The sequence below is a fragment of the Schistocerca gregaria genome, chromosome 6 (genome assembly GCF_023897955.1).
Source record: "Schistocerca gregaria isolate iqSchGreg1 chromosome 6, iqSchGreg1.2, whole genome shotgun sequence".
NCBI classification, from domain to species: domain Eukaryota; kingdom Metazoa; phylum Arthropoda; class Insecta; order Orthoptera; family Acrididae; genus Schistocerca; species Schistocerca gregaria.
This window is the reverse complement of record NC_064925.1, coordinates 272540901-272612989: the sequence shown is the minus strand read 5'-3', so window position 1 is coordinate 272612989 and position 72089 is coordinate 272540901. Positions and strand designations below refer to the sequence as shown.

The 72089-nt window shown below is 41.0% G+C and overlaps 1 protein-coding gene across 1 annotated transcript; it reads left to right on the top strand.

Annotated features, from left to right (window-relative positions):
- The first annotated feature begins 12987 nt into the window (after positions 1–12987).
- On the top strand, positions 12988–66802 carry LOC126278848 (probable cytochrome P450 6a13). Its single transcript, XM_049979123.1, has 9 exons — positions 12988–13303; positions 16225–16456; positions 16738–16926; positions 17121–17254; positions 24792–24999; positions 32488–32630; positions 43677–43889; positions 49714–49959; positions 62305–66802. The coding sequence occupies exons 1-9, from the start codon at positions 12988–12990 to the stop codon at positions 62475–62477; spliced, it is 1854 nt and encodes a 617-aa protein (XP_049835080.1). The 3' UTR covers positions 62478–66802.
- Positions 66803–72089: the final 5287 nt, after the last annotated feature.

The following is a 72089-nucleotide window of genomic DNA, read 5'->3' as shown; positions in this document are numbered from 1 at the left end:
GCCAGTATGGCGATAACGTATACATTTTTCCAATGCGCGTTTACCGCGATGTCGCCAAACACGGATGCGATCATCATGATGCTGTAAACAGAACCTGGATTCATCCGAAAAATGACGTTTTGGCATTCGTGTACCCAGGCTCATCGTCGAGTACACCATCGCTGCGATGCAGCGTCAATGGTAACCGCAGCCACGGTCTCCGAGCTGATGATAGTCCATGCTGCTGCAAACGTCGTCGAACTGTTCATGCAGATGGTTGTTGTCTTGGAAACGTTCCCGTCTGTTGACTCAGGGATCGAGACGTGGCTGCACGATCCGTTACAGCCATGCGGATAAGATGGCTGTCATCTCGACTGCTAGTGATGCAAGGCCATTGGGATCCAGCACGTCGTTCCGTATTACCCTCCTGACCCCACCGATTCCATATTCTAACAGTCATTAGATCTCGAGCAACGCACGCAGCAATGTCGCGATACGATAAACCGCAATCGCAGAAACGTGATGGTGCGCATTTCTCCTCCTTACACGAGGCATCACAACAACGTTTCACCAGGCAACGCCGGTCAACTACTGTTTGTGTATGAGAAATCGGCTGGAAACTTTCCTCATGTCAGCACGTTGTAGGTGTTGCCACCGGAGCCGTCTTTGTGTGAATGCTCTGAAAAGCTAAACATTTGCATATCACAGCATCTTCTTCCTGTCGGTTAAATTTCGTGACTCTAGCACGTCATCTTCGTGGTGTAGCATTTTTAATGGCCAGTAGTGTAGTTACCAACGTATCAATGTGAGTTCACTGATATGCACGATTCTGGCCTTCCTGCTGGAAGATGCCATTGCCTCTGGGGAAGACATCAAACATGGAGTGATGCAGGTGATCTGTAATAATGTTTACGTAATCCATAGCTTGCATGGGGACTTCGACTGCTAGCACAGATCCCATGGAAGCCCAGATAGAAGACACTCGTAGCATAATATTGCCCGTGCCGGCCTGCGTTCTCTGCGCTCTGCAGGTTCCGACCAGCCGTTTGCCTGAATGGCGGTGTACATTCGGAGACGACCATCAACCTGGTGAAACAATTAACGTGATTCGTTTGACCAGACTTCACGTTTCCATTGGTCCACGGTCCAATCCTGATGATCCTGTGTCAACTGAAGTCGTAATTGACGATGTCGTTGGGTCAATCTGGAAACTCCTAGCGGTCGGATAATGCGGACCCCATTTTAAACAATGTGCGCTGCACAGCTGGACAGCGTGCTCCGAAAAACCTGTGTCTGCATCAGCACTGTGTTCTGTCGTCAAAACGCCTCCTATCCCGCTTTACAGAGTGGGTAAATCTCCAACCTCCGTATTCTGTGGTGAGATATGGTTGTCCAGCACCTTTTCACCTGCTCGTCGTTTCACCGTTCCTCAACCACCTTCCATAGAAGCTCACAACGCTGACACGCCAACAGCCGACCAGCTTCGCCAATTCGGAGATGATCGCTGCATGACGCCGGACCATAACAATCTGTCCTTTAGTGTTACTTGGCTCTGAGCATTATGGACTTAACATCTGAGGTCATCAGTCCCCTAGACTTAGAACTACTTAAAGCTAACTAACCTAAGGACATCACACACATCCATGCCCGAGGCAGGATTCGAACCTGCGGCAGTAGCGGTCGCGCGGTTCCAGACTGAAGCGCCTAGAACCGTTCGGTCACATCGGCCCGCCATGTACGTACAGGGTGTTCGTTTTAAATTGGGAGTACTAATTATCTCGAAAACGTCGCATCGTATGAATAAAATGTTGTAAGTGATAATTTAGTACTAGTAAAGGGGACATTTGTCTGTCTTACAAATAGCTACCTCTTAACCATACCTCCTGCGTGGGCATGGTCATCTTAGTATTTTCAAATGGGACCCCCTCCCCCATCCGCCATCATTTTTTATTGCATATTTGGGTTCTACGCCGAAAAAATATGTGTGTTTCACTCAAACAATTGTTTCCCATTCGTTGCAGATGGCGCTGTAATCGACATGTATCAAGTGTGCCCATTTTTGCAGCTAAGAAACGATGCATTTGATTCTCTGTTTCATTTAAGATGTAAATGTAAACCTTTGTGTTCTAACGGTCGATATTTATGTTAAAACGTTACTTGCGCGTTGCAAATTTGACTTTAAAATACAAATAATATGGCTAGACATTGATAATTCTGACAAATAAGCTACCTGTATGATAACTTAGTTTTCTGTTCTCTACAGTGTCGATTGTTGAGAGTCCCGAAACCATCGGAGTGCTTGATTTCGCTGACCGACCTCGAATCTCACCATCAAGATGATTTAGGTTTGTATTTCCATCCAACCAACGTAACTATCGTGCTGGTCGCTACGTGGCTACCGGCGGAACACAAACCACAACCATTATAATAAGATAAAATGTCCATGAGGAGATAGTGATAGGCGCACCTTCCGCGGATACGCACCGAAATCAAGCACCCCAGTGGGAAGAGCCAAGAGCACTCATCGCTATCAGCACCCCAATGGTGAGAGGCCAGGGGACTCGCCAATATCAAACATCCCGATGGGAACAGAAAACTATTACATCTACGTCTTTGTTCCTGGATCACGCTAATCGTTGTGTGTAACCAGATAGTGAAACGGCTAACCATATTACACTGTACAAATTTTGCAACACAAAAGTAAATTTCGAACATAAATATCAACCTCGGAACACAAAGGTTTAAATTTATATCGTAAATGTAATGTAGAATCAAATGAGTCGGTGCAGACTTGATATTTGTGGATTATAGCAACATTTACCGTGATTTGAAAACAATTATTCGAATAAACCTTTTTTTTTAGTGAAGAATCCGAATAAGCAAAAAAGGGGGGATTCCCACTTGAAAATACAAATTTGACTCCGTCCAAACAGGAGAGGTGGGTAGGAGGTTTCCAGTTGTGGCACAGACAAATGTCCTCTTCACTAATCATCATTTTGTTTCGTACGACGTGTCATTTTCGAGATATTTAGCTGTCTCAAGTTAAATGTCCTGTACATTGAGTGTCCCTCCCAAGACTCGTCAGGATAATTTTGTCCGATGTTTCGTCGAATATTTGCAATCTTGATTTCGTAATGTGTAGCTGGAGTCAGCCGAAAAAAATACTGCTCCTTAGACCTTTCATATGACTCCCAGTGCCGACGGAAAGTTTCGTTTTTTCTCTCATCACAAGCAAAATGATTTGAAAGCGGAATTTTACATGTCCATTCGACAGAGCGGTTCTAAATTAATGTAGTGCGGCATTAGTGATGAATTTAGGAATTGACTACAACCCCCTCCGTATCACTCACATAGGGATCGGCATCGGAGGAATAAGATTAGTACAGGGTGTTTATAAATGAATATCGGGGTTTTAGCGCTTTATATTATTTATTATGTTAATTGTAAATGATATGTCAAATGGAAGAGCAACTCAAACAGTTTTACCTTATAAATGTTCAATGTGAGCACCATTTGTCTCACGGGTCACATCAAGTCTGTATCCGAGTTCTTCCCAAACGTTGATAAGTGTGTCTTCAGTGATTATAGCACCAGCTGCTTCCATCTGGTTTCTTCATTCAGGGAGATCTGCTGGTAGCGGAGGCACGTACACACGACCCCTGACGAAGCCCCAAAGGAAAAAATCACATGGCGTTAGGTCGGGTGAACATGGAGCCCATGCAAATCAAGCCCTGTCATTGGGCCCCTTCCGGCCGATCCAGCGCTTGGGTACTTTGCTAGCGGATTGCGGCGTTAACATTGCGCGCTGAACATGCGCACTGGTGCCAAACAGAACTGTTTGAGTTGCTCTTTCATTTGACATCTCTTTTATAACTGTAAGTTTAATGTAATACATATTATGAAGCGTTAAAACCCCGATATTAATTTATAAACACCCTGTATGATTACTCCACGCACAGATGCATTCAACCTATCATTCGCCCCGCGCTCCATGCGTGAATGGATCGGGAAGAAACCCCAATAACCGGTACAATGGAACGTACCCGCTGCCATGCCCCTCACGGTGATTTGCAGAGTATAGATGTAGATATAGACAATCTTTATTGACATGCATAACAGGGACAGTAAGACATGAAGAATAAACGGTACTTCAGCAGCAAATCAATGGCGCTGCTGCATGGCGGCAGATGTCAGCGCATACCAGGGCTGTGCTGTCGATGCTGCTGTCTTCCTCTTTTATCTGTCAAACGGCCACGTAAAATTCCGCTTTAAAAATAGTTTTTTTTGTAACAGGAAACAAAGCGACCGTTTCCAGCGACGAAAGACGTGATGAGCAGTACCGTATTTGTTTGAGCTGGCTCGAGCTGCCAGTCCCAACAATGAAATTCCAAATATCTGCTTAAACACCAGTAAAATCCAGCAGTTGACTGTTGGAAGAGATATACAGGGTGTAAATTTTACGTTGACAAACCAGAATAACTCGAAAAATAAGCTTCACACGAAAAAATGTGTGGAATCCAAAGTTGATTATTTTCGAGGGGGACTTCTATCTGCTGCTGCAAAAGTTAGCTCGCCACCCCAGCCCCACGGGGGTGGGGCGGGAGGCAGTTTTAAAATGTCAAATGGGAACCCAAATTTTTATTGCAGAATCAGATTCTACAGAAAAAACTACGTACATTTTTCTTAATCATTTGTTTTGATTCTTGGTAGTTGTCGCTGTAATTCAAGAAAATCACTGTTCTCATTTTTGCGCGGAAAATAGTTACTGATAAATAAAAAATACTTATTTACTTCTTAAATTTTGAATCGCTAAAACTAAAACTCTCCCTCTCTCGCCATAGGGTGGGGTTTGAGAGAGAGGAATTAGAGTTTTACAAGTGTTGATGCAAATATTAATTTTTTCCACAGATTTGGATACGTTTTGTTTGTTTCGTGGTAATGTGGCCACACAACTTTTAATTACGAAACAAATCGTCTAACTAACTAATCAAACATCATACTTACTAGCGAGTGAACTCATTACCTAACAGAGTAAACAAAGTAAAAGACTAATTGAGGAGAAATGAGAACATGGATTTTCTTGAATTAAAGCGCCAATTCAAGAATCAAAACAAATGTTAAAGACAAAATGTACGTAATTTTTTTTATGTAGAATTTGATACTTGAATAAAAAATGGGGGTTCCCACTTGTAATTTTAAAGTTGCCTCCCGCACCACCCCCAGGGGACTGGGGAGGCGGGCTAATTTCAGCACCAGCAGATGTACCCCTCGAAAATAATGGACTTTGAGTTCTACACGTTTTTTCGTGTGAAGCTTATTTTTCGAGCTATACTGGTTTGTCAACTTAAAAATTTACACCCTCTATGTAGCCTTTGTTTCAGGCCGAACTTATCGATATTTTCGCAGAACTTCTTAATTATAGCCCATTACACACTACCAATAATGTATGAGGGTCAAATACCATCTGATCTTTATTATACACCAAACTGAAACCAGTCCAACTCCTGCACAGTGTTTGTAGTCAGTGTAGCAGAATGCGGGTGGGCTTTATCGTGGACGACCATCACTCCACGCAGTCTTCCTGATCATTGTTCTTGAACTGCGTCTGCAAGACGTCTCAGTTGTTGACAGTAACTGTCAGCATCGAGGAACCAATCCGAAGTTCACCACACCGTCGCTGTTGCACCAAATGCATAACATTATCTTTTGTGGATGCGCGCAGGCCTTTGTACCGGGAGTTGCTGCTTTGTCTGGCCTCAATCATTCGTTTCTTTTCCTTATGTTAGCATAAAGACAACATTTCTTGCCACCAGTAACGATACGGGATAGGAATAGTAGGTGTTATTTACGAGCCAGCTGTTGATGAGCAAGCAGAAACGCTTATATGGCCACGCGCTGCTTTTTGTGATTTTGGTTTAGGGCATGCGGTACCAATACACCCGATTTTTGAACCTTCCCGATTGCATGCAAATGTCGCACGATCGTGAAATGATTACAGTTCATCATATTTGCCATTTGTCGAGAACACCGACGTCGATCATTGTGGATTAAAGAGCTTAAACGATCTTCATTAAACCCTGAAGGTCTTCCTGAACGTGGAGAGTCACTAATGTCAAAACGATCCTCTTTAAAACGACAAAACCATTTTCTTGCCGTGCTCTGTTCAGTGGAATTATCTCCATATACGCCGCAAATGTTTCTTGTTGCCTCCGTTGCTGTCACTCCTCTACTGAATTCAAACAGAAGAATATGCCGGAAATGTTCCGATTTCTCCACTCGACACTCCATTTTCTAGCGTCCACAGTTCCACTCACAAGGGAACCTCCCCATCGCACCCCCCTCATATTTAGTTATAAGTTGGCACAGTGGATAGGCCTTGAAAAACTGAAAACAGATCAATCGGGAAAACAGGAAGAACTTGTGTGGAACTATGAAAAAAATAAGCAAAATTTTCAAACTGAGTAGTCCATGCGCAAGATAGACAACATCAAGGAGCGTGTGAGGTCAGGAGCGCCGTGGTCCCGTGGTTAGCCTGTGCAGCTGTCGAACGAGAGGTCCTTGGTTCATATCTTTCCTAGAGTGAAATGTTCAGTTTCTTTATTTTTCGCAAAGTTATGATCTGTCCGTTCGTTCATTGACGTCTCTGTTCACTGTAATAAGTTTAGTGTTTGTGTTTTGAAACCGCGCCGCAAAACCGTGCGATTAGTAGACGAAGGGACGTGCCTCTCCAATGGGAACCGAAAACATTTGATCGCATTCCTCCACAAGAAAACACGTCTCATATACACTCCTGGAAATGGAAAAAAGAACACATTGACACCGGTGTGTCAGACCCACCATACTTGCTCCGGACACTGCGAGAGGGCTGTACAAGCAATGATCACACGCACGGCACAGCGGACACACCAGGAACCGCGGTGTTGGCCGTCGAATGGCGCTAGCTGTGCAGCATTTGTGCACCGCCGCCGTCAGTGTCAGCCAATTTGCCGTGGCATACGGAGCTCCATCGCAGTCTTTAACACTAGTAGCATGCCGCGACAGCGTGGGCGTGAACCGTATGTGCAGTTGACGGACTGAGCGAGGGCGTATAGTGGGCGTGCGGCATGCCGGGTGGACGTACCGCCGAATTGCTCAACACGTGGGGCGTGAGGACTCCACAGTACATCGATGTTGTCGCCAGTGGTCGGCGGAAGGTGCACGTGCCCGTCGACCTGGGACCGGACCGCAGCGACGCACGGATGCACGCCAAGACCGTAGGATCCTACGCAGTGCCGTAGGGGACCGCAACGCCACTTCCCAGCAAATTAGGGACACTGTTGCTCCTGGGGTATCGGCGAGGACCATTCGCAACCGTCTCCATGAAGCTGGGCTATGGTCCCGCACACCGTTAGGCCGTCTTCCGCTCACGCCCCAACATCGTGCAGCCCGCCTCCAGTGGTGTCACGACAGGCCGCCTCCAGTGGTGTCGCGACAGGCGTGAATGGAGGGACGAATGGAGACGTGTCGTCTTCAGCGATGAGAGTCGCTTCTGCCTTGGTGCCAATGATGGTCGTATGCGTGTTTGGCGCCGTGCAGGTGAGCGCCACAATCAGGACTGCGTACGACCGAGGCACACAGGGCCAACACCCGGCATCATGGTGTGGGGAGCGATCTCCTACACTGGCCGTACACCTCTGGTGATCGTCGAGGGGACACTGAATAGTGCACGGTACATCCAAACCGTCATCGAACCCATCGTTATACCATTCCTAGACCGGCAAGGGAACTTGTTGTTCCAACAGGACAATGCACGTCCGCATGTATCCCGTGCCACCCAATGTGCTCTAGAAGGTGTAAGTCAACTACCCTGGCCAGCAAGATCTCCGGATCTGTCCCCCATTGAGCATGTTTGGGACTGGATGAAGCGTCGTCTCACGCGGTCTGCACGTCCAGCACGAACGCTGGTCCAACTGAGGCGCCAGGTGGAAATGGCATGGCAAGCCGTTCCACAGGACTACATCCAGCATCTCTACGATCGTCTCTATGGGAGTATAGCAGCCTGCATTGCTGCGAAAGGTGGATATACACTCTACTAGTGCCGACATTGTGCATGCTCTGTTGCCTGTGTCTATGTGCCTGTGGTTCTGTCAGTGTGATCATGTGATGTATCTGACCCCAGGAATGTGTCAATAAAGTTTCCCCTTCCTGGGACAATGAATTCACGGTGTTCTTATTTCAATTTCCAGGAGTGTATTCTATACGGCACTGGTGACGGCATGTGCGTCACATGACAGGAATATGTTGCCGACCCACCTAACTTGTACACTTGGCGAATGGGTAAAAAGATTCTTCTACCTTGCCCGATTTAGGTTTTCTTGTGGATGTGAGAGTTTGTCACATAAACTGCAACAAATGAATGCAACAGTTTCACAGTCGCACAGTTTTCCCTGTGCTCTGCCAAAACATGTTTTTAACATTTTCAAATTTTTACGTGTGTAGACCGTCAAATCCTGCATATGTCCAAGCAAATCTGAACATGTCCTGGAATTTTGGAGAGCGAAGTTGATTATGTGTGGGTGGCTGAACTTTGATAATTGACACACGATCACGTAAACAATACTGATCTGTGTACCTGTGCACCTTCGCAAAATCATAGTTGACTTGCCGAAAACCAAACACATCTAACGGTTGCACAAGAGGTGTACAACCTGGAGGAATGGTAATCACGTCTACTTTTACAGTAAAACTGTACAATGCCTGATCTTTCTGTCCTGTATAGCGGTCAAGGAGTAAGGTAAAATATTTGTCTGCATAAGAAGCAATCACACGTTCATTAAAGTCTTTCACTAGTCTTTTCTCCATTTTTCCTGATGCACTGCAATTCACAGGCACCCTATTCACCTGTTGCTGAACTTGCGGTCCAAATACACCATTTTTTTTCCTGAAAACATAAATAAAATGTAGGTAAAAGAAATCCTGCTTTGTTCAGAGCATATTGTATGGTATAACTATGTGAAGTGGCATGCACCTGGTCTACAGTACATTCCGTGTCGCCTTCTCCAACTAACGATAACGTGCGGGTCGATTTCATTTTATAGTTAAAAACGGACTTATATGTGCTGATAATATATGCGTCTTCATACTGTTGGAATCTGACGTTAGTTTCTGTAACAAACGTCTTGGAACACTCTAAAAATTCTTCCAGTTTATTCGCGCAGTTCTCGCTTACATATTTCGTAATCTTCCTGCTCGTAATTTTGTATTTTCTTTTGAACGTGACAAGCCAAGAGATGAAGCCTTGAAGTCCAGACCGATTTGTTTAGCGTAATGCAATCCCCAAATCTGTAGGTCTGTATAATGCACTGCACTTAATTCATATCTGGCTTTAATAAATTATCGATATACATGGTTGTCTAGTTCACTGAACTTCTGTCTTCGGGTTCCACCTCGTTCCACGTCTTCTTTTCAATATTGAGTTGTGCCTTTTTCCTCCATCCTTTAAATTTCTCAAATGTATTTGTTACTTCACTCCATAATCTATATTTGTGTCTTTTAATTGTTTTGGACAGTAACCTGTATTGGAGCATTTCCTTCATGTAACCCAAAGAAATACCATCAGATTGAAGTCGCAGTATTTCCTCTTCGTGTTCTTCGTACGGATCATCAACAATCTCATCATCTGGTACGTACAGCCCCGAGCAATCAGCAAGGTATCGTCGTCACCACACTTACTGTTTATCAACAAATGTAGGAAATAATCATACAAATGTTCGACAATCGTTCGATCCCTTAAGGAACTTACCGATTCCTTACAGTTCGGCCGGCCCCGGTGGTCTAGCGGTTCTAGGCGCGCAGCCCGGAACCGCGCGACTGCTACGGTCGCAGGTTCGAATCCTGCCTCGGGCATGGATGTGTGTGATGTCCTTAGGTTAGTTAGGTTTAAGTAGTTCTAAATTCTAGGGGACTGATGACCACAGTAGTTAAGTCCCATAAGTGCTCAGAGCCATTTTGAACCTTACAGTTCGGAAAATATTCATTGAGCTTGTTATTGAAGTCGCGAGCTATATTTGCTGCTGGATGCATATTGCCCACGGGATACATCTCACGTATTTAATGCGCTCTCGTCCAAAGTAGTGAACAGTCAACAGGCAGCCAGGGAGCCTCGTTAGCAGGAATACTGTCTCTTCCGTGCGCTGTAGCCGACTGACGTCGTGTGTTTCGATGTTTGTTTAGGTGTAGCGTCCCCATACTACGGCGCAGTTACCTCGCATCGGACGGACAGATTATAATTGTCTGAAAATAAAAAAATAAACTTTTCAATCGAGCGACGACTTTTTTTAAAATCTTATTTTATTCGATATTGATCGTTGTATTTCTTCGGGGCGGACGTTCTATGACACTTCTTGAAGTTCAACGTTGATACACTAACTCAGTTTTTTTTTTTATTAGAGAGGGCAGATAACCCACTGGCCGAACACGCTGAGTTACCGTACCGGCTAAGACTTGAACCAAGGACCTCTCGTTCCACAGCTGCTCACGCTAACCACGGGACCACGGCGCTCCTGAGCTCACCATATCCTTGATGTTACCTGTCTTGCGCATGGACTACTCAGTTTGTATATTTGGCTTTTTTTTTTTTCATAGTTCCACACAACTTCCAGTTTTCTCGATTGATCTGTGTTCAGTTTTTCAAGGCCTGTCCACTGTGCCAACTTATAACTACATCTGACGGGGGGGGGGGGGGGGGGGGGGTGCGATAGGGAGGTTCCCTTGTCAGTATTTCCAAAAGAGAAACTACAATATGTAAACAGAACTAACAGCGGTGAATTACAAAAAAAGACTAACAATCGATGAACAAACTGTTTCACCCGGAATGTTGCTGTTGTGGTCTTCAGTCCTGAGACTGGTTTGATGCATCTCTCCATGCTACTCTACCCTGTGCAAGCTTCTTCATCTCCCAGTACGTACTGCAGCCTACATCCTTCATCTCTTGGTCTCCCTCTGCGATTTTTACCCTCCGCGCTGCCCTCTAATACTAAATTGGTGATCCCTTGATGCCTCAGAACGTGTTCTACCAACCGATGCCTTCTTCTAGTCAAGTTGTGGCACAAACTCCTCTTCTCCCCAATCCTATTCAATACCTCCACATTAGTTATGTGATCTACCCATATAATCTTCAGCATTCTTCTGTTGCACCACATTTCGAAAGCTTCTATTCTCTTCTTGTCCAAACTATTTATCCGCCATGTTTCACTTCCATACATGGCTACACTCCATACAAATACTTTCAGAAACGACTTCCTGACACTTAAATTTATACTCGATGTTAAATTTCTCTTCTTCAGAAACGCTTTCCTTGCTACTGCCAGTCTACATTTTATATCATCTCTACTTCGACCATCTTCAGTTATTTTGCTCCCCAAATAGCGAAACTCCTTTACTACTTTAAGTGTCTCATTTCCTAGTATAATTCCCTCAGCATCACCCGATTTAATTCGATTACATTCCATTATCCTCGTTTCGCATTTGTTGATGTTCATCTTATATCCTCCTTTCAAGACACTGTCCATTCCGTTAAACTGCTCTTCCAAGTCTTTTGCTGTCTCATAATTAGAATGTCATCGGCAAACCTCAAAGTTTTTGTTTCTTCTCCATGGACTTTAATACCTATTCCAGAATTTTCTTTTGTTTCCTTTACTGCTTGCTCTATATACAGATGGAATAAAATCGGAGGAGACGCTACAACCCTGTCTCACTCCCTTCCCAACCACTGCTTCCCTTTCATGTCCCTCTACTCTTATAACTGCCATCTGGTTTCTGTACAAATTGTAAATAGCCTTTCGCTCCCTGTATTTTACTCCTGCCACCTTTAGAATTTGAAAGAGAGTATTCCAGTCAACATTGTCAAAAGCTTTGTCTAAGTCTACAAATGCTAGAAATATAGGTTTACCTTTCTTTAATCTTTCTTTTAAGATAAGTCATAGGGTCAGTATTGCCACATGTGTTCTAGTATTTCCACGGAATCAAAACCGATCTTCCCCGAGGTCGACTTCTACCAGTTTTTCCATTCGTCTATAAAGAATTCGCATTAGTATTTTGCAGCTGTGACTTATTAAACTGATAGTTCGGTAATTTTCACATCTGTCAACACCTGCTTTCTTTGGGATTGGAATTATTATATTCTTCTTGAAGTCTGAGGGTATTTCACTTGTTTCATACATCTTACTCACCAGATGGTAGAGTTTTGTTAGGCCTGTCTCTCCCAAGGCTGTCAGTAGTTCTAATGGAATGTTGTCTACTCCCGGGGCCTTGTTTCGACTTAGGTCTTTCAGTGCTCTGTCAAACTCTTCACGCAGTATCATATCTCCCATTTCACCTTCCTCAACCTCCTCTTCCATTTCCATAATATTGTCCTCAAGAACATCGCCCCTGTATAGACCTTCTATATACTCATTCCACCTTTCTGCTTTTCCTTCTTTGCTTAGATAATAATTGTCTGAAAATAAAAAATTTAACTTTTCATTCGAGCGAAGACTTGAAGCAAGGACCTCTCGTTCGGCAACTGCTCACGCTAACCACAGGACCAAAGCGCTCCTGAGCTCGCCACATCCTTGATGTTGCCTATGTTGCGCATGGACTACTCAGTTTGTATATTTTGCTTATTTTTTCCATAGTTCCACACATCTTCTTCCTGTTTTCTCGATTGATCTGTGTCCAGTTTTTCAAGGCTTATCCACTGTGCCAACTTATAACTAAGTCTGACGGGGGTGTGATGGGGAGGTTTCCTTGTCAGTATCTCCAAAAGACGAACGACAAAATGTAAACATATCTAGCAGCGGTGAACTACAAATAAAAACTGACAATCGATAAACAAACTGTTTCACTAGGACTGCCAACATGCAACACAAAAACGATACGAGCTTATGCATCTGCCTCAGAACGACTACAGAATCACACCCGATACCCCAATAACGACAGAGGTGACGTTTAAGGAGAAAGTGAAAAAAAGTCGGTTGTGAGTGCGACTCAATGGATCGCGAGGCTGCTATTAACCGGCCGTTGCGCGCCAATTACAGGCTCCGGAAGCGGGGCCCGGGCCTGCGGTGCGGTGCGGCCGTGTGGCCGCGAGGAGAGCCACGGAGACTGGCGGCGGGAGCGACCGGGTCATGGCTGGCACATATCGCCGTAATTCCGCCACCGTCCCTAACAATAATTGGGAACAATTGGCAGCGATCCGGAGCCCAGCCTGACCCTGGGACCCCGCTTCCGACGGCAATCCGTCCGCCGTTGGTCGCCACTCGCCGCCGACACTCACACCGCGCCATCCGCCGCAGCGCGCCGGCAGGTAAGCACCGACAACTTAGGCTCTGCGGGCGACGTTCTGCCGCGCCGCGCCATCTCATAACTCCGTGTACCGATCACAATCCTACAACGCACAGTAACGATAGTGATCTTTCCTGGGGATGTTGCTTCTTACCTTTCAATCGCAGATGACATTTTACTCAAGTCGATTACGTAAACATCGTGCAGATAGTTGTGAACCTTGTAGTGGTGTGGTAGCAACGACAAATAAGTGCGAATGTTTTGATACTTTTTTACGTGCCATCAACTGAATATCTTTTTCAATAAAAATGATCAAATCTATAATTCGTCAAAATCTTTTCTCACACATCTCGTTTCTATGACATCATACTTTAGACTAGAAAAATTTCGATACCAATTTGCAACTTTTTCCTGTTGGTATTAGAACTGTTCTTCTCTAACGCCACATTTCTAGTGTTCTGCAAAGTCTACAGTGGACACGATAACCTGATGTCTCTCAGTATATCACTGTGACTTTAATGCACGTCAATCAATACACTAGTCTTGACACAAGGTTTTTTGTATATACAACGTTCCGCCGCGCCGCGCGATGTGGTAACTCTGTATACCGATCATATTAGCCTTTCTGATTTAGACACTGATGAATGCTGTAAATGTGGTGTTAACGAAGAACGATTCTAACTCCAACAACAAAAAGTGGCAAACTCATATAGAAATTTTTATAACCTAATATATATATATATATATATATATATATATATATATATATATATAGTTTATTCTACTGCAGAGCATAAAGAATAAATCTGTCGTGTATAAAAAGTGAGTAAGGAATTATACCCATTTGTTCAATGACATAATCAATTAATCAATCTCTTTATTCATCCATTAACAATATACATTGTATGGATGTAGTCAATTACAATACAGTTTCTTATCTTTAATATGTTTCAAAAACTTGGATAATAAATACAAATATTTTATATCAGTATATATAAATAATATTACTTTTCCATATTCAGTTATTCTTCAGTGCTAAAAAAACAATGTGATAGTAAAAATTGTTCAAGATCTACCTTGAATTTATGAAAGTCTTTAATTTTCTTTATTGTAGAAGGCAGTGCACTAAAAAGGATTTTGGGCTGGTACTTTACACTTTTTTGGTAGAGTGCTCCTTTGTGGGTGTCTCTGTGTAAATCATCCATGTTCCTTGTTTCATGGCTATGAACTTGATTATTTCATGTTGAAAATTCCTGGTGTTTTTTTTTCAGAAAGCGTACACATTCATAGATGTATAGGCTAGGAAGAGTCTTTATTTTAAATTCTTGAACTATTTCTCTGCATGACACTCTGCAGGGAACCACTTTCATTATTCTAATAGCCCTTTTTTGAAGTTTGTTTTGCTGTACCTGTATTTCCCCTGAAGGTCACACCATATCTAAGCAAACTGTTCATGTAAGCATCATAGGCACACAGCAATGATTCAGTGTTGCAGCATTCCTGAAGCATTATTAGCACATAACAACAGGTACTCAATTTTTTACTCAAAACTTCTAGATGCTTTTCCCATCTCAAGTGCTCATCCACCCATATACCGAGGAATTTTGTGTATGGAGCTTGTGCAATAACATGGTTCCCTAATTCAGCTGTAAGATATCATATTAGCCTGTCTGATTTAGACACTGATGAATGCTGCAAATGTGGTGTTAATGAAGAACAGTTCTAACACTAACAACAAAAAGTGGCAAATTCATCTTGAAATTTTTATAACCTAAAATATAATGTCGTAGAGATAATATCAATGAGGAAAAATATTGGATGAATTTACAGCCTGGATCGTGTAAAATTTATAAATGTAGTTCTTCTCAAGAATGGTTTATTATACTGCAGTTCAGAAAGAAAATAGCTCTGTCATGTCTGAACAGTGAATAGGGAATTAGTTGTGTGTATTCAACACAGGGTTTCATGACTGCTGTAGACTTTGTAGAATGCTGCAAAAGGAACATTTGTGTCCATATAAACAATCTCACCAATTGAAAAGTAGAATATATATACTATAGTGGTGTGATACTGAAACTAACTCTCTCTCTCTCTCTCTCTCTCTCGCTCTCTCTCTCTCTCTCTCTCTCTCTCTCTCACACACACACACACACACACACACACACACACACACAATGTTCAGATCAAACATAACTTTTCTTTGGTACATCACTGATACACATGATACATTTTAATTGTGTAAGTTCAGAAATTTCTTTCCTCACAAGCACACACCTAAGTTAGAGCAATTATTGTAGTTTAAACAAACATTTGGAAAAGCTTGTACCTTAGTTTTTGTTTCAAATGTTTGTCTTTAGTCTGATAGTCCTCTCTTCTTGTATACCATTGTTACTCTGTATAAAGACACTAATAACTATTTTCATATAGTTAACAATAAAATAGATGGAATTACATAAATTCCTGCCACATTTTCCATATTGTATGAGTATTTACTGTTGTGTATAAATATGTATACCATCACAACTGAATTACAACAATTACTCTGTTTTATGGCATTTTTGATGTTAACAATAGTATATTAACTATTTTCTAAATAGCTTACTGCACAGATATTATGCAGTGAAGAGTCATGTTAACAAAAAGTTTAACATTTCTGTAAATTAGTAGCAGTGGTGAAATGTAACTTACCAGGTGTGTACTCACCAACTGTCTATAGACTATCCAGTGCATCCATTGTGTGGTGTATGCTTGTATTTACTCATTTCACTGTATGTAATGATCTAGGGATTTGCTTTATAGTATTAATCTACAAAATAGTAGTTGTTTCCATTGTTGTTTTATATTAACGAACCCATTATCAAATTCATTTATACTTTGAATTTCATTACAATAGGTAAGCCCCTCTGTCCTTGTGTACTAATTATTTCCATAAAACAATTTCAGTGCCTGCGTGGGCTATGGGATCTCTTTTGGAAATATTTCCACTATGGAGATTGGATTGCTTACTATTTTTAGTGGCAACAGTAGGGGTGCTCTACGCTTATATGATGTGGAAATACAGGCACTGGCAACTACAAGATGTACCTTTTGTGAAACCAGTATTATTCTTTGGAAATATTGGTGATTATATCACAAGAAAGAAAGCCCTTAGCTCTGTGTATCAAGATTTGTACATGTAAGTAGGAGAAGAAAAACTGTAGTACCATAATATAAAAGTATTGCAGAAATTAATAGATACTAATTTAAAGAAGTTATATTATCAAGAAACGGAAACATTTTTATGTGGAAAGAAAATAGCTGCTACTTTAATATAATATTGTTTTTTTTTATGTGATTTACCAAGCTCCTTTTTAATACTGTCATTAAAAGTAAAAATGGAACAATTTCTTGAAAAGAAACTACACTTGAACATAAAATATCAGCCCAATTTTTCTGTTGAACACAATGGTTTTGCAGGAAGCTGGAAGACCATCGATATGGTGGTTTTTACAAGTGTCATCAACCGGCAATTTTATTGCGAGATCTGGAGCTAATAAAGACAGTTCTAGTTAAGGAATTCCACAATTTTAGTGACAATGAATTCCAAGTGAGTGAAGAAGTTGACCCAGTAGTTGGAAAAATTCCATCTGCACAGCATGAGGAAAGGTATGCCATGATATCATGTGCTCTTATATCTCTCTTGCTTCAGTGTTTCAATAACTGTGTTGTCAGATTTGTGTACTTGTGTAGTGGTTGTGGTGAACATGAAAAAAGTGAGGGAAATATGAGTAATGATATGATATGGAGAATGCACATAATTTTTTGTGGATATTAAAATCAGCACTTTTCTATCTTTGCAGATGGAAAGTCACAAGAAATCTTTTAACTCCAGCAATGACAGTAGCAAAAATTCGACCAATATTCCCTCTGATGATGGAGGTTACCAAGGAGGCCTTGGTATACTTAGAAAAATTGCCAGAAGCCAGGAGTCAAGGTTTGGTATACATATACACTGAGTTGGCAAAAAGTCATGGGATAGCAATATGCATATATACAGATTGCCATAATATAACATACAAAAGGTATACAAGGGCAGTGCATTGGCAGAACTGTCATTTTTACTCAGGTAATTCATGTGAAAAGGTTTCCAATGTGTTTATGGCTGCATGCCACGAATTAATAGACTTTGAATGCATAATGGTACTTGGAGCTAGATGCTTGGGACATGCCATTTTGAAAATTATTAGAGAATTCAGTAGTTTTCTACTCACAGTGTCAAAAGTATGCCAAGAAACCACATTTCAGGCATTAGCTCTCACAATGGGCAGTGCAGTGACTGATGGACTTCTGTAACAACCAAGACCAGTTATGTTTTCATAGAGTTGGCAGTGCTAGCAGACAAGCAACACTATATGAAATAACTGCAAAAATGAGCTATGGCAGCAGGTGACCATCACGACTGCCCTTGCTAAGAACACATTACCTGCATCACCTAACTGGGCTTGTGACCAAATCGACTGGACCCTAGATGACTGGGAAACCATGGCCTAATCAGGTGAGTCCCTATTTCTGTTGGTAAGAGCAGATGCTAGTGTTCAGTGTGGCATGGATCCTGTGAAGCAATGGACCCAAGTCATCAACAAGACACTGCACAAGCTGGTGGCTCCATAATGATGTGGGCTGTGTTTACATGCAATGGGCTGGGTCCTCTGGATGTTCTGCTATGTGGAGATGATTTTCAGCCATTCATGGATGTCATGTTCCCAAAAAATGTTGGAATTTTAATTGATGACAATGCACCATATAACTAGGCCATAAGTGTTCACAGATGGTTTGAAGAACATGCTGGACAATTTGAGTGAATGGTTTGGCCACGCATATCACCCAAAATGAATACCATAAAACGTTTATGGGACATAATGGCCAGTTTGTGCACAAGATCTTGCAATGGCAACATTTTTCACAATTATGGATGGCTATAGAAGCAGCATGGCACAATATTATTGCAGGAGAGTTCCAACAACTTGTTGAGGCCATGCCAAGTCGAGTTGCTGCACTAGTCCAAGAATATTAGGTGGTATCTCATGACTTTTGTCACCTCAGTGTATTACATACTTTAAATGTTAAATGGTTGCAGTCTGGTTGCATGTATAATAGATGCCTTTGGTTTTATCTTTTATGCCATTAAGTACTGCAGTACATTTCATTATTGGTATCATTTGAAAATTAGGCATTAAATAAGCGCATAAACAAATTTGTGAACACTGTAACTTACTTCCCAAATTTTCTTCATCAGAGTGAAAACACTCAAACACACACACACACACGCACGCACGCACACTCACACACACACACACACACACACACACACACACACACACACACACACACACACTTTCTTCACTTGTTTACTGTTGTATAAGGTTCCATTGACATTGGATGTAAACCCGGATGGCATGATAAAGGAGAGACTTTGGGGCTACTGAGTGACTTGAAGTAGTCATCTGTCACTAGAACTAAGTGGAATTCACAAACTTTTGCTGAGTGTTACATTACTAACATAAGTTTGCTATGGCTAAGTAAGACTGTGAGGGCGGGGGGTGAGTCGTGTTTGGGTGGCTCAGTTGGTAGAGCACTTGCCCACAAAAGGCAAAGGTCCCGAGTTCGAGTCTCAGTCCGGCACACAGTTTTAATCTGCCAGGAAGTTTCATAACAGCACACACTCCGCTGCAGAGTGAAAATCTCATTCTGGATAAGTTTGCTATGCTGCACACAAACATAAAAAACCACAGATGAAACATCTCATACAACTGATAAAAAAGCTGCTACATTGAAATTTGTAGTATTTCTTCATAGTACTGGTATTTGCTATTCAGTTCTCTTAAGATGCTTGACATACATGACTACACTGATAACTTTATAAGAAAAAGCATTCTATTCACTGTAAGGAAAGAGGTAATGTACATTGGGCATCATTATCTATTAACAGGAATCATCAATTTCTAATATGATGTACTGGTAAACAAGTAAGTTGTTTTGGGAGTTACTTCTTTTATTATTTTATTAAATTTGAAAGGCTGCCAGACACTTAAGTGTCATTTGCAAAGTATCCATGTAGATGTAGACTTACATATGAGTTTACATAACGCTGTTTTGAACTGAATGGTTGGATAAATATATACAGAGAGCAAGGCCTTGTATCACAGATGTGAAAATTACAGAATAAATTCATTAATTCTTTCATCAGCATTACCACAGCAGGACTAATAGCAACAAAGAAATATCAAAATTGAATTTATAAATTCACATATCTATTAATAGAATATATCATGCAGCTGGAAAAAAAAACAATAAAATAAGCCTGCAATAGGAAGAAGAAAATATAAAAGAAAGACATGAAGATATAAAATATAATTGATGAATAAAACAAAACTAAAAATAGTATATCGAGCAAACAATATAGAAAGAGAGGATTCAGTGAGTACGGCATACAGACAAATGAAAATGGAAAAGAAGAAAGAATTTATGAAATCAGAAGAGAGTAACAATATAACATTATATTACAAGTTAAATCAAACGCAATGACAAGTTACTTTTTACACCAAACACAAAAGGATAAGTTGTGCAAATGTGATAAAAATTGGAGGTAGACAAATTAATGAATTTCTTAAAATAAAATAATAAATGAAGCATCATTATTCAAGGACTATTAACCTTACTTTTTGATATGGCAAGGCCTTAACTTAGCATTGTTCCAATGGGCGCAGAAAGTAAAATTCACATGTAGCTACAAGCTTCATTGATCATAGTGTGTTTGCTGGCACTAGTCCTCAAAGTGAATGATTTCACCAGATGGACTGAACAAAACGTGTTCCTCACCATCCTGTTACTATCATTACCCTTCGTTTATTCCTTCTTATTGTCCTCACCCTAATGGCCCAGTACTTAATGTCTTTGGTTAGTAATCTCTGTGCATACAAAACTATGACAAAAGAAGGGAGTAATTGAGGTTCAAGAAGCCATTGGATATACAGCACAAGCAGAGATGAAAAGGTCAGCTTGTTGATGAAACAATTAGATAGATGAATGTAATTGTTAAGTTGGGAAATCAGTGGTATAAGCTAGTGAGGTAAAATTCAACCAGACACCCAAAGAAACAAATCTGTGAAAGATGAGAAGATAATTGAAACAAACTAAACAAGAAAGTCAGTAAAATAATGTTGTCATATAACTGAGGGTATAAACACAAAAACTGAAAGTAATTTCCCTGAAGAAAAGCTTGAAATTGTTAGACAATGAAATAGAAATGTGAAGACCCTCATAGTGACAACAAAAATGCTACTTAGTTGACATGAGTATACCAAACAATTGCTTCATGTAAAAGAGGAGTCTGATAACATTATTATAAAAGACCAGTGGGTTGGCATAAAAGAACTATATGATCCAGTTATTCATTCAGTTTGACATAACACTGAGTCAAGTAAAAATAATCAGCAGATTTTTTTTTAGTTCTCTTTGGAGCCACTGAACTATGCAGGGCCTAGGGATATTGAAGTCTCAGATTTCTTGATATGGTCCCAAAAAAGCTATGAAATGAATGACAAAATCAGATTGCCATGAAATAGATAATTATATTCATTTATTTACACTGTTGAAGCAGATTTTAAAGTTCAGAATATACTTTTAATTCTATATTCAACCTAAAAGCTGTCAAAGTTACTTACTTTGTCAGTTACTTGGTGCTATGCATGACAAATTTCAAGAAGAAAGAATAACTGGTCAATATTCACCATCAGGAGACAAAATTCTAAGTGCTGCTAATAGAGACATATAAATGCAGAACAGAAACTATTATAGTTTCAGAGCTTTTTGTTCCTGCCTCAGGGAGGAATGAGGAGTAGATTGGGGAAAACTTTAACTGTGAAGATCATAAAATTCTATGTAGAAAATTGAAGTCTTTTGGCACTAACAGCATGTTAACTCCATAACAACAAGCAGAGGATGTATGACAGACTATGTAACAAAGTGGCACTGTGTCACCCCACACAACCTCCACGACATCCTAGTCCATCCCTATGCCACTCACGATCCCAACCCCTTGCCACAGGGATCACTTCCCCGTGAAAGACCCAGCTGCGAAATCTGCCCAGTCTCCCCACCCAGCACTTCCAGTTTCAGTTCTGTCACAGGTTTATCCTACTCTATCAGTGGCTGGGCCACCTGTGAAAGCAGCCTTGTTATTTACCAGCTCTGCTGCAATTAATGCAGAACTTTCTGTATGGCTGTGACTACCAACCAGCTGTCCATTAGAATGAATGGCCACCACCAAACTGCAAAGCAGACCACACTGTGGCACAGCATGCTTATGAAAGTAACACACTTCATTTCAGTGGCTGCTTCATTACCTGAGTCATTTGGATCCTGCCCTTCACCACCAGCTTTTCTGGAGTGTGTGCATGGAAGTTATCCTTACAACATATTCTTCGCTCCTGTCATTATCCCAGCCTCAAACTGTGGTAGCATACTCTACCCACACCCTCCACCCAACAGTTTCCAGCAGTCTCTGCCCTATCACCTCCCCATTCTCATCTGCCATCCTATTTGTTTGTCACCCTCTGCCATTGCATCCTCCAACCTTTCCTTGTTTGTCTCCTTTTTTGGTCCATTCCTCCCACCTTTCTGTCACACAATCTTCTGACACTATGCCTGTTGGTATTTTAGTCCCTGCACACTCCATCAGAGAGTGCTCCGCTCTTCCCTGCCCCCTATGCTACCATCCCTTCCTGTTCCTCATCCCTCCAGATTGCTGCTTCTATTGTGCATGATAGTTGTGTTTTGCTCCAAGCTTCAGGAGTTGGTGGTCATCTATTCATGATGTGTGCTTGCTTGTGTGAAAGACTGGTGTATGCTTCTCTTTTTCTGGTGAAGACTGTGGCCAAAAGCTCATGTGTAAGTGCCGTTTAATTGTGATTATCTGCAACTTAACATATCATCTTTATGGTAAGTAGCAATCTATCTCTTCCTACATTGTTAGACTATGTCACAGGTACAAAAATAAGCTCAGAATGGCATACACAATGTGTAGAGTGCCAGAGAGATTTGTACTGGACCAACTTTTGTTTCTAACATGCAGAACTGATCTTTGAATGACTCTAAACAACATTTCAAAAACTGTAGTGTTTTCTGGAAACACAAACATACTAATCAAGGACCCAAACTCAGTACCAGCAGACGCATCTCAGACATGGATAAACTAATCTGGAGGCTCATTTCAATGTGCTGTGCCCTTAGAAGCATGCTTCACTGTGCCACTGCATTGACTTAAAGTCAAGTGTTGGCTTATTTTACACATTTTCATGCTGTGTTCTATAATTATCTTCTTGGATAGTGCAACCAAAGTAAATTGACTTGTACTTGGTCACTGGTACACGGCAATATAGACCAGAGGGCAGCGCCATCATGCACTCCTGCTGTGGCGCCACACTGAGTTCCAATCTGTTGCCATCTAGATGACACTCACAATAAAGGACCAATTTCTGCCTCTGTTACAAGACTGTCAAAGCAGCATGTGAAGCTATATCTTCATTCTGACATCTGGGTCTGGATAGAAACTATATATATCAAGCATCTGCTGCAAGTGATATCAGCTGCCCCAGTGGACACCAATATCTGAAACAGTTTTCCTTGTCATAATGCAAAATTATTCTGATGGTCATAGTGTGTAAGCAAAACCAAAACATGGTGACTCTCATACAATTTACACATCGATATCAGTTGCAGTTCACATCTGACTCATCTCACACAAAGTTCACATCCTGGTGGCTACTGTTATACATTTCCAGTCTACATCAGCTGATGATTCTTCGTTCACTACCAATCAACAAGCCACTGTTTATGAGTGTTCAACGGACTGTTCAATACCAAGTGCCTAGTGAAGTTATTTGTCAGAGACAGAACACAGTACTCTCAAAAATGGCAGTTCAGCTAAATATTTATGGATTAGATGGCTATCTTCAGCTTGAAGCTGAGTATTACTTTAAACAAACTTAATAAATGTTTATTATTTGACCCACTTTCTGTTGTTCATCTTTCGTATGTTTTAGAGCCCTGTGTTTACATAAAGTTACAAAATACACAGACCAGCTACCTTATACAATATGGGTTGAACACAGATTATGATCACTCACACTGGTGGTGCTGCAGAGACAGCTGAAACAAACAGTTGGTTCATCTGGGCAATGATGGCACCATTCATGAAGCAAAGTCCAGAGAGTAGGAAAAATTGTCATAAGCATTTGCAAAAAGTCCAAGGAGTGATCTGAGTTGAAAAACATAAACACAGCCAAAGTCAGTCACTCTACTCTCAACGGCATATAATGAAGACTTCAGAGAAAAGTGAGAACAGCCAGATATGTGTGGGGGCAGTGATATTGATAGACACTGTTAATTTCATGCTTGAGGTGGCAGTGGGAACCTCTACACAGGCTAGCTGTGTTTGTGGTATGAAGCCACAGTATCTCTGGCCTTTCCTGTGTATTGATGCCAAAACTGGGTGGGGAATCCAAATCACTGTCAGATACTAAAAATTGCTTCCCTGTTGAGGGTTCAGAATGGAATTATGTACTCTGGTGGTAAGATATTCACACTCTCACTTAATATAAAGCAAAAAATTGGGACTCCCAACCAATTCAAAAGAATACCTCATTAGACAGACTTTCTACAAATTGTCTGAATATCCAGACTCAGGTGTTTAAAATATCTGTTATCTACGTGGCAAATATCAATATTCATTATAAAGTTGCATGACAGGTTATAATGAACTATAAATAGGGCTCAGTGTACATAAACGTAAAAATATTTTCTTTGAAAAATATCATTTCTACTTAAGTAAATGTTAATTTACTAATAGCAGATAAACAGCAGCTTTGCAAGAAGGCTGAGACAGCAGTTTCTTTTAAAAGTAGCAGTTTTATTACTAACTTACTTCATTAAATTTTGATGGCATAAGTTTGAACAGTATTAAATAGTATAGTGATAGATTGCCATTAGAACAATATAGAGGTTAAGTTTCTATGATGTATTTGTTTCATGTTAATGTATATCTTGACTCATTCCATATTCCTGAAGGTTCTTCTTCTTGAAGGAATCTACAGAAAATGATGAATGAATGAATGATTGGGAAGGCAGGGCAGGCTCTCAGGCCCCAGTTTCAGAGAGAGGTGCTACATGTAAAACACGAGAAAGAAATTCTTATGTATATTTATTTCTGTTAAACTGTTGTATCATCTCTGGTGAAAAATTCTATCAACTGGATTAACTTAACAATGAAGCAGATTTTTGTAGTGTACATGAAAAGCTTAGTGTAGATGAAAAACTTATTATAAAATTTGTGTTCCACAGTGCACTACATTGACAGTTAAATTTATCTGAAAATTCTGCATAGTGATGGAATAAAAGTAATTACCATTAAAATATTTCTTATTGAGAGGTAGTTCAAGCTTTTTAATCATTGTCATTGGTTTTCCCTCTAGATGGTGTGGATATTAAGCAGTTTTCACTTCAGTTTGCAACAGATATCATTGCTTCAAGTGTCTTTGGTCTTAAAGGAAATGCTTTCAGAGACCCAGAGGCTGATTTTTGGAATATGGCACAAAACATAGTAGTACCAAATTTATGGAAAGACCTGAAGCATTTTGTAGTTGTTAAAGCACCAAAGCTTGCTGAAATTCTCGGATTCAGGTGAGTGAAATAAGATCTTGCTGAGGGAACTGGAACCATTTTTCAGTATAAGATACACACACACATACACACACACACACACACACACACACACACACACACACACACACACACACACTTCAGCAGTAATGTTGTTTCTAGCATGATTGGCTGTTTAGACTGAAGAAGGCAGAACATCAAAATGGTAGAGGGTTGTGTAAGGGACATATAACAGACTAAAGCTTGGAGTCAGGAGGATGATAACCAATGGCAGATTGGCAGGGGATGAGAGAGTGTGTAGAGGATGAGATGGAGGATGGATACAGTGGGCGTGGACTGGGTCACAGCAGGAACTAATTTTATCCAGCGTGTAGTACCTGACCAATAATTCATAATGACCAGACATGTCTAACCTTATTTTGGTTAAGAAATTTTCAGAGGCACTAATAATTTGCCCGTACTACATTTTGAAATTTGCAACCTGGAAACAGCTTGATAGTTATGCCTGTAGACAAAGTTTACAACAGTATGATTATGAACTGCAGTAATGATTAGAATGAAGGATTTCTATGATCAATAGACATATTTACTTAGAAGCCTTATCCTAATGGCCTTATCTTAGAAGTACATGGTGACTGTCAGTGTGTTCAAAACATTTTGTGTCAATGGTTATTATGTTCCCATCAAAATCATCTATGTCGTTATAAACCAGGACCAGTGATGTGATACCTATGGTATACTTTTTTCATTGTCTTCTATAAGGTGCAACTGATTCCTTGTTCCTCACAGTGAATATCATATCTATAGACACTCTCATATTCTCATTACCATGATCTTACTGCTACTAAACCTATCCTTACCAATGTAAACAATATGTTGTACAGTTCACAACTAAACTTCATGTTTAAGCTTTTTTTTAAAAAAGATTTTAACAACAAAATGAAAGGATAGATGCTGCTCATCGCATAGAGGAGCAATTGAATTGCCATCAAGTACAGTGAAATAGACTGCAAATATTATTCAACTATCCAATGTAGGCAAGAAAACTCAAAGACATTCCCATAGGCTCAACTCACACACAAATGTCTACTGTCATCTCCAAGCATTAAAGCTCAAATCTGGCCATGTCTAAGGAGAGCAACAATCTTTGCTGGGGAGGTTAGTGGTAGTACAGAAAAGGTATGGGGCAAGGAGGAGGAGAGGTGCAGGTTAGGGGTGGGGGAAGGTGTCAGTGATGCCTCTGGAAATGAACAGAACATGGTTGTGACCAGATAGTGGACTGGTGGATGCAGCATCAGGACACTGTGCACTGTGCTCTGAGGAACGGGATGGGGATGGGGGAAGGGGGGGGGGTGAGGAGAAGGAAGAGGAGAGAAATGTGAAAGGGGAAAGGGATAGTGAGGTCTGCTGGCAGGCCAGAAGGCATGAGTGTGAACAGAGAATAGGATAGGCAGCTGGAGGACTGGTATTGGTGAAGGTTGACGCCAAGGAATATGTATTGCTGAGAGAGTTCCCACTTGTGCATTTCAGAAAGGCTAGAGTTGGTGAGAAGAATACAGATGGAAAAGGCCATGAAGAAATAGCCATTGAAATCAAGTAAATTGTGTTGTGTGGCATGCTCAGTGATTGGTTGGTCCAGCTATCTCTTGGCTGCAGCTTGGTGGGACCATTCACATGGACAGACAGACTGTTAGTTGCAGTGCCCATGTAGAATGCAGTACCCTGCTTGCAGCTAAACTGTAGATTGCATGGCTGTTTTTGAAGGTGGCCATGCCTTTGATGGGGTAAAAGATGCCTGTGACAGGACTGGAGTTGGTGGTAGTGGGTGGATGTCTAGAAAAGGTCTTGTGTCTAGGTTTGTTTTGGGATTGTGAGCCATGTGGCAAGGTGTCAGTTGAGGAATTATGTGTCATCATAATAGCTCAACTTTGTGTGTATAATTGATGATTAGCTGTGCGATTGGTATGTGTTTGTCCACTTGATTATGAAATTTTCAATGGTTTGGGAGCAGAGGTGGAACAGGGAAAGACAAGGATATTGTCTAAGTAGGATGGGCACTAGAATGCCACTGTGGAATAGTTGGGGATAATAGTGGATAGAATATTTCTCATTTGAGGGAATGACAGGAGGTAGTCGAAACTCTGGTGGAGAATGTGATTCTGTGGCTCCAGTTGGTAGTGCCACAGAGTCACAAGAGTGATACTCCAATGAGGATGTGCAGTAACTGTGTGGGGATGATAGGTGACTGGAGGGACAAGACACAAGAGATCTGTTTCTGGACAAGGTGTGGAGAATAAATTCACCATTTTTGGAGAGAGATTGTTTGTCACTACAGATGTGACAACCATGGGTGGCTAAGCTGTATGGAACGGACTTCTTGGTGTGGGAAGGGTGATAGCTGTTGAAGTAGAAGTATTAAGGGTGGTTGACAGGTTTGATGTGGACAGAGATACTGGAGTAGCCATACCTGAGATGGAGGTCAATATTGAGAAAGGTTGTTTGTTGGGCTGAAGAGGTCCATGTGAAGCAAATTGAGGAGAAGATGTTGAGGATCTGGAGGAATGGGGATAACATGTTCTGATTCTCAGTTCAGATCATGAAAATGTCATTAATAATTCTGAACTAGGTGACCGATTTGGGTTTCTCGATGGTTAGGCATAGGATAGTGCCATGAAAATTCCCATTGCTGTAACAAAAATTTAAGGGACTCCCTCAAAGGAGTTGTGGGTGACAATATAGTTGGTCATGGTGATAAGAAAAGAGGTTACAGGTCTGGAGTTGCAGGGTTGTTGTGAAAAGTGTTGTTCAATAGCGGCAAGTCCATGGGTGCTGGGGATGTTAGTGTAGAGAACGGTGGCATTGACAGTGATGAGCAGGGAACTGAGTGATAAAGGAAAAGGAACTGTGGAGCATTGGTAGAGGAAATGGTTGGTATGTTTAATGCAGGAGGGGTTGGCTACAAGTAATTAGCTGAAGGATGCTGAACTATGCAGATACTCTCTCTGTGGTGGCACTGTAGCTGGCCACAGCAGGGCATCCTGGCGGTTTGGGTTTGTGCATGTAGAAGGTAGACAGGATGTGGGTAGTGATGGTGTGAGGAGGGAGATAAACTCAAGGGAGAGGTTCTGTAATGGACGTAGGGATTTGAAGAGGGACTCGGGGAGGTTTTGAGATGGACTTGGAGATTTGAGAAGAGACTGGGGATCCTACTAGATTTTTAGAAAGGGGTCAATGTGGCAGGGATTTTAGTTGGACATTTCTGACAGCTGGTGAGTGCTTCAAACAGGTGATCCCTGCAGTGCATAACTACATTGGATGAGCCTTTGTTGGCAGGTAATGTTATAAGGTAGGCATAAGTTTTTAGGTTGTGAATTGCAGTTCATTGTATGAATGTGAGGTTTGTTTCCATGTCCAGGAGTTTGAGGAATATTGTTGGTGCATGGCTGAGGTTAGGAAGTTCTGCAGAATTAAAAGTGGATGATTTTGCAGTGAGGATGGATTGTGGTTATAAGGAGGAGTAAACTGAGTCAGACAAGATTCAGTATTGGTTTTGAATTGAGTTTGATTGGTAAGACTAGTGCCAGAAAGTGACCCACAGCAGAGGAAAAGTTAAAACAATTAATTTACTCACCTTGCATATTGTCTCAAGTTCAGGGTGGAGTGCTATAATCTTTCATGAAAGTCATGAAATTTGTTGAAAATTTAAGGTGTAGATAATTAAATGAAGAATGATTTTCCAACAACAAATCCATTAACTTACTTCTTATATGTGAAGGAAAATGAGTGTATTTTATTACATCTTTTCTTCTGTGATGGGTATGTATGTAACCATTTTTATAATACGACAATTAATACTTTTATGACACTCTCTTTTGAAGTGCCAATTTGATAACAGACCTGTGTAAAGAACCTCATATCACATCCATAGACCATATCATGTATAATTTGTTACTTCATGTGCTCCTCCATACACAATATCAGCCTACAGAGCCTGTGAGTGTTGATACAGTTTGGGGTTGCAGCTGGATTCACCCATCTTGCACTTAGGATGAGTAGCAGATGCTTACAAAAAAATAAAATTGCATCTCCAATATACAAACTAACTAAAGCTCCAGCCTGAACCCCCCATGCACTCCACATGTTTCAGGGGTCATAGTGATCAAAAGTAGCCATTTTCTCATCATCTGTTTCAAAGCAATTAACAAAATTTTTATGAGTTAGATCCATAGTAGACAAATGCCTTCTTATCTTAACAAAACATTATTACTTTTCTTAAACACTTTTCAGTTGCTTTCACACACAGCAATCCCTGTTTGCACTGACATCCACTTGTACAACAGCTCTAGATGGATCCCCAGATTAGAACTTTTAAACACAAACAATTCTACAGTTGTGATAACTGCTGTCTGTCCCATACTAAAAGATTCTTCCTCATCTGTCTTCACACCCATTGCTGTGTCAGTAATGATGAGCTCTCTATGTCCACGTATGCTGAATATCTCATGAAGGCTATTACAGTAAGCAAATATCACCTCTCTCTCTCTCTCTCTCTCTCTCTCTCTCTCTCTCTCTCTCTCTCTCTCTCTCTAATATGGAAATGGAAAAAGAATACGAACAATATTAGAAGTGGAGCCTAAGTAAGAACAGCAATTGCAGGGCTGAGAGACATACATATTTATCATACAGCTGAAAGAAGTTTTTTATACATTTTTTAATTCAGGTCTACACCAGTTGTTCCTCCTTCAGTGACTGGTAAGTAGATGTTCCATTTCTTGTTTGTCTATACATATATTTAGTCATTTTATGTATCTATTAATATACACAATAAATTACCACATAAGTACAAAAAATTTAATTTCCATATCAATTTGCAAGGAAACTGATAACTGAACAGTTTGTTGAAGGAAAATACTAATCCCAGGAGCAGATTTTGAGTTGTTGCATGTTATGTGTTGGAATAAATACAAAGAAAAGAATGTAAATGCAATAAGACAAAACAGTTTTATGCAGAAAACAGTTCTATCTATCAGTACATGTGGAATTACTTCTTACCAATATGTGATGCATTCAAGTATACTGCAGATAAGGTGATCAGATTCATCATAAATGAATTGAGGGTTAGCACTTTCCTATGTTGAATCCTTCAATTTACTGATATATTAAAAGAGATAAATTCTACCAAGCACAGTTATGTTGACAAGATTAACAGATACTTCTAAATGCAGTTTATGGAAATAGAAAGAAATATTTACCACCTACTTAAGTGAAATGAACTAACATCACTGTGTAGTGTTTAAAATAGCATGATTAAGGCACCCCACTGAGTAATAAATTCGATTCAGGTGACTGACAAAACTTCAGAGATGAAGTGCAGTAGTGAGTGACTGAGCAAAAAACAGGAAACACTAGAATGATGTGAAGATTTAGACAAAGACAGATAAGCCAAAAATATCAACAGGTGGAAATTGTCAGCTGTTGGTGTGGCAGTTCAGTATGATCCAAGAACGTCAATTTAAAAAGTGGAAAATCAGACTCAATTAAAAGAGTTCATTATATACACATTTGCAGAACACCAAATCCATTTGTGCTGTGCAACAAGGAAAATACCATGACTGGTAGTGATGGATCTGATGTTGGCAGCATGTGGTTCACAGTTGAAACTCAATTTATCAAGTGTGACCACACCATTCCTCAATCTGACAATCTGGCATGCCATATCCAGGAAAGATATCCCTGGAATTATTTTGTGTAAGTAATAATGAATACTGGCTGGTACACACATGGGACAGTCAATTGCACACTACAAGCATTTTACACTCCAGCAGATTCACTGGAGTTCATGTAAGATGGAGCCCATCTTCACTGTAACCTAGTAATTTTACTTTCTTGTTGAATAGGTTGGACTTTTCCACATTTAATGGAATAGGTATCATCTGACCTGCATACTCCTCCAAATTTACCCACTGAATAAACTTATTGTAGGATGTATGAAGAGCGAGCGCTATTTTCTAAAGTAATCTTGGAATACTGGAGAAGCTCACATAGTTGTTTGTCCAATTCCTTTACCACATTCCAGCCAATGATGGCTAACTTTGTTATTTGTTTTATAATCAGAGTGCTGAGCATGAATGCAATGACACCATGCACAGTGCAGACATATCATAGTTTATGATTTCTCCCCTGTACATGATACAGTAACAGCAGTGGCAGCCCTTGAGCCACTGTTGGTCATGTTTAGAATTAAGGTGAAAACTCTGTGTCTGATTTTTTATGACATTCCTGCTAATGAGGCCACTTACTGTAGCCATTTTTCATTTTAAACTTTTTCATTTCAAAATGAAAAACACAATGTATTTGTGATAAATGTGGAGTAACAAAATAACAAAACATTAAACACTTTTCATGTTTACAGAGACTGTTTCCAGATGTTACAATGCAGTGAATTACTTATTAACAATAAAAGGGAAAGGATATAAAACAGTGGAAAAACCAGGATGGACTGTAACAATGTTGTGAAAATAAAAGCTGCCACTCACCATATAGCAGAGACGCTGAGTCACAGATAGGCACAACAAAAAGACTGTCACAAATGTAGCTATCAGCTAGAAAGGCCTCTGTCAAAATTAGATGACAAACACACACATACACACTCATGTAAATGCTATTCACACACACATAACTGCAGTCTCAGGCAACTGAGGTCACACACATGACTGCAGTCTCAGGCAACTGAGTGTGACCTCAGTATTCTGAGACTGCAGTTATGTGTGTGTGAGTTGCATTTGCATGGGTGTGTATGTGTGTATCTGTCATATAATTTTGACAAAGGTCTTATTGGCCGAAAGCTATATTTGAAACAGTCTTCTTGTTGTGCCTATCTGTGACACAGCATCTCCACTATATGGTGAGTGGCAGCTTTTCTTTTCACAATAAGGAAAAAGGATGGATTGCTACTCACTGTAAAGATGACACATTGAGTTGCAGACAGGCTCAATGAAAGGACTGCTACACATTTAATTTTTGACCAAAACCTTCTTCAGTAAAGAAACCACATGGACATTCATTCACACAAGCAAGGACACTTCATGCATACATGGCTGCCATCTCCAGCAGCTCCAGTCTGAGCTGCCAGAGATAGTGGTCATGTATGTGAGAGGCATGCTTGTTTATGTGAATGAAGGTGTGTGTGTTTTCTTTACTGAAGAAGGCTTTGGTCAAAAGCTAAATGTGTAATGTTCCTTTCATTGTGCCTGTCTGCAACTCAATGTGTCATCTTTACAGTGAGTAGCAATCTATTCTTTCCTTTTTATTGTTGACATGCCAACCTGGATTTCCCATTGTTTGAATTATTTATTAAATTCACCTACTCCTCTGGTGATTTATGTGCAACATTTACAGATGTATATAATAATAATAATAAATTCAGTGCAGAAACAATTTCCTTAATGTTCTGACATATTTATCATTGAACCTAGAGTACTGCAATTTTATCAATGATTTTGCCCACAGGATAGTTGATGCTGAAGTGTCAGACTTCTTTTATAGAGCAGTGAAACATGTTGTTTCCTATCGGGATGAGAACAATTTCAAGAGGATGGATTTCATGCAAATGATGATGCAGATACATAAAACAGACTCAGATGAGAGCACAGGTCTGTTGGTGTTTCATTGTCCTCTTTTAGAATTTTTTCCTCCATGAATGCTGATGTTCTTGTGTGGTTCTATGCTTATATGAAAATGAATGATCCAATTTAGAATTGTTTCTGCTTCTAGCATTTTCAGAACTGTTGAATGGTTTTTTTTCTGTAAAAGAGTCAACTGTTAGACTGTTTTATTGATTTGCTACGTGTATATTCCTAATACTGTGTATGACATCAGAAGGGCTCCTAGAAATATTTACACTCTCATGTCAGAAAATATACTTGCCGGTGGTGTTCATGCCATCAATTCACACAAAGAGTCAATCAGTCTAGAAAAAGAAGACAGAGATGAACATTCAATGTTAAGAAGCATGCATTAATTTCAGTGAATGCAGAAACTGACCAGGTTCACTAAGTTATGTACTTGAGATATTGCTCATTACTTAACTCTCCTTTGATTTAATAACAGTTTTTGGAGCTATAATTGTCATTCCAATAGTTATTCGATCATATTGACAAAATTTATATAAGTATCTAATACCAAAGCAGTAAGCTGTAACCAGCATTTTTAATCACAGCAGAATGTTTATAAAAGAACTGCTTTCTTACTCACTGGTTTCTGATTATCCCAAAATAATATTAGACAGGAACACAGTGTTAAATCAAAATTATTTTCCAGAATGAATTTTCATTTTCTCCCAGCTTTCTGCTATAACGGTAAGACTCCATACAAGTAAGAGAGCTGTGTTAATCTCACAACATTTTAAATTCCTAAGTTGAGCTAATGATTCACATCATCAAAGACATTTGTAATGTCACAGTCAATACCAATATGACAAATTTTCATATGTAGCTATTTGTTTTATTTATTATCTGTACAATATATTATGTGCTGTACAATGTATTCTGTGATACTGGCGCCTAAAACCTAAAATTTTACTGTACTTACCTACATTTGCACACTCTGTTTTGCAGAATATAATTTAAGAGATTCAACAAAAATATTAAAAGGATAGTTAGCTTCTCACCATGTAGAGGCTGACAGAGAGGCACATTGAATAAAAACTGCTAGACATTATTTAGCTGTCAGACTATATCCTAATCAGTCTTTTCTTCTCATCCCATGTGGTAAGTCTGTCCTGACCCACAGTTCTGTGTGACTTTCCCAAAATCTGCTCCTTTTTCTTGACCTCTCCAGTTCTTTTCCTTCACTCCTCTTCTCTTTCAACCCTTCTGCCCGAAGAAGGAGCCACTGGCTCTGAAAGCTTGCCCAATTACAACGTTTTGTGTTTGTGTTCTACCGCCACTTGGTGAGGAGATTTTTTGTTCAAATGGCTCTGAGCACTATGGGACTTAACAAAACACACAAATGTTCACGCATGCATAACTCAGACCATACATGGCCACTGTCATATCGTGGCATTAAGGCCTGACTGTGACTGCATCTGAGGTGAGTGGCATTCTCAGTCGGGACAGGTAGTGACAGTACAGAAGAGGCATGATGTGTGAACAGTGAGAGGTAGTGGGGTAGGGATGAGGGAAGAGGCTAGTGCTACCTGTGGAAGCATGTAGGGACATGGTGGGAACAGGATAGGAGGCTAGCAAGATTGAGCCATTGTGCTGAAAGCGGGAGGGGCCACAGAGGAGAGGACAGAAGTAGAAAAGGGGAAAGGACTATGCAGGTGTGCTACCAGGCAGAAGGTGTGTGTAGGCTGGAGTAGAATCAGGGAAGAGGATAGAGGCAGGCAGAGGACAATGGCCTGCATAGGTCCTCTAACAACTCTTCACAGTTCCTGGTCATTTACCCCCTAACCACTGCACTTCACTATCAATGCCATTGCCCTCTGCACCAACATCCCTAGTGCCCATGGCACTGTTGCTACTGAACATTACATTTTCCAATATTTGACTGACTCTAAGCATATAACCTCCCTTCTGGTCACCATGACCAACTATATCCTTACCCAAAATATTATTTCTCATTTGAAGACTCCACCTGCAAAAACTCTGTGGTACAGCAATGGGCATTCACACCACACTATCCTGGGAAACCCTATTTATAGGCTATGTAGATGAATTGTTCCTAGCCACCCAGAACCCCAAACTCCTCCAAATTCATTAATGACATCTTCAGCATGTGGATCAATGGTGAGAACATCCTATCCACATCCAGAACGGCAGCTCTGTCTTCCCATTTGTATCACCTGACTGTACTCAGCCCAATGAGTCACCTTCTTTTATGTTGACCCTACCTCAGGGATGACTACACCAGTACCTTCATCCATGTCAAGCCTTTCTAACAGTGCCTCTACTTTGACAGCTACCATCTACCACCCATTCCACACCAACAATAACTTCAGTGAAGCCTAGGCACACAATGTTGTTGCATCTGTAGTGATAATCAGTACTTCTCCAAATATGCCCCCCTCTCACTGGGCATTCCTCACTCTCCTCACCTTGTCTAACAAAAGATTTCCTGCATCTTGCCTTTCCAGTCACATATCAACTATCATATATCAACTGAGCAACCTCAAAGGAGTGCCGCCTTTATCATCAGGTACCACCCAAGACTGGACCAACTGAATCTCATTCTCCACTAGCACTTAGACTACCTGTTGTCATGGCATGAAATGAGAAATATACTCTCCACTGCACATCCAACCTGTGCAATATCCTTGTCCATCCCTGTTCCCCTTCTGCTCCCAAACCCTTGTACCATGGCTAATACTTCTGGAATAGATCTAGATGTAAGTCCTGTTCCATACTTCCTCCCATTACCAACTACTACAGCCCTGACACAAGCAATTTCTACTCCATCAAGGGCAAGGTCACCTGTGAAAGCAGCCACATGATCTACCAACTTGGCTGCAATCACTATGCAACATTCTGTGTGAGTATGACCACTAACAAGCTGTCTGTATACATGATTGACCTCAACCAAACTGTGTCTGAGTGACAACTGTATCACGTCATTGCTGATCATGGTGCACAACATGGTGTGCTTGACTTCAAGACTGCTTTACAGCCTATGACATCTGAATCATCCCATCAACACTAGCTTTTATGAATTACTCAAGTGAGAATTACCCTTGCAACATTACCTTTGTTCCTGTAAACCCTCCACAGCCCCAGGCTTCATTTGGCCCTGTCCTCCAACTGCTTGGATTCCATTCCACTTCTATCCCACCAGATACCTGTGTGGTCCTTTCCCCTTCATTACTTCTCTCCTCTTCTACTTCTCTGGTCTGGCTCAGGGTACCTGAGCAATGCTGCTCCTAGCAGTCCACTATCTAGTTCGTGCCATGTCCCTGCATGCTCCCCACAAGCAACACCAACATGTTCCCCTGCCCATACCTTGCTATCCCACCCCCTGCCTACTCAATTTCCCAGTCAAGACTTATTGTCTGAAGACATCAGTGGCCATGTGTGTGTGAGTCATGCATGTATGAATATGTGTGTGTATTGTCTATATTTGACCAGGGACTTAGTCTGACAGTTAAATGACATCTATAAGTGCTCATTAAATGTACCTGTCTGCCACTCAATGCCTCCACCATGTGGTGAGTTGCAGCTAATCTTTTCATATTGGTGTTATCACATCCAAAATTTTCCAGTGTTTGGTTTAACACATTCATATATGCAGTCACAAGGCAAGCATTAATTGCACTTTTAATTTATGATTTGTGAATTAATAATTATATGTGTACTATATGTTATCAAAATATCATTATTTTGAGTCGATGATTCTGCAGAAATATGCTTCCTTATCTCTCTATAATTTTTCATAATTGATGGGTTCTATAATACATGGAAGCTTGTTGTACAGTTTTATCCCAAATTGTGTGTCCTTTTTTCACATCTGTTTGAGCTTGTAGGTGCTACATGTTTGCTATCTGGCTGTCTTGTACAGTTGTTGTGAAAGTTGAAATGTTTTTCATGTTTCCATACTAATTTCAAGTTCCGTGAAGGACAGTAGTGTTTTGAAGATGCACAAGCCAGACAATGGTGGAATGTTTAATTTTTTAGTGAATAGTCTGAATGGGTGTCTAGTGGTCCTTTCAGCACTTTTGTATTCTGAAATTTTGTATTCTGAAAGTACCCAGTTATGCAGGAGCGTTACCTCAGAATATAATTCCATATTTTGGATGTGAATGTATAATATTTACTACACGCTGCTGGTTCATTTATGCAGATTTTTAGGATCTTTGGAGCATAACAACCTTTGCTCAGCTTTTAGTTAACATGTGTCACATGCTTGTCCAAATTTGTTTTACTACAGAACTGTTGATCCAAGTGTATTGCACTCTATGTACTACTTGGATAATGGATATTTATAATATGTGCACTGTGAAAATTTAGGGCTACTGTTTTATTGTTGTTTGTAAACAAATGGTTTGCTGGAAACAGCCAGTAAGTTGGTTTCTGTTGCAGTTTTTTTAAGAACCTATCTTTTCAAATTTTTTTAATAACAGTTGTGCCTTCAGCAAATAATACTGTTCTTGTGGACATCTGAATTCAAGATCACATATTTTTCTTTTTGTCATCAGTCTTCAGAGTGATTTGATGCAGCCTGCTACAAATTCCTCTCCTGTACCAATCTCTTGACCTCAGAGTAATACTTGCACACAATGTCAACAATCATTTGCTGGATGTACTCCAATTTCTGTCTTCTATTACAGTCTTTACCCTCTACATCTCCCTCAAGTACCATGGAAGGTCTCCCCTTGTGTCTTAACACATAACCTATCATCCATTCACTTCTTCTTGTCAGTATTTTCCATATGTATCTTTCTTCACAAATTCTATAGAGAACATCCTCATTCCAAATGTTATCTGTCCACCTAATTTTCAACATCATTCTATAGCACCAAATCTTAAATGATTCAATTCTCTTCTTTCCTGATTTCCCTGCAGTCCATAAGTCACTTACATGCAATACTGTACTCCATATGTAAACTCTCAGAAATTTCTTCCTCAAATTAAGCCAATGTCTGATACTAGTAGGCTTCTTTGGGGCAGAAATGACTTCTTTACCCATGCTAGTCTGATTTTTATGTCCTCCATGGTTCATCTTTAATGTGTTATTTTGCTCCCAAAGTAGGATAATTCCTGTACATCATCTACTTTATTGTCCACAATTTTTACAGTAAATTTTTTTCACTAATCTTATTTCTGCTGTTCTTCATGAACTTCATCTTTCTTCAGTTTGTTCTCAGTCTGTACTCTGTGCTCATAAGTCTGTTCATTTCATTCACTGGAGATAGAAATGTCATCACTGAATTTTATCATTGATATCCTTTCACTCTGTATTTCAGTACCTCTCATGAAACTTTCTTTGGTATTCGTCTTTGCTACCTCAGTGAAGAGATTGAACTTCAGTGAATAAATGCTGCATTTCTGTCTTACACACTTTTTAATACAAACACTTTATTCTTGGCCTTGCATTCTTATTGTTAGTTCCTGGTTATTACAAAGATTATGTATTACTGGTTTTTCTGTATAACTTACACCAATATCTCAGAGTATTACGTACATTTTGCACGAATTTTCATTGTCAAGCACTTTTTCTAGGTTGACAAATCCTATGAATATGTCTTCATCCTACTTATTAAGTGCAACAGCAGGAATAGTTCTTTGCTGCCTTTACCTTTCATAAAAAGATCACCGTCAAACACATCCCCCTGTACGCATCTTTCTGTACATTATTCTACTCAGCAACTTGGATGTACAAGTTGTTAAGCAGCTTTTGTGATGTTCCTGTACTTAGCTGCTCCTGCTATCTCTTAGATAGAGTGGCTGATAGTTTTCAGAAGTCTGATGGTGCATCTCCAGACTCACAAATAGTACAAACCGACATAAATAGCTGTTTGGTAGATACTTACACCAAAGATTTTAAAATTATGGAGGAATGCTATTTATGCTTTTAACTTTATTCGCTCATAAATCTTCTAAAGCTGTCTCAATCTCTGACTAATTATAGATCCTCTATTTCTATGACTTCAGCCACTGTCAGTAACAACAATAATAATAATAGTAATAATAATATGCATGCTGTTGTCGTTGTCTTCAGTCCTGAGACTGGTTTGATGCAGCTCTCCATGCTATTCTATACTGTGCAACCTTCTTCATCTCCCCGTACTTACTGCAATCTACATCCTTCTGAATCTGCTTAGTGTATTCATCTCTTGGTCTCCCTCTACGATTTTTACCCTCCACGCTGCCCTCCAATGCTAAATTTGTGTTCCCTTGGAGCCTCAGAACATGTCCTACCATCTGGTCCCTGCTTCTTGTCAAGTTGTACCACAAACTCCTCTTCTCCCCAATTCTGTTCAATACCTCCTCATTAGTTACGTGATCTATCCACCTTATCTTCAGCATTCTTCTGTAGCACCACATTTCGAAAGCTTCTATTCTCTTCTTGTCCAAACTATTTATCGTCTATGTTTCACTTTCATACATGTCTACACTCCATACAAATACTTTTTGAAATGACTTCCTGACACTTAAATCTATACTCGATGTTAACAAATTTCTCTTCTTCAGAAACGCTTTCCTTGCCTTTGCCAGTCTACATTTTATATCCTTTCTACTTTGACCATCGTCATTTATTTTGCTCCCCAAATAGCAAAACTCCTTTACTACTTTAAGTGTCTCATTTCCTAATCTAATTCCCTCAGCATCACCCGACTTAATTCGACTACATTCCATTATCCTCGTTTTGATTTTGTTGATGTTCATCTTATATCCATAAGTTGTCGGAAAAAAGAAAAACAATTGTTTATGTCGACTTTTGGTGTCTTGTACGAAATTAAGTACAGTTGATGCAAAGAACGATACAATATTCAAGCTTTCATTACTCTCTGTCCCGCATTTTTTTGAAAGTGGGAGTTTTTGTGGTTTTTTATTTGTTTGGAAAAATGTTCGAGATTCCTAATACATGCTTTAGTTAACGAATAAACGTCTGGGGTGAAAATCAGACAGTTTTACGTTGCACCCACACAACAACTTATGCTTATTATACGTTTCATTGTTAAATTTTCGCTTTGTTTTCATTCTAATTTCATTTTGTCACTTTCTCAGACAACGGTTCTGGTCTCGGAGGCCCTAGTTCCTTTGGGGCTAATTATTCCTGGTAATTTTCTTTTCTGTTAACTCTTCAAACGGATTCAACAGAGTTCATATTGATACTGCACGGTAAAGCTGATTTCTCCACAGTAAACAACCAACTCCAAACCCAAATTGCCGTAAGCGGAAATGATTAAATTCGAGTAGTACGGTACTGTCTACCAACATTGATACTAGACTACGAATGAGGCGCTGAGAGCCACAAGGGCCAAAAGCACCCTGTCTCCGACCCCCACATTTAAGTGAACATCAGAGAAACTAATGAGAGTTTTTCGCTAATGTTCATACATATGTATAATGTGGGCCTACAGTATATAAAGTGTGACTCACCATAAGTTCAACACATGTCAGAAGCATGAATAGGCCTAAAAGCTACAGTGTCACAATCGACCATGATGTGGTTTAAGGTTCTCAGCACATCAAATGGATCACTATATGGAAAAATCCAAAACTTAATTTATTGTATCTCGTTCGGAAACCCACAAAATAGGTTTTTCTGTCAGTATAACTATAACGTATATTGATGTCTGGTCTAAGTTTACTGTATAGCGAGTGAATTAGCATATCTGAGGAATGTGCTACTGTGTAGTGGGATTTACGAGGTGCGACAATAAAGTAATGAGAATGATATGAAAAAATGTTGCTTACCATTTTAGTCAAGTTTAGTGTTGTCTCCTTCAAAGTAGTTCCCTTCTGATGTGATTTCTGAAATTTTCCCGGCGTATTTGTTCTTCTAATAATTTCCGGGTATTTGTTTTGATGTTAAAAATTGCTGTACTGACAAAGCAGTTTGGGATGGCCCATTATTGTGATGCAGAATCCAATTCTCAGCAATGTTGGCACGGACACAAAGAACTCTTTTACGAAGTCTTTCTAAAATTTCTTTGTAGTAATATTGGTTATATGTTTGTGCAGGAGGCACCTACTCTTTATGAACAATTCCCTTGGTATCAAAGAAGCACACAAGCATGCATTTCACTTCTGACTTTCACATGCGAGCTTTTTTTGGTCTGGGTAATCCCCTTGAGCACCATTGCGAAATCTGGCGTTTTGTCTCTGGATTGTACTGAAAAAACCAACTTTCATCACCAGTGATAACGCGGCTCAGCAATTCTAGATTGATTTCCGTTTGCCCCAACAGATTGGCTGCCACATTTTTCCGTGTTTCTCGCTGTTGTGGTGTGAGATGTTTGGGGACCATTTTTGCACAAATGTTTCTCATACCAAGATCTTCAGTTATTATTAGATGAACCATTTCTCGATTAATGTTCAGTTCTTCTGCAATCATTTTCACGGATAATCTTCGAACAAACCGTATGAGTTCACGCACCCTGGCCAAGTTGACACCCACCTGTGAGGTTGATGGTCATCCACTGCAGTCTTCATCTTCAACATTCGTTCTGCCTACACTAAACATTTTATGCCAACGAAAAACTTGAGCTCTTGACACATCCTCCTCTCCAAAAGCCTTCGGAAGCTTACCGTAAGTTGTCGTCGCGTTTTAACCCAATTTAACACAAAAAGAAATGGCATACTGTTGCGCAATATTATGCGGTCCCATTTCCGTGACGAGAGACACAAACACGTGGTAACTTATTACAGCACAACTCATGACTGAGCAGTCGCATCAATGTGCCGCTTTGACTAGAAGCAGCAGATATTGTGCATATGCAAGCCTGCAGAGTTGCCACAAATCCAAAGAAAATCAGTCTCATTACTTTATTGTCGCACCTCGTATGTCGAGCAAAGGGGGATAAAAGGCTGCTGCAGTGTGCTACCACCTCATGGCATTGATGTAACTTGTAGTTTAGCAGTAAAGGCCCGCTGTTTATCAAATCTGCATGTATTTGGCCCATTAGGCTGTTACATCATGCTAGTTGTGCAAGCGCAAAAGCCCTTTAAAATGTGCACAACTGAAAGTGTACTCGTGCCCCTGAAGTCAAGTTTCACCGAGTGTACAGGAGTATAGTGTGGCACATTTAGTGCTGTGTGTTTCAGATTACTGCATCTACATTATGTTTAACAGCATTCAGCGAAAAATAATCAATAAATCCGAAAAGTGTCAAAAGTTAGTATGTTCATATGCTCTTGTGCTCTTACACAACAGCCGCCACTGAACATCGCTACCCAGTGAAGTAAATGAGTTACGAAGTCACAGCTGTGATGAGTCACCGGTGTCAGAGAATGAAGCTTCCTCTTGTTCCATCCCTTGCTATGATGTAAAATAATAGTAGCGTTAAGTGTACAGAGCTCCATGTTGATGTGTTTCGTATGACGTACTCAACCAGTAGACACCCGAACTACACTACTGGCCATTAAAATTGCTACACCAAGAAGAAATGCAGATGATAAACAGGTATTCACTAGACAAATATATTACACTAGAACTGACATGTGATTACATTTTCAGCCAGCCGAGGTAGCTGTGCGGTTCTAGGCACTACAGTCTGGAACCGCGCGACCGCTATGGTCGCAGGTTCGAATCCTGCCTCGGGCATTGATGTGAGTAATGTCCTTAGGTTAGTTACGTTTAAGTAGTTCTAAGTTCTAGGGGACTGATGGCCTCAGAAGTTAGGTACCATAGTGCTCAGAGCTATTTGAACTATTACATTTTCACACAGTTTGGGTGCATAGATCCCGAGAAATCAATATCCAGAACAACCATCTCTGGCCGTAATAACGGCCTTGATGCTCCTGGGCATTGAGTCAAACACAGTTTGGATGGTGTGTACACGTACAGCTGCCAATGCAGCTTCAACACGGTACCACAGTTAATCAAGAATATTGACTGGTGTATTGCGACGAGCCAGTTGCTCGGCCACCATTGACCAGACGTTTCCAATTGGTGAGAGATCTGGAGAATGTGCTGGCCAGGGCGGCAGTCGCACATTTTCTGTATCCAGAAAGGCCCGTACAGGACCTGCAACATGCGGTCGTGCATTATTCTGCTGAAATGTAGGGTTTCACAGGGATCAAGTGAAGGGGAGAGCAACGGGTCGTAACACATCTGAAATGTAACGTCCACTGTTCAAAGTGGCGTCAATGTGAACAAGAGGTGATCGAGACGTGTAACCAATGGCACCCCGTACCATCACACTGAATGATAAGCAAGTATGGTGATGACGAATACACGCTTCCGATGTGCGTTTACCACGATGTCACTAAACACGGATGCGACCATCGTGATGCTGTAAACAGAACCTGGATTCACCCGAAAAAATGATGTTTTGCCATTCGCGCAACCATGTTCGTCGTTGAGTACACCATCGCAGGCGCTCCTGTCTGTGATGCAGCGTCAAGGGTAACCACAGCCATGGTCTCCGAGCTGATAGTCCATGCTGCTGCTAACGTCGTCAAACTGTTCGTGCAGATGGTTGTTGTCCCCATCTCAGGGATCGAGACGTGGCTGCACGATCCGTTACAGCCATGCGGATGAGATGTCTGTCATATCGACTGCTAGTGATACGAGTCCGTTGGGATCCAGCACGGCGTTCCGTATTACACTCCTGAACCCACCGATTCCATATTCTGCTAACAGTCATTGGATCTCGACGAACGCGAGCAGCAATGTCGCGATACGTTAAACCGCAATCGCGATAGGCTACAATCCGATCTTTATCAAAGTCGGAAACGTGATGGTACGCATTTCTCCTCCTTACACGAGTTTTTCCAGGCAACGCCGGTCAACTGCTGTTTGCGTATGAGAAATCGTTTGGAAACTTTCCTCATGTCAGCACGTTGTAGGTGTCGCCACCGGCGCCAACCTTGTGAGAATGGTCTGAACAGCTAATCATTTGCATACCACAGCATCTTCTTCCTGTGGGTTAAATTTCCGCGTCTGTAGCATGTCATCTTCGTGGTGTAGCAATTGTAATTGCCAGTAGTGTAATATGCAGAACCAGTTACCCATTTAATCCCGGGTGGATGTTGCAGGTTACTCCTTAGAAGACATCGCAGCGCACGGGACGATGTTCTTCACGGAGGGGTGCGACCCGTGCGCGACTGCGCTGGCCTTCACGCTGTTCGAGCTGGCGCACAACGCGGACGTGCAGGAGCAGCTGCGGGAGGAGGTGGTGGCCGCCGCTGGGGCGGAGCTCACGTACGAGAAGCTGCAGGAGATGGAGCTGCTAGGCCGCGTCGTCTCCGGTGAGGATCGCTCAGCACTGTTCCTGCTGCGGGCTGCATGCACTGTCTGATCGGAAGCACCCTATGTAATGTGGAATTACTTTAAAGATGGATACAAACAGTCCCGACACCAAAAACATCACTCTGCTCCTTATAAGGAACACTTTGGATGCGTCTCGTAATAAATCAATGTTTGCCCAACACCTGACACATCATAATCACTCAGAAGGACCTGTAACGAATATTATAAAAATTCCTTACATTGCAAATGGTTCAAATGGTTCTGAGCACTATGGGACTTAACTTCTGAAGTCATGAGTCCCCCAGAACTTAGAACTACTTAAACCTAACTAACCTAAGGACATCACACATCCATGCCCGAGGCAGGATTCGAACCTGCGACCGTAGTGGTCGCGCGCTTCCAGACAGTAGCACCTATAACCGCTCGGCCACTCCGGCCAGCCTGACATTGCACCTAAAGGATATTTACACTATGTGATCAAAAGTATCCGGACACCTGGCTGAAAATGACTTACAAGTTCGTGGTGCCCTTCATCGGTAATTCTGGAATTTAATATGGTGTTGGCTCACCGTTAGTCTTGATGACAGCTTCCACTCTCGCAATCAGGTGCAGGGAGGTTTCTTGGGGGAATGGCCGCCCATTCTTCACGGAGCGCTGCACTGAGGAGAGTTATCGATGTTGGTCGGTGACGCCTGGCACGAAGTCGGCGTTCCAAAACTTCCCGTAGGTGTTCTATAGGATGCAGGTCAGGACTCTGTGCAGGCCAGTTCATTACAGGAATGTCGCTGTCTTGTAACCACTCCACCACAGGTCGTGCATTATGGACAGGTGCTGGATCGTGTTGGAAGATCTGGTGTCACCGCCAGACACCACACTTGCTAGGTGGTAGCCTTTAAATCGGCCGCTGTCCGGTAGTATACGTCGGACCCGCGTGTCGACACTATCAGTGATTGCAGACCGAGCGCCGCCACACGGCAGGTCTAGAGAGACTTCCTAGCACTCGCCCCAGTTGTACAGCCGACTTTGCTGGCGATGGTTCACTGATTTCAACGCTCTCATTTTCCGAGACGATAGTTAGCATAGCCTTCAGTTCACGCCAGCCTGCGAGAGCTAAAACGCGTGCATTTCGGCCTCCTTTTGTAACACGGTGTTGGCTCTCCTGCCAACCACAACAGAAGATGCAATCGTCATCCCGGAATTGCTCTTCAACAGTGTGAAGAAAGAAGGTGCTTAAGGCATCAATGTAGGCCTGTGATGTGATAGTGCTACGCAAAACAACAAGGGCTGCGAGCCCCCTCTATGAAAAAACACCACCACACTTTGACACCACTGCCTCCGAATTTTACTGTTGGCACTACACACACTGGCAGATGACGTTCACCGGGCGTTCGCCATACCCACACCCTGCCATCGGATCGCCACGTTGTGTACCGTGATTCGTCACTCCACACAACATTTTTCCACTGTTCAATCGTCCAATGTTTACGTTCATTGCACCAAGCGAGGTATCGTTGGCATTTACTGGCGTGATGTGTGGTCTATGAGCAACCACTCCACCACGAAATTTCACCTCCCGCCTGACTGTCATAGTACTTGCAGGGGAATCTGAGGCAGTTTGCAAATTCCTGTGTGATGGTCTGGATAGACGTCTGCCTATTACACATTACGACCCTCTTCAACTGTCGTCGGTCTGTGTCAGTCAACAGACGAGGTCGGCCTGTACACTTTTGTGCTGTACGTGTCCCTTCAAGTCTCCACTTCACTATCACATCGGAAATAGTGGACCTACGGATGTTTAGGAGTGTGGAAATCTCGAATACAGACGTATGGCACAAGTGTCACCCAATCACCTGACCACGTTCGATATTCGTGAGTTCCGCGGAGCGCTCCCTCACTTTGTGTAATGATCTCTGAGGTAGCTGTTATGGAGTACCTTGCAGTATCTGGCAGCACAATGCACCTAATATGAAAAACGTATGTTTTTGGGGGTGTCCTGATACTTTTGATCACATAGTGTACTTAACAAATTAGAAGAGACAGAAATTTGTTTCACTACAAAAATAAACTGTCGTCCATACTCAACAAGCTATTAAACTTCACATGAAAAATATTTCTGTGGTCTTTTTGAAGAGTTACTATAAAATATTTCTGCTCTTTTGTTTCTCTTTTATTCTTTATTTTATATTTTATGGAATGTGTTCTTGACTGTATAAAACTTATCTCACTTTATTTTAAACACTTGGCTGCTTATGTTTTTTACTTTTTATTCATGATTACCTTCATAGGCCCAGTCAGCTGTACAACAATCACTATGCAGTGCCTCCTTTGATGTAATATGACGATTTTGCTCTAGGCTAGCTAAAGAACGCTTATTTTACTCCCGTTCGTTTTAATTCCTCTTTTATTTCTCCAAATAATAATTGTAACTTTATGCTTATTGCTATTTAATGGACATATGTGACTGTAAATAACTATATTCGCAGTATCGTTTTTACCTTTTGACTGCTTACGCGTTAATTTTACATTTATGACCACGTAGAGTGGTCTATGAGGTATTAAATGGTAGTGATGTAATCTATATTTCCGTATGTCTGACATTATGTACGTCTATTTTATGGAATTTCGTGGAATATTTATGACTGTAAACACATATGTTCATAGTTCCTTGAAACTTCAACTTCTTATGTTCGTTGTTTTGTGGTTTTTACTACCTCGACGAGTCAATGACATTTTTTGCCGTAATTCTTTTGAAGTAACTTATGTTTACATGCTTTAGATATAATGTAGTCTATACTATTTACTTGTTATCTTGTCTGTTACTTAGGCGATCTCATCTGAGGGATCTGACACATATGACGACAGTCATCTTACTTGCTTACCAGTGTTTTGTAACAGATAGTCGCTATCGCAACTTTGAATTCGTGCTCTGTTGAAAAGTGCACATCGACACCTCCACGCCATTTCCATGGCGAATAACGGCGTCACTCAAGCAGTATTTTCACTGATACTACCATGTAGCAGAAATCTGCAATACCTGGCATGCATTTCTACATGTCGACAGGCATGCCAGTACGTGTGTAACATCCAGTAGCTGTCGCAGCTCTGAAATGGTATTTTTCTGGATAGCGCATATCGATACGACAACGCCGTCTTCATGGAAACCATTGGTGTTGCTTAACCACTCTCCTTGCTGGCATACAATATACAAGTTTGAGACAAATCCGCACGGATGGTTATTGGTGTTCTCACAACCGGTTATGATTGGTTATCTCTTCGATATATACATTTTTATTACGTACTGACGAAATGCTGTTTGTAGCAATTACTTTATACAGGGTGGTCCATTGATAGTGACCGGGCCAAATATCTCACGAAATAAATATCAAACGAAATAACTACAAAGAACGAAACTCGTCTAGCTTGAAGGGGGAAACCAGATGGCGCTGCCATAGATCAAACGGATAACAACTGCGTTTTTTAAAAATAGGAACCCACATTTTTTATTACATATTCGTGTAGTACGTAAAGAAATTTGAATGTTTTAGTTGGTCCACTTTTTTCGCTTTGTGATAGATGGCGCTGTAATAGTCACAAACGTGTAAGTACGTGGTATCACGTAACATTCCGCCAGTGCGGACGGTATTTACTTCGTGATACATTACCCGTGTTAAAATGGACCGTTTACCAATTGCAGCAAAGGTCGATATTGTGTTGATGTATGGCTGTTGTGATCAAAATAACCATCGGGCGTTTGCTATATATGCTGCTCGGCATTCTGGATGACATCATCCAAGTGTCCAGACCGTTCGCCGGATAGTTAGGTTATTTAAGGAAACAGGAAGTGTTCAGTCATATGTGAAACGTCAGCCACGACCTGCAACAAATGATGATGCCAAAGTAGGTGTTTTAGATGCTGTCGCTGCTAAACCACACATCAGTAGCAGACAAACTGCCCGAGAATCGGGAAAATCCAAAACGTCGGCGTTTAGAATGCTACATCAACACCGATTGCACCTGTACCATATTTCTATGCGCCAGAAATTGCATGGCGACGACTTTGAACTTCATGTACAGTTCTGCCACTAGGCACAAGAGAAATTACCGGACGATGACAGATTTTTTGTACGCGTTCTATTTAGCGATGAAGCGTCATTTCCCAACAGCGGTAACGTAAACCGCAATAATATGCACTATTGGGCAACGGAAAATCGATTATGGCTGCGACAAGTGGAACATCAGCGACCTTGGCGGGTTAATGTATGGTGGGGCATTATGGGAGGAAGGATAATTGGCCCCCATTTTATTAATGGCATTCTAAATGGTGCAATGTATGCTGATTTCCTACGTAATGTTGTACCGATGTTACTACAAGATGTTTAAGTGCATGACAGAATGGTGATGTACTTCCAACATGATGGATGTCCGGCACCCAGTTCGTGTGCGGTTGAAGCAGTATTGAATAGCTTACTTCATGACAGGTGGATTGGTCGTCGCACTGACAACGTCTGACAACATGCGTCAGCGCGTTGTCAATGCATGTGCAAACATTACGGGAGGGAAACTACTCGCTGTTGAGCAAATACATTGAGGTTGACGGACATCATTTTGAGCATTTATTGCACTAACGCGGTATTTACAGGTAATCACGCTGTAACAGCATGCGTTCTGAGAAATGACAAGTTTACAAAGGTACATGGATCACATTGGAAAAAACCGAAATAAAATGTTCAAACGTACCTACGTTCTGTATTTTAATTTAAAAAAACCTACGTGTTACCAACTGTTCGTCTAAAATTGTGAGCCAAATGTTTGTGACTATTACAGCGCCATCTATCTATCACAAAGTGAAAAAAGTGGTCCAACTACAACATTCATATTTCTTTACGTACTACACGAATATGTAATAAAAATGGGGTTCCTATAAAATAAAACCGCAGTGGATATTTGTTTGACCTATGGCAGCGCCATCTAGAGGTCCAACTATAGCGCCATCTGGTTTCCCCCTTCAAGCTAGACAAGTTTCGATCTTTGTAGTTTTTTTGTTTGACGCTTATTTCGTGAGATATTTTGCCCGGTCACGATGAATGGACCACCTTGTATAATGTAATGCACGTATTTCTTCATTTGTTAATCGCTTTCGCGTAACTGTTCTGTAAATATCTTATTGTAATAACTGTTTTACATCCTCTGTACCGGATTGGTTGTCGTTGTCTAATTTGGTATGCAGTGGGCGGAGGATCACGTATTTAGCCAACAACTGCGTTGCTCTCCTTGCCAGTTGGCGTTCTTGGAGTTAACAACACCCGCTCCATTCACCACCGCCACGTGCCATCATGGGCATAATTTCTTCTTTTCATATTCGTTGTATATCATGTATTATCAGAGATCCCTCTAAATCGATTCTATGTTCATATTTCAGTATGAGGACCACTCAGAAAGCAGGGCAAACTGAGTTTATTCCTATCAGTGGTCTACGTAACCAATGGCTTTGCTGCAGTGAGACAAACTGAGGAGCTACTTGATGGAGAATTAGCGGCTCCGGTTTAGTAAAATGACATGCAGCTGGGAGAGTGGTGTACAGATGACATGCCCCTCCATATCCCCATGAAGTGGGCTGAGGATGACCCGGAGGCCGGTCGGTACCATTGGACCTGCTCAGACAGAATTTCGTTTCGGTGTCCTACCTAAGTGATTATAAGAGTTTCCAGACCTCCACTAATTTTTGGAAGGCAACCCTCTTTTTTGGAGATAATTTTGCTGGCCTGTGGGGTGATGTGAGAAAAGTACTTTGCGGCGCTCAGCAGCAGACTGTTCGTGCCGCAGAGAGCCTGCGCAAGCACCCTCCGGTGCCCGCGCTGACGCGGGTGAGCGCCGCCGGCGCCACGTTGGGCGGCCGGCCGCTGCAGGCGGACACCCCCGTCGTGGTGCCCATCCTGGCGCTGCACCGCGACCCCGGACTCTACCCGGACCCCGAGCTCTTCGACCCGCGCCGCTTCGCCGAACCCGCCGTCGCCGCCCGCCACAGGTTCGCCTACCTGCCGTTCGGCGAGGGACCGCGCGTCTGTCTGGGTAAGACCGGTCGCCGCTGCAGCCGCTACCTGCGGGCTGCTGAACCGTGAATTTATCTTCAAAATCTTTTCTTAAAGAATTTACTTTTCTTACTAACGATTCATCAAGAACATTAACACATTTAATCACACTGTGTGAGCATGGGAGTAGTTGCCAGTGGGTAACTGATGAAAACAAACTTGTTTCAACAAATGGAAATTTTATTCCTAAAAAGGTTTGTTTTTTTTAAAAAAAACATTTATAATTTATAATCAGATAGCACCCTCTAAATATCAAGTTACAATTTATTCAGAGGCAGAAATAACTTCTTTACAAAACGTGCTGCCTTTCTTTGAACTTTTTCGATGTACTCCGTCGCCGAAAGGAGTGGCCGAGAGGTTCTAGGTGCTACAGTCTCGAACCGCGCGACAGCTACGGTCGCAGGCTCGAATCCTGCCTCGGGCATGGATGTGTGTGATGTCCTTAGGTTAGTTAGGTTTAATTAGTTCTAAGTTGTAGGCGACTGATGACCTCAGAAGTTAAGTCGCATAGTGCTCAGAGCCATTTGAACCATTTGACTACACTGGTGCAAATCTGCAACACACCAGATTACTTTAAACTAAAAATTTTAACAACTCACACAAACACGGAAGCTATGCACCCTGTAGGAGGGATGGAAATGGTACAAAAACACTCACATTTAAAAAAAAAATTACTTGCCACCAAAAGTGCAACTTGTTTTTAAAAGAAAACTCTTACGCTGGAAGGGTGGCAACTTCATATACTGAAATGACCATTTAAATAAAAACCCACGAAATGCAGTCTCACATAAAATATACAAACATGCTCTGCATTACACATATACCGCCTCTCAAGATGATAGGCAAGATAAAAACATATTTCAGGCATTCGGTCATTACACTTCAAGGAATAAATTCATTAACACTGCATCCGACAAACATGACAGAGGCAGCTATTAACGTACGGTAGACCGAAGACAGACGGACATTAACTGCCTAACAAATGCGGACGGGAGACAGACGAGCAAGCTGGGGACGAGAGACTGACCAAGAAAACAAGTAGAATTTAACAAGTAAATGAAACAACATATCACGAATCACTTAGCTTCTAATAAACTGCGATATCTGGCGAAGACCTGGCACAGCGCCCACGAAAAGCTCTCCCGAACAGTACGCTGTCAGCCGCTTCGACGGACGCAGGAAGGCGCGCCGATCTCCCGTCGCACGGCGTCGCAGCTCACCCCGGCCAGACCGATGTAGCGGGTTGACTTCTGTTGCTCCCGTGTTGACGCGAAGCCACTACTCCTCGCTATACGGCGCTGGCCACCGGACTGACGTGGCGACTTCACATGCGCCGACGCTCAAGACGGACAAGTCTTCTTGTGTCCCAGTGCGCGACCGACCAAACGAACGATCCAACCTCCAATGACCATTACCTGAACAAACTCGAGCAGACCGGCGGCCTAACACATAGTAGCACTCCGGGCGACAGACAGACACTGACTGCCCCACACTGACCCGGCTGACCAACTGACTACAGGCGAGCTCATAGCGCCCCTTAAATGCACGAGAACAGGCAACCTTTCCCCTTACCCACCAGAGGGAGACACCAAAGCTGCGATTGCCAAAGCGGCGCCACCGCCAGAAACGGAGGGCGACTGCTTCACACTACGCGCTGCGGCGCGCTCTTCAAAACAGCAATTTTTACCACGGCTCATTTGCCTCTTCCGCGTATTATACTACTTTTCCACAAAATCAAGAAAAAACGCAGAAATAACAATAACATACAGTTTGTACTGCTTGCGATAATATTCAGCCAATACAGCGTGTTCAAGAAGAATAACCTTGTACTGGACGGTAATAATTACAAAATCTGAGACGTGCCGGCAAGTAAATATGTGTTGTTTCGGGCGTGATCGAGAGTTTCAGCAAATTGCCGTTAGATGACAGTCAATGTGTCATCTCAGCATACAGTCAGTCAGAAGTAAGATGGCGTCTGTTCAACACAAGGCGTTTTGTCTGCTGCAGTTTGCAAAGGGTGAGTCAGTGATTTCGGTACAGCGTGCTTTTCATCGGATTTTGACACTGATCCGCCTGAACCCAAAAAACATTCGTCATTGGTATCGCCAATTTGAAGAGACAGGATGTTCGTGCAAAAGTAAGGTCCAGGTCGGCCTCACACTTCTGATGACATGGTGGAAAGGATTTGGCAAAAAGAATGGGCTTTTCCACTACCTCAGGAGGAATCCAGTGACTTAATTTTCCAACAGGCTGGAGCTCCACCACACTAGCACAACAACGTACATCAGCTTCTCAATGAAACTGTGCCTCAATGCTGGACAGGGTGCACGTGACCCCGAGACACTGCCCTGCATTCTTGGCCTCCAAGATCGCCAGACATTATTCCATGCGATTGTTTCTTTGCACGTACCATAACTTCAGTAAATGTAGATACAATGTGTAAAATTTTTCGTCTAGACGTTGTTCGTGCTGCTGCTGGTGGACACATAGACCATTTACACTGAAGAGCCAAAGAAACTAGTACACCTCCCTAATATCGTGTAGAGCGAGCATGCAGAAGTGCCACAACAGGATGTGACATGGACTTGATTAATGTGTGAAGTAGTGCTGGAGGAAACCGACACCATGAATGCTCCAGGGCTGTCCATAAATCCATAAGAGTACAAGGGTGGGGGGGGGGGGGGAGATCTTTTCTGAATATCTGAATACCACGTTACAAGGCATCCCAGGTATGCTTAACAATGTTTGTGTCTGGGGATTGTGGTGGCCAGCGGAAGTGTTGAAACACGGAAGAGTGTTTCTGGAGTCTAGGATTTCTAGACGTGTGGGGTGTTGCATTGTCCTGCTGGAATTGCCCAAGTCCGCCGGAATGCACAGTGGCCATGATTGGATGCAGGTGATCAGACAGGATGCTTACGTACGTGTCACCTGTCATAGTCGTATCTAGACTAATGAGGGGTCCCATATCACTCCAACTGCACACGCCCCACACCATTACAGAGCTTACACCTTCTTTAACAGTCCCCTGCTGACATGCGGGGTCCATGGATTCATGAGGTTGTTTCCATACCCATACACGTCGATCCACTCGATACAATTTGAAACGAGACTTGTCCGACCAGGTAACATGTTTCCAGCCAAAACAGTCCAATGTCGGTATTGACGGCCCCATGCTAGGCGTAAGACGTTGTGTCGTGCAGCCATCAAGGGTACACGAGTGGCCCTTCGGCTCCGAAAGCTGGTATCGATGATGTTTCGTCGAATGCTTCGCAAGCTGACAGTTGTCGATGGCTCAGCATTGAAATCTGGAGCAATTACGGGAGGATTGCACTTTTGTCACGTTGAATGACTCTTCAGTCGTCTTTGGTCCCGCTCTTGCAAGATATTTTTCCGGCCGCAGCGATGACGGAGAGTTAATGTTTTACTGGATTCCTGATATTCACGGTTCACTCGTGAAATGGTCGTGCGGGAAAATATCCACTTCAACGCTACCTCGGGGATGCTGTGTTCCATCGTTTCTGCGCCGACTGTAACACCAAGTTGAAACTCACTTAAATCTTGATAACCTGCCATTGTAGCAGCAGTAACCGATCTAACAACTGCGCCATGCAGTTGTTAGTTTATATAGGGGTTGCCGACAGCAGCGCCGTATTCTGCCTGGTTACGTACATACCTTTGTATTTGTAAACACTTGACTATACCGCTTTCGTTGGCGGTTCAGTATACAATAGCATAACTAAAACAAAGATTTTGTTAGTATTTTACAATGCATCCCATGTTTGTAGTATGTTTCTATAAATAAATATGGAGTTTTGAAATCAGGCCAGCCGTTTTGGAGCACCCTGTATATAGAAAACACGAAAAAAATACACCTGACAAAAATATATTACCTCATCGTATATCACGCTAATGTTATGTTAACAACGCTCGCAGCCTATTTTTTCTTTTTTATGACTTGTTTGATATGAATTGCAACAAATTTCTCTCATTCTTCACACTTATGAATTAATGGAATATTGGAGTTAAGTATGAGAAACGAAAACGCCTACAGTTCATGGCACTCGAAGTATTGTACTGTACAAACTAAAGACATTAAGTGAATGTGATGCAATTGTGTTATGCACTCCATGCACTAGCTTTTATTGCTTGGTGTAGAAAAAGAGGCTGTTTCTGTCATCATAAAAGGACTGTATATGGAAGAATAATTCTAGCGGCTATCATTTCGAACAGTGGATGCGGAATTACTTAGAAGACTTATAGAGTTTTTGTGTGAAATGACATAATAATACATTGGAATATTGTGGAGCTAATAATAAAAGCCAGATACACGAGGTGGCTAGAATGCTTTCGCTCTTTATTTTATTAATCTTCTGTTAGACATTGCAGTACATCAGGGCGGTGAGTGAGGAGCTTGGATGCCGTGGTTGAGCCTGCAGCACACGGCCTATGCAAGATTCTAAGCCTCCACAATGAGGTACAACTTCTTATACCTGGCCTGCGGTGATCGCCGACTGATTTACTAGCTTTCTGTTGCCTGACTTGTGTGATAAATTTGTTAGCTATTGTTTTAATAAATTTTTTGTGGACTTTCCCGAGGAAAATTGCCAGTAAAATTTGGGAGATAGTATACTGCGTCAACCTTTTCACTTCAGAGCAGCACTTACACTCTAGGTACTCAGTTATTTTCTGAATGTATTGCCATCTCTGGCTTCCTCTACGGTTGTTACCCTCTAAGCTTCTTCTAGTACCATGGAAATTATTCCCTGATGTCTTCTAGCCTTCATAAAGACGTGAATTCGATTAAGAAAGGAGAGTTCATAAGTTTCAGTTGAAAGGCTAAAATGAAATAAATATCGAAAAAGAACGATAGAAGCCATAGAGCTACCACGTTTTGGGCTTTTTCATTGCTACATTTCACCTGCTGTTGCAAATAGTGCCAGGTAATTTAATGAACCAGTCAAGCCTGACAGCTGAGTTCACTAACTTCAATTAAAAATTGACGGTGCTTAGGTTGGCATTTAACCTAGTTCAGTGCAAACCTCTGGTGTATCGACTTCAATGAAAGTTAAATGAGGGTGTTGACCATGGTTAAATTGGACCCTGACTCATACCCAATTTTCGCTAGCATGTTTTTATAGGCATATGGTATTAAGATGGCAACACGTAACAGTGCATTGAGACAGACTCAAGGCATTGCGTACTGTACCCTGTACATAAGATGGACCCAAAATGTTTATTAATTTATGAATCAACCTTCCTGGAGTAGAATTAAATTGAGCCTCCACAGATGCCCACATTGACTACATTCTCTAATAGAGGAACCACATGTCAATCAGATTTTCGTATTTTTTTTTTAAATTTATGGTACATGAAGCATAAAACTCAAATACGAGTATATCTCTCCCAAAGCACTTCGATGCAACTCCCAAAAGTGCCCTAGAAAATCAGCTCCTAAGTTTTGCGACCATGTTTAAGACGCTAAAATAAGGTAGCCGGTTTTATCAGCAAGTTGTGGGAATCTGTGGTAGTGTGCTTGCTTACTTGTTGCATGAGGAAGGGGGGGGGGGGCGTCCGATTCCAGTTGGTTTCAGGTTTTTAAACAAAGCATTAACAAACCACTTCCTTGAAGCCTAAAATACAAAAGGATAGAAAAATTTAATTTTTAGTTCTTTAATTATGCAATCTTGGTTAATAAAATTTTGTAAAAGATCACTAATTAACCATTTTTGTTTGAACTGAAAACTGAATTTTTGTATACATTATATAGTGAAATGAAATGTGGTGTGACGAGGACCTCCCGTCGGGTAGACCGTTCGCCTGGCGCAAGTCTTCCGATTTGACGCCACTACGGCGACTTGCGCGTCGATGGGGATGAAATGATGCTGAGTGAAGAAAATCTCCGACCCAGCCGGGAATCGAACCCGGGCCCTTTGGATTGACAGTCTGTCGCGCTGACCACTCAGCCACCGGGGCGGACAGTATATAGTTAGAATAAGTAGACGTCCATTTTGGAATAAAAATGACAATGAAATGTGTTAATTAGCATGTATTTGATGACTTGTATTTAATTATGAAGTAATTCGAACCAAACGGAAAAAAACGAAGAATCTAATGACCAAAACGAGACACTATATCTCTTGTGCTGTACTGCATCTACCAGTTTTTTTTTATTTTCAAGAACTGATGCATTCGCACCGACCAGTTCGAGAAGTATACTCATCTTCTACTTCGAAAAATTTGGTACTTGTCATTTATTATCCATTTCACGAACGGGACTATTAGCGAGGTATAAGAACACTTCTCCTTCTTGATGAAAGAGAAAGCATGTGACAATGACGACACTTTCACCTGCAATTGTCTAGAAAACTTATGTATGTAAGTGGCAGCATACAAATTCAAATTTCTATTAAAATCTTTGCTTCTATAGGGCGTCTTCCATTGCAGTATGCAGCGTTAAATGTGGTCAAATGTACGGTTGGCTGACGACGGTTAGTTGACTTGCAATTAATGTTAGTCCACTGCAAAAAAAAAAGAAAAAAAAAACTCTGAGCACTATGGGACTTAACTGCTGAGGTCATCAGTCCCCTGGAACTTAGAACTACTTAAGCCTAACTAACCTAAGGACATCACACATATCCATGCTCGAGGCAGGATTCGAACCTGCGACCGTAGCGGTCGCTCGGTTCTAGACTGTAGCGTCTAGAAGCGCTTGGCCACCACGGCCGGCTTAGTGCACTGCAGAGACATTTTAAACATATTTTACTTTTAACTTTGATCATAGGACCTTGGATATCTTGCCTTTTTACCGACGTTGGTGCTCAGCCACGAGTGTTCGTTGAATCAGGAATGTGCGCTTGCAGCCCTATAAACACGGGTGTTGTCATCTTGGAAGATGGGAGTGTGCACAAAATACTCATCATGAAGATACATAAGAAACGTCAACACTTGGTAAACAAGAATGCCGAAACAAACATCCTTTTTCACCCTAACAGTAAACGAAATAAATGATCATCACATAGCTATAACACGACATGAAAAGGCGGTAGAAACTTGTTTTCTTTGCTGATAAATTATATGAAATCCCTGTGTAACAGAAAAGAACTACAGTAAAAGAAATAACTGTTGTAACTCTTTATAAACAATAGAATAATGACAACCTCAAGTAACGTGACTCACAGCGATCTTCAGTCTGAAATGGGCGATAAACAGAAAACAATGTAGTACACGCTTTGTCGTTTTCAGACGACAAGCTGTAGAATGAATGGTAGAGATAAAACTACCAGCATACACAACTAATAACGTCATATGAATTATGCGATCAAATATATAACCATACTGTTTTCTATTTAGTATCATAGACCTAAATCTTTCAGCGCAGTGTAAGCGTGCAACATATTATGTCTCAGTTCTGTGATATGTTTCTTTAACTTTAAATATAAAGTAACGAAAAATATTGGTCGCCTAATTATCACTTCTTTGTAAGTAGCTGTTTGTCGAAAAGCTCATATAACCTACGCAAGAGATTTACATGTCATAAAAAAATTTCAGAAAGAAAATAAACGTAAATAAATTCCTATGAAGATAGCATGTAAAGTATTGGAACATGTCTAGACTATAACAGATAAAAAAAGAAAGAAATGCCGTCTTGCAAAGTTGGAATTTCGCTCCAATTGAATACAGACGTTTAGCAGATCTCTTGTACTGTTTACCTTCTTCTTCTTCCGGCTTTACAGCCCGTGATGGGTCTTGGCCTGCTCTAGTACGTCATTCTATTAATCCCTGTCCAGTGCCCTGGGTTTCACTCTCTGACAATGAATAATTTTTAAATCTTCTTCCATGTCATCCAAGTATGTAAGCCTTGGTTTTCCCTGCTTCTTCGTGCGACTGGGTTTTGCAACTGTGCTATTTTTATTGGGTTCTCATGTTCCATGCGAAAAACGTGATCGACCCACTTCAGGCGGTTTATGTTAATAAACTTCGTTACTTCAAACTCTTTATATAATCTGAACAGTTCGACGTTATATCTTCTACTGCATGCTCCATCTTTATTAGTCGCTCCATATACTTTGCGTAACACCTTTCGTTCAAAACATTATGTTAGCTCTTCACACTGTTGTGTCAGTGTCCGTGTTTTTGACCCATATGTTAACACTGGACGTATTAAAGTTTTATGCAGCTGACAATTTGTTTTTCTGAGCAGATTTATGTACTTAAGTTGTGGGTTCAGCCCATAACAGCATTTATTAACTAGGTGGATGGCCACTTATTTCATACTAACAACATTCTGTGATGTTACCACAGTTTCCAGAGAGACAAATTCACTAACAGATTGGATTTACGCTTGGTCAATTTGTGACACTGTATTCAGTCTTGGTCGTATTATTCGCATGTATTTGGTTTTATTGATATTCAGCTTCTTCTGTTGCCACCAGAGCCCTATGTGTTTCTTTAGCAGCTCTTGCAACAATATTCACATCATCTGCATAGGTCAAAAATTGCACCATCCTATCGTATATTGTGCCCGTTATGTTGATTTGAGCTGTCTTTATTACCTAGGCTAGTGATACGATAAAAGGCATGCATGAGAGTGCATCCCCTTACCTCAGATCACAGTTAGTTTCCAAACTTGATGTTAAGTTTCCATGGATCCGCACTTTAGGTACTACTTTCTTTATAGTAACACTTAAGAAGCGTATTGGATGTTATGGTATGACTAACTCGTTTACGGCTTCAATAACGTCCTATCTTTTTGTGGTGTTCCACGCTGCCTTAAAATCAACAAATAGATGATGTGTTTCTATATTGTATTCCTTTGTTTTATTTCGATATCTTCCTCAGGGTGAATATTTGGTCAATAGTAGATTTGCCTGATCTAACGCAATATCACCCAACTGCGTTTTCAGCAAAAGTTTTTAGACGGGTGCAAAGCAGGGAGAAGAATATTTTACATGCATTGTTCAATAATGTAACTCTTCTGTAGTTTGTACGTTTCAGGATGCCCCTTTCTTATGTATAGCACATATTACGCCAGTATTCCAATCATGTGGGATGACTTTTTGCTTCTATATAATCGAGCTGAGGGCGCACATGGATCTAACTAGATGTTCTCCACCACACTTAATAAGCTCAGCTGGCAGTGTGTCATTGCCGGGAGACATATTGTTGGCTAGTTTCTTTAGAGCTAACCGAATCTCTTGCATCGAGGGCATTCCATTTTCCTCTTCTTCCACTTTTTGGTTTTCATTTAGTTTCCTTGCTTCAGCATTTTCTTGTATAATAACTCTTGAAATATTCCTTCCTGTGATGCTATTAGTTTACCGTTCTCTCCTCTACATTGTTCTGTTTTGAGTGAAATTCCTTTCTAAGATTATTGGCCAGTCTGTAGAATTTCCTGCTTTCATTAGCGTTTTTCAGTGATTCAGTGTCCTATAACTGTCTTCCAATAAAGCTTTTTTTCTTTGTTTTCAGAATTCGCTTTTCTGCACACCTTTTTCTCTATAGTCATTCACCATCATTCTTGTTCTTCTGGCCTGCATCTTTTTATATGCTTCATTCTATGTTCTTTTGCCTCGTCACACTCTTATTCACCATACCATTCATTTGTTATGGTCTCTTGTTCCATACCAATCAATTCCTCTGCAGCAGCCTGTATTTCATTTCTGATTTTATTCCGTTGCTTATTTATGTTATGAGAATAGTTCTGTATGATTCCTGTGAATCTATTTTCCCAATTAATAGCTAAGTGATCAGCTTTCCCTGTGTTCTTAAGTTCTAAGATGTTAAAATTATTTTGTCTTTCTGCTTTAACTTTATGTGCATTCGACATCTTCCCTGTAATTTTTTCTGTGAGAAGGTAACGATCAGAATTCATATTAGCACCTCTGAAACTATGGAAGTCTAGTAAATCAGAGCCTTTTCTGATACCCATTAGTATATGATGAATTTGGTTCATAGTATTATTCTTGGTGACACCTAGGTCATTATCTGTATATCCTTATGTTGGAACCACGTAGCAGAAGCTGTCACATTAAGTGAAGCAGCAAAATTTATCGGGCAGAGTCCATTGATATTAATCACTTTATGGAGGCTTTGTTTAGCAGTGGTAGGGGAGAAGACCTGCTCCTGCCCCACCTCAGCATTAATATCTCCTATTATAATTTTATATCATTTTTTGGACACTGTCATTAACCTTGCTCTAGTTTCTCTTCTGCTGTCTTCTCTTCAATATGGGCATGCACATTTAGGAGATTACAGTTAAAGAATTCTCCCTTTCTTCACATATAAAATTTCCTTGGACGTTGCTTTAAATCCTATTCCTAGTTGTTCAGTGGTTTGATTGACTATAAATCCCGCTCCAAATATGTGTTCTCTATTGTGCCCGCTGCAGTACATAGTACACTGTTGTTTTTTGAAGTTACCCTGTCTACTTCATCTTATCTCTTGCAGGGTCATGGTGTCCAGCTTGTATGTGTTAACTATTCCAATCAGGCTTCCAAGGGCTCAAATTCTGTGTCATGTCTGTAAATCCCATGATGAAATTGTTATGTCCCTTGTTGCTGTGCCATGTCTTTGCCTTAGAGTCGCTCCAACTGCGTTTTCTTGAGCTTTCATAATAAGACTCTCCTGGGTAGGGGCTGTCAGTTCATAGCCGAAGCCCTGTTCTTCTTTGATCCTGTTTCCCACTACAGGGTTGCTCACGTTCCTGGCGTTAACGACCTTGGAGGCGAGGGACGGAATTGAGTAGGAAGGCTGAACTTCACTTGCTTGAAGTCGTGTTTTACGCATCACTAACACATTTTAAACACAGCTAATTTTCCAGAACGAGTGTTTATAGGTATTGTATGCCCAAAAAGTTGTTTACGTTCAGTTTGCAATCTGTTTTTGTTGTTGTTATTGTTGTTTTGTGGTCTTCAGTCCTGAGGCTGGTTTGATGCAGCTCTCCATACTACTCTATCCTGTGCAAGCTTCTTCATCTCCCAGTACTTACTGCAACCCACATCCTTCGGAAACTCCTTAGTGTATTCATCTCTTGGTCTCCCTCTACGATTGTTACCCTCCACGCTGCCCTCCAATACTAAATTTGTGATCTCTTCATGCCTCAGAACATGTCCTACCAACCGGTCTCTTCTTCTTGTCAAATTGTGCCACAAATTCCTCTTCTCCCCAATTCTATTCAATACCTCCTCATTAGTTATGTGATCTACCCATATAATCTTCAGCATTCTTCTGTAGCACCACATTGCAAAAGCTTCTATTCTTTGCTTGTCCAAACTATTTATCGTCCACATTTCACTTCCATACATGGCTACACTCCATACAAATACTTTCAGAAACGACTTCCTGACACTTAAATCTATACTCGATGTTAACAAATTTCTCTTCTTCAGAAACGCTTTCCTCGCCTTTGCCAGTCTACATTTTATATCCTCTTTACTTTGACCATCATCAGTTATTTTGCTCCCCAAATAGCAAAACTCCTTTACTACTTTAAGTGTCTCATTTCCTAATCTAATTCCCTCAGCATCACCAGACTTAATTCGACTACATTCCATTATTCTCGTTTTGCTTTTGTTGATGTTCATCTTATATCCTCGTTTGCATTCAACTGCTCTTCCAAGTCCTTTGCTGTCTCTGACAGAATTACAATGTCATCGGCGAACCTCGAAGTTTTTATTTCTTCTCCATGGATTTTAATACCTAGTCCGAATTTTTCTTTTGTTTCCTTTACTGCTTGCTCAATATACAGATTGAATAAGATTTGGGAGAGGCTACAACTCTGTCTCACTCCCTTCCCAACCACTGCTTCCCTTTCATGTCCCTCGACTCTTATAACTGCCATCTGGTTTCTGTACAAATTGTAAATAGTCTTTCGCTCCCTGTATTTTACCCCTGCCATCTTTAGAATTTGAAAGAGAGTATTCCAGTCAACATTGTGAAAAGCTTTCTCTGAGTCTACAAATGTTAGAAACTTAGGTTTGCCTTTCCTTAATCTATCTTCTAAGATAAGTCGTAGGGTCAGTATAAATCAAAAACGTTATATTTCTGGTAGTACAAGTCTTGTGTCCCAGGTTTTTCTGATAACAAACTCGTTTGTAGAGACCGGTTGTATTATGTGGAAAAGGACTATTTTTGTCCCTGTTCAGGTAAAACAATGGACCATTAACATAGAGCAAGGACGCTAATGGACACGTTAAGTTTCTAGGGAACAGCTATAGTATTTCTTCTGTGTGTAGAGGATGTGACGTTCGCATTTAAAGTCCTCTAATAGTCAAGGTAACTTCCTGTGGTCTCCCATTAAGGCACTGTATCTGTATGTGTGTTGCAGGGATGCGGTTCGCGCTCTCGCTGGTGAAAGTTGCGGTGGCGGGTGTGGTCCGCCGGTTCGAGCTGCGGCCATGCCCACACACAGTGCTGCCGGTGGCGCTCAGCCCCCACCACCACACACTCACTGCTGCCCACGGGCTCCGCATCACCATCCTGCCCAGGCACGACACGTGACTACTATTTGCTGTACTGCAGCACAGTGTCGGCACCTTACATCACCTCCTGCTTATGGATGCAGACGATACTGCCCAAAGTGATGGCAGCTTGGTTTGCAGTTGGACTGTGGTGGACATCTAGATCGCTACACAGTTATAACTGCGCCCAGACTGCCTCTCGATACTCTTCATAGCCACAGCAAGTGATTAGATGCCATTGTTCCAGTTCATTGTGGTGACACTCATCAACGCTTTTGTCTGCTGCTGCACATGGACTTGAAAAGTTGTCACAACGTATCTCACCATGTTAACTAGCTCATGCTGCGTTATTCGTGAGTGATCTGCAACACCGCACAAAGTTGTTTATTGGCTTCTTATGCAGTCATAAAAGTATATATACGTTCCTAACCTCGCCTATAGCTTATAGAGATTGTCTAAAGAAGGAAAAAGTTACCATATACAGAGTGCTTGAAAAGAAAAGTGTCACATGCTGTTACAGGAAGTGCTATTGATCAGAACTAGGAAAAAAGTTCCCATAATTATATGCTCATAAACCAACACCTGTTGTGATATGGGCCAGTCTCTCCTCTCACTCCCATCTGTCTGTTACACAGAAGCAGATGCTGTGGCCATCAGCATGTGGCTACTATGCATCCTGTCACATCCTTCAGCACTTATTCGCAATGAATCATGCAATATTTAAAAAACACTGGACTGGATTTCTGACTACAGGCACATTTAAAGGCATCGCAGTATGCTGAACCATTCAACAATATGCGTGTGATACAGGAGCATGTGATCAAGGCATATGACAAAATCATGAGTATTTGAACAAGTGCATGAATTGTTGTAAGTAATTACTGAAGGGTGTGTCAGACAGATGGGAGTGAGACGACATACTGGTCAGTATCTCAACAGGCATTGGTTTCTTGACATATCATTATGGGAACTTTTCTTCTAGTTTTGATCAACACTACATTATGTTGAAATATGTTTCACTTTTTTAATACCCTGTTTACAAGTGGACAAAACGAGTGAAACAAGCTGAAGTTATTATAAAAGCAAGTGTTTACTTTAGACATGACTGATTGTGATTCAAATCAACAGTTGCAGAATAATGTAACTCTATTACTGGTGAATAAGAGTAATCTTGTTTCAGCATCTGATGTTACTGTAAGATATTATTTTGGTCAAAATTTATGTCAGATATGTATGTATGAGTATTACCCAACACATCACTTCTATCTTGGTCCTCAATTCATTGGTACCGTTTCGTGCTGGGTAGTGTTAAGGCTAGGTGACAATGGAAACAGTAATTCCAAGGAAGATGGGAGGCGCTGTATCCGCCACATAGTGGAAAAGGATTTACTGTACCACAGAAGAGGCGGCTAGGCACCGCTGTGTTGAAATGTACGCTTAGAGCTGTGCTCGTCAACTTCCGAGACTTAAGAGACCACAACTACATTGGAGCCATATTTCTGTCAATCCTATTCAATGTCGAACGAAGATCGAATGACGTCAGAAGGAAGAAAAAGACACCCAGACTGAAATGTAACTGCCTACACAGGAAGCAGAAACCCTACACAGCAACGTCTGATGACGTCTAGTATCAGACCGACGAGTTCCGCGACCAGAAATGTTTGTTTCCAGTCAGATCTCGGAGCCCAACAGCACATAATGATGGTAGATACTATTCCAGCTCATACACAGTTACTTATTAACAGTCCTTTATTAATAATACCAATAATTGGGTGAAAATATAGCCGAGTTACTATAGCATGAATTGTTATTTCCTTTAAAGTAAGAGCTGTATAGGCATTTCTCTCTAACAGAAATAAGTTTCTAAATCTTATACTACTCTTAAATATTAAGAGAAGTAACAATTAATTTTCACTGAGTGTAATATCTGATTTCTTCAAAAACAATTATTGTTGTCCTTGTACATATAAGATGAATCACAGTTAATAGTGACACCTGACACTGTGAAAGTATATGACAAGAGAGACGAATGCCTTCCAATAAACACAGGTCTGTAAGAAGTTATTTAGGAGATTTCCCAATGATTTCGCCTGTGTGTAGGTTTGACACATGTGTGGAACACAACTTCTCCTCCAGTCTCTGTGAGTGCCTCGTCCTCCCTTCGTTTGTCCAATTCATCTTACCACCTCTATCTATCTCTTTCTTCCCATTCTCTCTGTTTCCTGATCTCCTTCTCCCCCTCTGTCAATTTCCTCCATCTCCTCTCACTGACCATATACGTCTGCCCATTCCTTTCCATCTCTGCCTTCCTTTCCACATGCCCACTGCCCTTCTGCTAGTACCATCTGCCTACTGACCTTCTACCTGCATCATGCATCTTTTCCTCCTCCTCTCTCTCGCCCTGTCCATTTCCTCCTCCCCTCACTCTGCCCATCCCCTCCTCTGCCCATCTCTACTGGTCTCCAGCTATGCTTAGCACAATAAAGCTGGTCAGCACTACTAACACAACACGCTTGTCATGCAGGCATGGTTACACACCAGGTGCTTGAAAATCGTTTATTTGCTCCTGAGACACAGGCCACCAAGAAGAGCAACTCAATAAAGCAGGCCAACACTACACGCCTGTCATGCAGAGCAGTATACATGTTGGGGCCTGAAAAAGCATTTCATGTCACTTGCAAACCATGTTAATTTGGTAGGCCAATACTCTTCCCACACAACATGCTTGTCTTGCAGGGCAGCCTATACCCCAGTCGCTGGAGAAACAGCTTTTACTCATATCTCCACCCCTATTGGAACCAAAGATTGTAAGCTCATAGCACTGATACTTGTGAGGCCTGCTGTTTCTGTGCCACATTTTGATGAAATTGATCCACAGGTTTGCGAGGAGGTACCGACATATATATATATCATATATATGTATGTACCCTGATTTATACTCTTTATAACAGATTATGACTGTGTGTTTATGAGCTGCCATTAACGTTGGTGTAAGATGTTGTCCTAGTTAGCAGAATTGTATCTGAAACGTAATTTTTCCGATTAAGTAGCTGTTTAACTGGGCTCAAAATTCACGTATTTGCCTGCCTTTCCCTGTGCGACATTGGGGAATGTGGTACATACATGATGGGGCACAGGCATATTTTGTTACTGTTATAAGATGGCATCTAACATGCAACCAGAGTCAGAGACGGATGTATCAAATAAAACTTGTCCTTTGGTCTCCAAGGTCATCTGACCTGAATCTTTTGGATTTTTCTGTATGGGTTTTCTCAAAAGTGAAGTGTACAGAACTCCCACTGATAGAGCTGTGGAACTGGAACAGCGAATTTTACAATGGTGTTAAGAGTTATGAAACGATCTGAGTATGTTTTAAAGATTTTTCTGCTCGCAACAGAGACGAGTGAAGTATTGCTTCCAAATGTGAGGACGACATGTGGAATACATTTTTTAACAGGCACAAATGAACAGTAAATTGTGCCAAGTAGTGTTGTATTCATTGTTAAGGTAGCACTAGAGCGGAAAGTGCAGCCAATTAGATGGGGATTTCAGCGAGAAATTAAATTTATTATAAGTTTGTACTATTAGGACAATATTTCAAAGTGGCAGCTTGTAACAACACATTCTCAATGAACTTGCAAAACGGCTCATTTACTCGAACTTTTTTGCTTCTGCGAAAATTGTCGTATACTTTCACCCATGTCAGCTTTCGCTACTAATTGTTGTTTCCTCTATATAAACTTTTGCACTCTGACTCCTTTGGCGCACCTTTCAGTTTGGCGCCTCAAGCAGCCACTTGTTTTGCTTGGCCCTTAAACCTGCCCTAATCGGTCATATTATTTGTTAATTAATTAGTTAGTTTCATGTTCCATGGATTGTTTGCACGATAAATCATAATGATGTAGAACAAGTCATTTTACATTGAAATTGCAAATTAATTTGTAAATATGGCTACATGCTGAATATTTATAATTTTTTTAGATATACTGATGTGAGTTAGCAATTCCTATCCAAAACCTTTTGTACATTACAATAACACAAATTATTCTACGAAATAGAAGGCGTTGTCGAGAGAAAACTTTTTCAGTTTGTTTTCAATTTTTATTTTGCTGTCTGAAAGACATTCTATATCACTGGGTTAGCTAACAAATATTTTAGTTACAGCATTGTGTACCATTTATGTGCTACAGACAACCTTCAGAAATGTGGTAATGAATGCGTTTTACTTTCTGGTATTGTAATTATATACATTATTGTCCCTTTTGAACTACAGTGGATTATTTACAACAAACTTCATGAGGGAGTAAACGTATTGTGAAGCAGTAGTCAGAATGCCCCACCCCTTAAACAGGTGTCTACAAGATTATCGTGGGTGAGCACTACATATTATTCTTGCAGCACTTCAGTATGAATTATTCCAGAACGTTGTTCTGTACGATGTTACTGAATGAAAATATGCAAAATATCTCAACTTCCTGATTTGTGTCTCCCCAAGATATGTGATGATTTTAAGTACAAACATGGCTGAGCTAAGTTGTTTAAGAAGCTCCGAAATGTGCTCTTTTCAGTTTCAATTCACATTAATACATAAACCTAAGAATTTTCAAGTTTCCTCCTATTTGCTATTTCATCACCATATGTTGATGTAAAAAGCCTAGATGTGCAGAACTGTATGTGTTGTGTCTTTTTAAAATCGAGGGTGAGACGATTCACAGAAAACCAGTCAATTTTACTTTTAAAAACGTTGTTCACCATTACATCTGTTTCTGTATGCGTGCCTTGGTTGATTACAATGGTATATCTACTTCTTGTATAATAAACAGAAGACCGTTTGCATAGGTGAGGAACAATAGTGGACCTAAGACTGAACTGTGGGAAACCCCATACATGATTTCTTTCCAGTGAGAATAATTTGCCCTCAGAAATGTGGTCCAAAGTTTCTATAGTCATACGATGAAAGCCCTTGAATTTATCTCGGTAATTTTGTAAAGGCTTGAAGATTCCACGAAACTCCGCTGCAGAAACTGGTGTGCCCAAGCCTTCTTCTAAGTATCTTATTAAGGAGAACGCTCTTCTCCAGCAAAAAACAACACAACAACGACCACAGGTCACATAATCGCTGTAAATAGGATCGAGAGAAGTACGGACACGATATAGGCACTCACGGCGGATGGTGTCGAACGGCATTGGGTCACCAAACTGGTCTACATCGGATTGGATCTGGTCGAATCGGGAGAAATAGGGGTCAACGTAGATGTAGCCTTAGTAACTGCCGCTGGAACCATCTAATGAGGTGCGACACGCGTTTCTGGCCGCGCCTTATCCGCTGTGTTCCACGTGGAGATTATTGCACTGTTTGATATTTAAAGATAAGTATGGCCAAGGTATCCGTCATTGAACTACCACATTAAATGTAGCTATGACAATGTTAATTAGAGACAATCGTCTTTCATGTTTCAACGTGTCGTTCTTATAATAGAAAAATTCTTGGCAATTTTTCTGATTTCGTGATAACTTTTCTTCCTCAGACGTAGTTATTCCACCTTACCGAAAGACAATATGGCACCACAAAGGCCACTAAAGCCAGCAGTACAACACAATCAAAATGATGCTTGTACCAACTTACTACTATTCATGAAAAGTCACAATATTCAGCTTCCTGTCTCAAATTGCCTTTTCACTGCAATTACTGCTGAAGTATAAATATTCTACTTCTGATGGATATTGTCATTTACATTCACATTACTTGAATTTTACTGTTAATGAATGACCCTTACACATAATTAAGACTTCACTCACCTGCTGTTGTCACTCTCCAGTGATCAATACGGATCTGGCTTGACGTTGAGCTAAGCATCTGACAATTCTGTTGTAACCAGTAAATAGTACTTGTATCAGTTCTATTCCCATATTGATATCCGCTAAAGGTGACACGAAGCTTCCAGTAATAAATCATTCAGCCACAACAAAGGCACTAGTTTGAGTACTTTTGAAAAAAATAATCATAATTTAAGTCATGACCAAACAAAATGCACATTATGACCAAACTTTGAAGCCTTTCACTACACTCTCAGTGACGTGGGCCGTCCATTGTTAAACAGTCTTGGTGCATTATAGTGCTTTTATCCAAATATGGGATAGTGTAAGCTTACTACTTCGGGATGAATACTTCGGCCCAGAGGCTGAATTCCTCTTGCAACAGTCAGGGCCTTCGTACTTGAAATTCAGTGTCAGTAACCATTCATTTTGGTGAAGACATTAAGTATATTTAACATGTTCTTCTGACCACTCCATGACGTCGTGAGCGCTGCGTTCGTCTGGACTAACTTTTTCCTGTGCTTTGTTTTACTTTAATTAGTCGTTTCTGTTATGAATCTCATTTCCTCCATAGTGTTCCTACGTTTTTGTGTGCTTTGCATGCCGGTACTCTGCAAAAAGTGTGCGCAGAGCTTCGGAACAGGCCAACGATTGTTTTTTGATTTTTCACGCGAAGATTGAAGCGTTAGCGACTCTTTTGATGCCTCATAAGTCTCGTGGAATATCTTTTTTTAAATTCCTCTTGAGCTTATTTAATGTGGTGAACAGTTATTGAATAAATATATGCAACACCTTAGCAGTTACTTTTTCATTCTCTTCCGATTTCTTGACGCTAAATTTGGTTTCGACTTCGTCTTGCTTGTATGTATTAATATCAATTTCGTAACACAGATCGATGATCTACATGGATTATAAGTGGTTGCACAGATTCAGAAGTGGAATTATAACAAAGCATATTGACTTAGTTTACGAATGGACTGACTATTGAACATTATATGTTAGTACTCACTACAGACAGCCTAACAACATACATAGCACCTGTGCTAGTTAAATAATCCGATTGGAATCTGGGTGCGACGTCTATATAACGATGCGCATAGTTGAGATATAACAAAATCAGAAAATACTGGACTCTCACATTTCAGATACTACCACGAAACTCGGTTAATGTAAAACGTACACAAATACGTTAGACATTGAAGTTATGTTGATTTATTACTAGGTGTAGATTCAGAAATCGACAAAATTTGTGGATACTATTTTGTGAAGCAGAAGTCTTAACTGAAAAAGGGATTTGCAAATCCCACCAAAAACTGACTGTGATGCTGATGATGTTTGGTTTGTGGGGCTCTCAACTGCGCAGTCATTAGCGTCCGTACCAAGTCCCAATGTTTACATAGTCCAATTTTTACACAATCCAATCTAGTCACTGTCGCGAATGATGATGATGATGATGATGATGATGATGATGATGATGATGAAATGATGAGGACAACACAAACACCCAGTCCCCGGGCAGAGAAAATCCCCAACGCCGCAGGGAATCGAACTGGGGACCCCGTGATAAGAAATGATTGAAAATTACGTTGTATGATTTGGATATTTCGTAAAGTAACACGTTATTTTGGGAAAGTTATACATGTTTGGAAGCAGAAAAAAGTAGGGCTACAAAATAGCAACACTGGTATATTGGTAGGATTGCATTTTGAGATTGGAACATTCTGAAGTATCAAAATTCTGACTACAAATAACTTCTGCAATATCAAGATTGCAAAATAAGGTGTGCGTGTAAGAGGAGAATGAAGCTTTGAAACAAACTAAGTGAATCTTAAAGTCTACAATTTTCAGCAGTGTTGTATCCTGATGTATCTCACTGCTATTGGTCGAGGCTTTTATTAATTACATTGCCATTCAAATATTGATCTTCACCTTCATGTTATTCATAGATCATATCTTGATACAAACCGCCATGAGGTGTCAATCTGGCACTAAATATGGAAGAATAAATGTTTCTCATGCAAATTATGATAAAATTTGTGTATAGGGCCTCATTATTCCACATCTGGCGATGAAGCGAGTAACGAATTTCAAACTAGTCTAACGTACTCTTGAAGGTCGAATTTACTCTCCAAGACGCATAGTGAGCAATGAATACAATTAACACAACAAGGAAGTAGTTCACTCAGGGATTAGCTTTCTCTACTACGCGTCAAGCGTTAAATAGGACTCGAAGCGCAAAGCCATATGAAAGCCTTTCCATATTACGCCACTTCAACGGCTTGTATGTCGAGGTATTTGTAGACAGTCTGATTCACTTTGGCCTCACATGGGTGCACAGAGGTCTCTACAGTTCTTCACACCCGTTAAAAGTCCAGGATGAACGGGAAGGGATCATGGAGTTCCAGCGTATACATCAAACCAGTGACGTTGACCACTATCCCATTGCCGCATTTAGATAAGGATGACGCGATTCGAGCCCACTGTAACCTAATCTTGCTCCTCGGTATACGAACTATCACAGATAAAGGAAAGTGAGTATAGTTAAACTGTGTCTTCTGACACTGTTGTGTATTTACTACCGAAACGAGCATCTATGGCTTATGCTGACCAAGATAATCTGCGCCAAAGGTAATACATAATTTTTGGCATAATTTATATTCGCCTACTGTAATAGCGTAGAGTTTGCCAAATGGTAAGTCTTTTGATCACCGTCTGGGGAGGCATATAGAGCTCATAGGCTCTGAAGAGATTTTTTTGGGAACTATTCGCCCCGAAAGATGCTGACTTTGAATATGTTGTTCAACGATAAATTGGAAATAGCCTGCAATAAAGCTTACGGCCAAAAATCGATAACAAAATAGCACACGCCATGGCGTTACGGAGCCTACTCGCTTTCATGTACCAAACAGCGGTTCGCATCCTGAAATTACCAAGAACTTTGTAACACTACACTTTCAAGCACGTTTACCTGGTCAGTTAGAAAGCAGCAGGCAAAAGACAATAAATCATATATAATATGTGAAAAGCGAGTAGATGGTTAACAGACCACACTGCCATCATGCATATATCATGAACGGCAGTGTGTGTCACACATTCTACATATGACGTTCAAAATTCAGGTAATTCAGCTCTTATCAAGCGGTAATAGTGAAATAAACCCATCATTTCGTATGCCCTTGTCAAAGACCACCTTCACAGGAGACAAAAATGACGGGATTTACTAAATATGCAGAGTAGCCTACTGCTGAAAACCATTCAAAAGCTGAGATCGCACAAAATTGTTTTTATTCAAGATAAACTATTTCAATAGTCTTGGCTCTCACCTTCGGGTATTAAACATTTTGTTTGTGATAAAACATGTTCATTTTACACTGAACCTCACGCATAAGATGTAAAGTGGATAAAACTCAGCACATTATAAGAGACAGTCGCCGCTAAAATGTTTAAAAACCCACAGCGCCTTGGTCCAGAGACCATATCCGTATACGTGTTGCTCACATATGCTTGTTAGATGATACAAATACGGTACAGAACAGCACATCCGTTTACATATGCTGGGTCCAGCTCTCTGATCACTTCAACAGTGAAGATTCGCAGTGAACTGCAAGAAAACTAGCCACTGGACGAGCTTCGTCAGGATAAAACGCTCATGAAATTAAGGTAAGAAGATAGACTAACTACAGGGGATGGAACACTTTAACAAACATACTATGCAATAACTTAACAATACACATATAAGAGTGGGCTCCCCCCCCCCCCCCCAAAAAAAAGATACTAACAAGGCTTAGGACGTTTTATGCGAAGGCAAACTGATTGGTTTTCAAGAAGGAAACTA

What these genes read in the sequence shown, in the direction of transcription:
- LOC126278848 (XM_049979123.1), top strand. Translation starts at nt 12,988, where the DNA reads ATGGATCGCGAGGCTGCTATTAACCGGCCGTTGCGCGCCAATTACAGG. An exon ending in AGACTCAGATGAGAGCACAG is followed by an intron (nt 32,631 to 43,676) that starts GTCTGTTGGTGT and finishes TGGATGTTGCAG; the next exon opens with GTTACTCCTTAGAAGACATC. An exon ending in GCTAGGCCGCGTCGTCTCCG is followed by an intron (nt 43,890 to 49,713) that starts GTGAGGATCGCT and finishes TTCGTGCCGCAG; the next exon opens with AGAGCCTGCGCAAGCACCCT.